The 70,128-nt window shown below is 48.5% G+C and overlaps 2 protein-coding genes across 3 annotated transcripts; both read left to right on the forward strand.

The window, feature by feature from the left end:
• The first annotated feature begins 4,464 nt into the window (after window positions 1–4,464).
• Window positions 4,465–15,027, forward strand: LOC104635185 (uncharacterized). The gene is made up of 6 exons (XM_010301907.2): window positions 4,465–4,580; window positions 5,432–5,710; window positions 7,539–7,784; window positions 11,184–11,321; window positions 11,939–12,055; window positions 13,165–15,027. Exons 1-6 carry the CDS (start codon window positions 4,520–4,522, stop codon window positions 13,323–13,325), a joined length of 1,002 nt encoding a protein of 333 aa, XP_010300209.2. The 5' UTR covers window positions 4,465–4,519; the 3' UTR covers window positions 13,326–15,027.
• A 19,681-nt stretch (window positions 15,028–34,708) lies between these two features.
• Window positions 34,709–47,953, forward strand: CD2 (CD2 molecule). Of its 2 annotated transcripts, XM_010313259.2 has the most exons (5): window positions 34,709–34,824; window positions 37,475–37,774; window positions 40,217–40,459; window positions 43,852–43,971; window positions 45,996–47,953. In XM_010313259.2, the coding sequence occupies exons 1-5, from the start codon at window positions 34,764–34,766 to the stop codon at window positions 46,202–46,204; spliced, it is 933 nt and encodes a 310-aa protein (XP_010311561.1). In that variant the 5' UTR covers window positions 34,709–34,763; the 3' UTR covers window positions 46,205–47,953. The 2 variants fall into 2 exon arrangements, with proteins under 2 accessions (XP_010311561.1, XP_075624996.1); XM_075768881.1 differs by lacking the exon at window positions 43,852–43,971.
• The last annotated feature ends 22,175 nt before the right edge of the window (window positions 47,954–70,128 follow it).

The following is a 70,128-nucleotide window of genomic DNA, read 5'->3' on the forward strand; positions in this document are numbered from 1 at the left end:
TGATGTCAGCATGTTTCTGCAATGTGCTTTTCATAATTTGTGGGTTACTTTAGGTGGCTCTGTCACAGACAGAGCATCTCCAGTTGAGACTCTGCCATCAGCTGTGTTTGGAGACAGGCAAATGACTGAGGTGAACTTCTAATCTGACTCAGAACAGTCTTTTTTTATGGTGTCTTTGTACTGGAAGCTGGAAAAACAGTGTGGCAATGTGTCTCCTTCACTCTTTTCCCCTCACAATGGCCTCTGGTTAAACCTCATGTCGTGCAGCTGGTTGGTGGCTGCAGCGTGCCACGCAGGGCTACGTGTTGTCTGAAGGGCAGAGGAGCAGCCCCGTGGAAGATGGATGGATTGAGCTGAAAGGAGGATCACCTGCAGGTTGTCTCTGAGGCGGAGATAGGAGGAATGAGAATGAAAGTCCAGTTTCCGTCTTTCCTCCTGATTTGCCTTACTCAGCATCCAGGTGACAGATGGTCAGGAGAAATTCCCTGGGTGCAACTTTCTGTGGAAACTGTGGCAAATGGGCGATTTCAGGAGTTGGGAAGAAAAGTCAGTGACCTGTGGCTGACCTGTCCTAATACTTGACACATGAGACCTCTCTGCTCTGGCCCCTGTGGTGGGCAAGAGCTTCTCATCTGTCAGACACGCTGGCAGACAAACGTGGTGCTCACCCCCTGAGGTGAGTGGCACGTGTGCTTAGGGTGCTGGTCAGCTTTGAGAACGGGCTGCCCTCAGTAAAATGATGTCTAACCAAAGCTGCAATACAGCCGCTTGGTTTCTCTGCCCCTCCAGGACCACATAAACCAGCTGCAGCTGGCTGGACGTGTGCAGATCAGGCTGAAGGGGTTTCTCTGGTGTGCTGGGTCCCAAGCAGCAGTGCTGCTGGGCTGCATTGCAAATGCGTGGAGTACGAGTGCCGCAGGGCAGCGTGTGGGATGAGGGCCAGTGGAGCAGGTCTCGTGCCGGGCATACGGTATTTGGCAAACCTGTGCTTTGGGGCTGCCTGGGAAATCCTGTGTACGTCCATGTTCCTGGTTGTCTGTAGCTGGGAGTCTGGGAGTGTGCAAGATGGAAATCTGACAGCTTTATGCAGGGCTGTGGAGTCCCTGATACAAGAGGGCCTTCATCTGTGACCACAGGTCCTGGTCACTCCTCTTGCTATGCCAGTACAGCCTATTTTGTCCAAAAGTCACTTGCTCTGAACATGATCTACAGGAGTACCCTGATTATGCACATCCAATTCCTAAATAAGTTGTAAAGTAGCTGTAATTTCATAACTTTGATGTTAGAGAAACAAAGTGCGTGACAGTCTCTTTATCACTATGTAAGCGTACACCTTTGTGTGTTTCAGAGTTCAAGCATAATTCTTTGGCTAGTTTCATTCAACAAAGAAAGAATTCATATTCTTATGCATATAAATCTTCATCAGTCTCTGAGGTCCTGTTGCCCGCACACAGAACACAGAACCATCTCTCAGGCTCGCCCCCCATTCCAGCCTTGTGGCTTCACAGTTAAACTCCCGTAAGTGCCACTCAAAGTGTGATTAAAAAAAATTCCTTATGCATGAATAGCTGTAGGTGTGGATTGTACAGGTAAGCAGACATGGCTGCAGGCCTCTCCCCCCCCTCCAGTGCTGCACGGTCCAGGCTGTACCTGCCCGGCAGCCTGTGCTGTAGCTGTGGCCGTGCTGCTCCACCGCAGCGGGACAGATGGACAGAAGAGCAGAACGCCTGCAGCCAGCAGCGTTTTCTGGCCCGGGGCTGGTGCAGGGGCCGGTGCGGGGACCGTCAGCAGCAGCAACGCAGAGCTGGCTCTCTGCATCGCTGGAGGCACAGGCTTATTTTCTGTTTCCACGCATTGAGTTCCTGGCATTTAGCTCTGCTGCCTCCTGTGTGAAGCTAGGTCTGTGTATTTCACAGTTAATGCTGATGTGCATTAACAACAGTAAAAATAGGTGCGCTGCTTACGCTTGCTAGCCTATTTAAAGGAAGATGTGTAGAGTTAGTATGTACAAATTTACTTCATAATACTTCACAGCTTATTTCCTGCTGTACTTACTAAATTAGGTTTTTCAATCTCCCATGCTCCATCAATGCCTCATGTCATGTAAGGGATGAATCTCCATTCTCCTTTCATGATGCTGTCAGTGGCCGAAAGGACAAAATGGCCCTGTGAGCTTGCAACTCACCAAGTATAGAAGATTTTAGTTCACCCTACAACTACAAGTTCTTGTCTTTTTTTTTGTCACTTGTGGTTTCTGTTAAGCCCCACAAGGTGTTTTTTTGTCTGCAATAATAACACAAAACTTTATGCGTCTTTATATAAAAGGGGGAAGTGACTTCTCTGGCTAGCCAAGGGTGTTGTGAGCATTCATTAGCCAATGTTAGAAATTAGTGTCTAATCTCATCTAAAAAATTTGTTATATATGAAATTTAAGAGGGTTGCTCCTAAGAAGACGCTGCTGGTTGATGACAATACAGGTTGCGCGTGTGCTGTCATCTTTATCCTGGCTGTGATTTCTTTTTTTTTTTTTTTTTTTAGCTAGTGAGGATGTGAGGGACAGAAGGAGCCTAATGGGACTTCATATACTGCGTGATGTATGGGGCACTTGCAGTCAGAAATATTGAACTCATAAATGTACTCATTTGCCCTGGAGTCACTGAGAGGGAGACTAAATACAGGACACCGCAATGTCACAGTCATGCAGAGTCACTTCTGTAACAACAGAGCTACAGTAGAAAGGCCGTATTTTTCTTTGATTTTACTGCAAATCTGTAAATGAGCTCTGTGAGGGTGCTGTCGTTGGCTGGAGGAGAAGGTGAACTTTTGCTGGACTTGGCTGTATGCCGACCCCTTTTGCATTTTGTTGTTCTTCTGAGATTCTGAACATTTCGGGGTGCTGTTTTGAAACAACCCTGCACATACTGTCTGTTCTGTCTCGCATCTCCACCGCAGCACTGCAACCCAAAGTTCTACCAGCTTGCCCTTCAAGCATGAAGGTGAAATGAAGTTGAGTGTGCGCATCCAAGGCAGATGGTTAGCCCCAGTCTTGCAGTGGTATTTGAGATTTTCTTCATGTCATTTCAGCAGCACAGAAGGAAATGAAAGTGTTTCTTACTGTAAATACTTTTCTCTCTCCCCCCTTCCTCTGCACTGCTGTGAGTGTCTGAAGACTCACTTCATTGCTTTTCTCAGAGAAGGCTATTTCTGTCACATCTGAGATCAGTTTAGGCCTGTCCTATGCACGTACGATAAAGACAGGATGGTGCTGCGATAGCCTTGAACAAACTTGTAAATTTTGGACACTGGGAGCAGGAGGTGAGGTGTAATTGTCATTGCTAAGAAGCCAGATGGGCCAAACTGTTGGCCAAAATGTGGTATTATCAAGCAGAGACAAATTGTTTGAAAAATAGTGCAGACCACACCACAAGGGGTTTAACCATTTCTCAGAAATGCTTGTAATTCCACTGTGTGGAGCTTCCTTAACAGACTGTGTCTATGTCTGTGTCCAGAGAAAGAACACGAAAGTAGATTTCCAGCCACATCCTGAACTGCTGTCACAGTTATTCTCCAGGACATCTGCTAAGTGCGTCTAAGAAAAATCTAGATGTTGGTTCTAATGCAATGGCAGTTTACTTCCTCCGGTGAGCAAGACGGTTTCTGCTGCATTGCTTGTGTAATCCACCTCAGCACTCAGTGCAAAACGCCAGTGTGCTTTAAGCCATCTCAACGAGTGTGAACAAAGTGTGTGGCCCTGTGTGGCCCTGTAGATAACTGGTTCACAGCGGTTCTTCAAGACTGACTTTTCAGTCTTGCCTCTGGGATCAGCACACCAAACAGAGCCAGGGCGGCTTTCGGGCTGCATTCAGTCCAGTTTTGCAATGCAACTTAACTTCCCGTAACCTTTGTTCTTTGCCTGGGGTGGCTGTGCGGAGCCCTTTCCCGTATGGCAGGTACCGTTCGGTCGCTAGAAGAGCCCAGCAAAGCGCAGGCTAGCAACAGAGCCTGTGCGAGCAGAGGGAGAGCCTTCTCCCGCCCCTTCTGCTGGTGAGACTCTCTGTGAGTGATCGTTGTTGGTATTTCAGAAAATCAGCTGGCTTGCATGCGCAGTGCTTTATCTGACTGGACTGATTTCTCTTCCCTACTTTGATAAACTGGAAAAGAATGAAAGAAATAGGTGTTTCACCTGTGCCCGGTCTCAGCATTAGCATCTTCCTAAATGGGGTGAGCTGACCAGGAGATATTTTTGTCTCCTCACCTCTCAGCCCTATTCTCACACTTGCAGCTAGCTCCAAGGTGCAGGACTTTGCAAAGCACATTGGCGACTCGTGTTGGTTCAGCCTGAGTTCAGTCACCCAAAACCTTGCAGGTCTATTTTGAAACATTATTCAAGCTATCCACTATGGAGTTTCTTTTCTTTTTTTTTCCACTCTTGCTTCTGACATCATTTCCTGAATGCTATATTCACTGAGCTCTGTAGCCAGATCGTCTTCTCAGCACATGATGCAAAGAGTTCTTTAAAATGGATTTCAGCTCTCCTTTTACTCTGCAGTGCTTGCTGGTGATAATAACTGTTACTCATGGTAAGTGGGATTTTTCTTTATGAAGTCGGCACAGATTTGCCTAGATGAGCAGACGCCTTAATTTTGCTCCAAGATCTTTTAAGGACTCTACCAGGTTTGGGGAGACATCAAATAGTGTAACTGCTAATGCATGAAAGGGGCAGTCAGACTAAAGTAAGACAGATTATTTTTTTAGTAAACGAATGATAACTAACAAGATAGCACTTTCTCTGTGTACTATGTTTCAAAAAGCATTTCAGTGGAGAACGTAAGGTCCTTGTATGTAGAACACTGGCTGGAGGGGCTGGAGAGCAATGGGGTCCTGCTCCTAGCGCTTGGTGTGACCTTGGGTTAGTCCTCGAGCTGCTGTCGCCTTGCCATTCACCCATCTCTGATTTGCGAACAGCAACTTAATAACGTGCATTAATGTGCAAGGATACTGTGAGACTTGTTCAAGTTAAAACTGCAACCTTGCTCTTCGGGTAAAAGTAGCTGTGCAAGCAGCAATTGTTTTTGCAATTGACATTGATGCCCTGAGGATCTTTCTTTGCACAGTCTCTCAGCTCTGAGGGGGGATGGTAGATGCTCATGTCAAATTTGGGGAGAGAAAAGACCAGCTGCTCAGCCTTTCATCGCCTTGTGTGCATGGTGTGTGCACCACTCCCCTGTTATCGGGGGGGGGGGGGAAAGTTGGCCTTTATAGAAGGCTTCCCACTCCTTTGATTTTCACTTACTGGTGACCCCAGCCTGTCACTAGGGTGGGTCTGTCCCTCTGATGTCTCACCTGGGCATTTGCCTTTCTGGGAGGCAGCCGAGGGGAGACGGATGGACACAGCAAGCTCACTGCCCACACTCTGTGCCTCTCCTTTCAGGCTCTGTCACCTGGACCAGTGTGCTCAGCGGCGGCTCAGCAGTCTTTTCTGTGGGAATTCAAAGTCTGCAGAACTTCTCCAGAATGAGCAAGAGGGACACAAAATGCCTCACAAATGTCTTAGATGATACTTTGTTTGCCAAGTGTGGCAATTCTGCTGCCAGATACCTGAACTTGCAGAATGGCTCCCTAGTACTGAGGAGTGTGGAGAAAGAGGACGCAGGAAATTACGAGTTTGTTTTTCACAACACCACCAGATTTTTTACGCTGGAAGTATTTGGTAAGTGGCCTTCTTAGCAACAAACAGCTTTTGAACTTGTGAGTCTGGCTGGAAGCAGGTGCCTTGAAATTCTTCCTAAGAGACTGCTTGAGCTTGCAGGAGCTATAGGTGCCTCTGGAACAGCTTTGTAAGCCTCCAGCACCTCAGGCAGCAGTAATGGAGAGTGTAAAGTAAGGGATGCTTTTTGCATCCGTGTTGTCAGTCTCTCCTGTCTGTTGAGCCTTCCTTGAAGCAGCCAGTCAGTTCAGCTACATGCTCTTCCGACGTAAGAGATAGCAGCATGAAGTGTTTGTGAAGTTGAGCGTACAGTATGTAGACATGTAGCTGAAGATTTCAGTCCATTTCCAGAGTCCTCGTCCTGATGGCTCTAATGAAAGCTCTCACTGACCGACAGCATTTTGCTGCTTGTGGACATGCTTCCTTAAGGGGTTAACCCTACCTGACTTGGCTCTGGAAACTGAACCGGACTCCTGTGCAGGTCTGGGTTGAGGTGTGCTGGTTTTTCCCCTGCTTTGTGCAGCCGAGGAAAGGTGCTAAAGGAATCTGGGTGTGACTTTCTGATTCTTAGCTGCCCATGGCAGCTTGGACATCAGCATCTTCTGGGTCTGTTCAGAGACCAGCGATAGGTACCTTACCGTGCCAGTCTCCCTGCTGTCCTCCCTGTGGCCTCAGAACTGCCTCTCTCCTTCGTGTGCCTGCTTATCCATCTGCGGGCTGCAAAGACAGAAATAAAGTCACTTTGGTACAGGATCCAGCTCGTTGCTTGGGTCAGTATGGAGAAGGCCCCAATATGAGTCTGCCCCCCTGCTGAATAGTGCTCCAGATAGCCGCCAACCATAGCTCTGGTCCTCCTCTCCACTGTTCGTTTTGCAGGGCTTTCACTTACACAAGCTTCTAAGAGAAATTGAAGCGTATGAAATTGTAATGAAAATGTCTAAGCAAACTGGTCTCTCAGTGAAGACAAATGAATCCATATGCCATTCAGGTGCAAACAGGCGGAACTGTTGCTGAGAGTAGGTCAAAGATGTGACTCCTTGGCATGAAGATCAGGGGCTTAGACTGGAAGTAGGAAAGGCTGCAGAAGTATCCTGGTTTTAATCTCCATTTCAGTGGATTTGCTTTGGGAACTTTTGTGTCCTTGTCATGCTCTGTTGCCACACGTAAGTTAGAGAAACAGTCTCACAGCAAAGATATTCCTGGAACAGAAGAGGATGTCGTAGTTGAAGAAAGTGATTTCTGAGCTTACCTACATGGATGTTTGCATAGATGTTCTCAGTGTGACTCTTACTGTCATAACACCATACCACTTCTCTGTCTAGTCTGTATTTGCAAAGTGGCAAATGTGAGAAATAGGTTGGCTCCTTGTAGTAGACTGAGAGAAATTCAGGAAAATGTAGTAAGATCCTCCTGGTCGAGGAGAGGACTGAACCTCCTCTGAAGCTATGGTTATCCACTGATTACAGAGGAAGCCTCTGGCCGGCAGATGCTTTGGGTGTTGCCATCATCCTCTCAGATCAAGGGCTTTTACTTTTTAGCTTTTTCAATTTCAATAAGGAAAAGAAGAGACGCCAGATTTTTGTAGCATCCTCAAAATAGGGACCAAGAGTTGCTAGCAGGATTGGGTGGGCACTGCTGAGCATTTCAGGGATGGGGGCAAGCACTGAAGAGTCTGGTTACTTACTTCTGTGCTCCCTGGCTACCAGTAAATGTGGTGTTAGTAAGACTCGCAGTAAAGGAAGCTCCTGTCCAGCTCATGGTCACTGCTGAGTCCACTTCTCATGTCTCTCTTTCCTCCCCGTTCCCATTGCCCCGTGCTGTGTGTGACCAGAGCTGGCCATTGGTATCCAGTGCTTCCCTAATGGGACCGGAGACTTGTCCTGCGATGTGACCAGCAATGAGAGCACCACGTTTCGGTGGCTGCTGAATGGCACCGAGCTGAGCACCTCTGAGAGTTGTATTAAGAACTGTGGGAAGATTCATCTAGACAAAACCGTGCCCGGGGAATTTGTATGTGAAGTTCAGCATGGGAACAGCATCGTCAGGTCCAGGCCGGTTGTGCTGGCTTGCAACTACGGTGAGTAGCGACGTCTCCAGAAAATCTCCTTTCTGGTCTCTTGCAGCAGCAAACTAAGGAGTTGTTGCTGTCTGCTTGATACCAAACTTTTCTGTCCTCTGGCAGCTGCCTTCCAGACTTAATACATCCTCCCTTTACAAAGTGTCCCCTTCACTTCTTTCTCCCTCCTGTGTCTCGGACTGACACAACCTACAACCACAGAAGGGTTGAAAGTTTGTTCACGAGGTTCTTTTACCCAACTCTGCAGCAAGGACGGATCTCTATATATCTGTTTTCCTGCTTCCCAGTGATGGAGACCTTGCACCCTCCAGTGCACTGATACTCTATGCTGGTTTAGAAACATGAGCTGCTTCCTACTCTGACATTGATCCGTTACCCAGACAGCCTTCCAGTTTCTGCAACATCCCTGTAAAAACACCTCTGGGACTTCAGCCTTGTTGCTGCTGGACTCAGCTGAGGTGTTTTGCCTTCCCTCTTTTCTCCTTATCTAAGCTAGCTGCACAAAGATTTATCAGTCTATACAAATGTTTGTCCATCAGCCCCACACCATCAGAGGTGTAAAGACACAGGTCATTTACTAACAAAAATGTAAGATTTTTTCCGTCCATGTCCCTGCTCAGATATGTAGTTCTGTGAGAAGGCTGTGACTTTATCCATTTGCAAGCTATTCATAAATGCCAAGTACTCAGCTTGAATGAGGCCATAGTTTAATGAGACAGAAAATCCAGATCCTAGAACTAATCCAAACTGCCAGAACCTCATGATGCTAAGCACTGGTCTGTGTTGTAAGCTCGCATTATAAAAAAAAAAAAAAAAAAAAAAAAAAAAATTAGATAACCTTGGGCATGATTTAACTTGCATCTCCAGTAGAGAAGGTTTTTCTCCTCTCTAGCAGTGAAGATGGTCATCAAAACTATGTCAGGGTGGCATAATTTAACCTTAAGGTTTTTTACTAACTTAGCTGTAATTAATTTAATCACCTTTGCTACTAGAAAAATTGTACTGTGCAATAGCACCTAGCATTTTAGAAATTAGGTCTGAGATGCTCCAGCTCTACAGCAGATATAGTGTATTTTCTTCTATGGTTGGCATACAGTTGCTGTGAAAACAAAATTACTGACATAAAGTCTGTATCGTGTGCTGGCATTCAACAGAGATGCCGTGGGCTGTTCATGCCTGATCGCGTTGGTGTCGCTGGCCAATCTGTACAAGTTGGGCATGTGTGATTGTGGAGCAGTCATCTTTTGTCCTGCTAAATTGGTCAAAGGCTGTTCAGCATAGTCAGACCCAAGTTAGCTGAGACACTGGGGAATGAGGATGCAAACAGCCATGAGCTGTTGAGTCAAGTCCTGCAATAAATCACGCGAGTGCTGACAGTTACCGTTGTTATTTCTGGGTGGGTTTATTCTGCCCAGTCCCTTGGGTGCGATATTGGTTCCCCATTTCCTCTTGAAAAGCCCACAGGGGAATTTAGTGATAGCTCTGTTGGGATGGACATGTGCATGAACACGTGTTTGGAACGGTCTGAAAGCAAGAAAGTAGCAGTGATTCTACCTTTTAGTCACCAAATGCAACCGCATTTATAAAAGTGAACTAAAGCAGTTCTGAATACTAGTAAAATGAATTGAAGAGAGAAATGAGTTCAATTAAATTAATTAAAGACTAATTCATTATGTTTGTGGGTTGTTATTTGCTTCACGCAAAGGACTGGATATAGTTTTTCCACTGTAGGCATAAGATCTATGTAAAAGCACTTATTTGGGCAATCTGTTGGCTGATGAAATTAATTTTGAATAATTGTTCATAATAAAACAATTTGGCAGAAATGCTGTAAATTTCCCAGGCACCAAAAGGCTCTGATCACGCAGGATCTAAAGCAGATGATTCAGAAAATAACAAGTCAACATACGTAAAAGGATTTCATTGATTCATTACTTGTTTATTACTGATTTTAACACAATATATTGTCTCAAAAAGACTTTTTAAAGAATGGCAAATTTTTAGGAAAAAATAGTCAGGAAAAAATATTTCCAACATATATTTATGCATTTGACAATATTCTCTAAGCTTTAATCAAAAAGGAAATAAAATTATTAGGGAAATTATTTCTAATCTGCTGAAAGTTCAATTTTGAATATAGATTTTTTTTTTAACTTGGTAACTGTTCCTAAAGAGACTGGAACAAGCACTGCAAAAATACTTTGAATACGTGTGATTTCACACGCAGGAGCACCTGTCTACAGGTGTTTTTACTGTTCTGGTGCGTATGTGGACTATGACAGCGTGCAGTATAGCCCGGAATGTTTGAAACACTTCCCAGCCTCTGGGGATATGCAGCAATTTGTGCATTTGGGGTCTTGAAAGCATGCTCCAAATGAGCCTGTTGGTTTCCCCAGTGCAGTGCTGTGCAGGCATGCACACAGAAGCAGCCAAATGATTCAAAAAGGGATGGCTTGGGTTTACCTAGGGAGTTTTAAGGAATTTGCATTATAGCAATAGTTGAGCTGTATGGCTTTTTTTCATGTTGGGAAGAAGAGTTTTCGTACTGACTGCCCCAGGTTGGAGCGAATTGTCTGTCTTAGTGGAGGAGCGAGTCTGGAGGGATCTCTCTTTCTGCAAGTCCGTGATGCCCTCTACCAGCTTCCCTGCTCAGCAGTAACGTACGCGCGAGCCTGACCCATCAAAGCAGCCCTGAGCAAGGGACTCTGAACTGGGTAACGATTACCACCAACGTGTGCGTGGCCTTCTGCCTAGCCATCTGTAGCTGTCGCCTCCTGCTAGGAGTTTCATGTGATCTCGGTTGGGAAGGGGAATAAAGACAAACCCTTCCCTGAGCAGCAGTGAAGCTGGTTTCCTGCAGCCCTGACCCCAGCGCTGGAGTCTGTGGTGCCCGAGCAAGTGCAGGCTCTGATCAGACTGGCTTTGAGGTTGGCGTAGTCATTACACGGCTGTCCTAAGTGTATTCTCTGGGGCCTAATACAAGCTCTAAGGGCAGACTCTGCAGCTTTTCTTTCAGTAGAGATCCTAGTTTAGGTCTCCCTCCTCAGCTGCCTGTTCTCATAAAACTTGTTGAAATGTAGTATCTTTCAAATCACCACATTCCCTGTTAAATTTGATTAAAACTTGTGAATTAACCCAGATGTACTGCAGAGTAGGCAGAAAAGAAAGCACACACAGCATAGTCACGCCAACCTCTTCTCTTAAAAAATTCCCTACCAGAATTAAATGAGGTGACATAAATTATGATGTGCCACAGTTCAGAATATCAGCTCCCCTGATTCAAACCAAACCAAAGCAATGATAATGCCCACATGCTCTAATCTGTCTGCAGGGTTTCTCCCGTTTGGAGAAAGAAGCTTTTCTGCCCTGGTAACTAACAGCACCCTGTCCTTCTTGCAGGAGACCTGCTGCAGTACCCGTGGTTCATTTACATCCTGGCAGGGTGCGCAGGGGGTGCGGTTATCCTGGTGGTGGTTGTGTCCTCGATCACATGTTGCTGCATGAAGAGGAAACACAATTTCATGCCAGTGCCTTCAGGTGAGTGGAGAATGGTGTCGCTTCCTGGGATAAGTCTCACAGAGGACTGTGTTTGTGCAGGCTGGGGTTGAAATAGCCTCAGCGTAGCTTGGCCTTGGCTTGGTGGTTGCTTGTCTTCCAGCCATCCATCCCCTGACCTGGTGGAACAGAAAGCTGCTTGCTCACAGACAAATGTTAAAACCAGCGGGGTCTTGAATTAAACCTTGCTTTTCTTTTTTTTTTTCACTTCATCCTTGCCACCATGTGCTCCTGGCCAGAAAGAAACACAGCAAAATGTTTTCTGTGTCCGAGAAAATTGAGCCTCATTCAAATCTGATCCAGAAAGGACCTGAAGGCTTCTGATGGCGGTGCTTTGTCAGCACCAGTCTCTGAATGCAATCTGCCCACGCCCAGTGAGGCCACCTCAAGCTGTGATCCTGCCAGCATGGCCAACCTGGTCTCTGACAGGTTGGAGTGTCCCTATGTACTCAGCATCTGTCTGCTCCGGGAATGGGGCCAGTGCCACATGAGGAGGGGACGCACACGTGTGTTGGTGGCCCAGCCTCGCAATGAATGTGCCGAGGCTTCTGGGATGTGGGGGATCTCTTTCTTTCAAGTCTCCGGTTTCGGTTTTACAGAGGAGAAGGATGACGGACTAACAATGTCCATGGTCTCCAGTGAAGATGTGAAGAGCCCCCCCAACGGAGACCACGTCGAGGCCCAAGCTGCCCAAATCGACTGCCCTCCAAAGCCTGGTGGGTCCAGTGACTTGTTTTGGGTCAGACAGATAGCCTGTTTAGGAGGGTAAAGGACAAAATGGATGTGTATGACTGATGGGGGAGGAGCAGACTGGGGAGAGGGGCCTGGGACTCGCTAGCACAGGGAAGGTGTTGCATCTTGTCCAGACGACAAGTTGCACCCGGTCATTTATCAGTACCTTACTCCTGCTCTGCTTCTGTGCACGAGTAGCTCTTGCCCTTACCCGGCTGTGAGAGGTAGCAGCAGACGTCTTGTAAGCATCCTGCAGAGGGTGCTGCCGGCAGACTGCAGACTGACTGTTCCAGTATCTCCTGTGCTAAAATGCACATTTCTCAAAAACTGCAACAAACTGCAACCCCCACAAACTTAGCGGTTTTCTTGCAATTTTATCACACCCCTTCCCCACCTTCCCTAGTAATGCACTGCCATCAGCTGAAGTAGGTCTAGCAGAGACATGAACTTGAGCAACTTGACATAGGTCATAGCCTGGTCTCAGCATTGCTGTCTCCACTTCTGGTGTCCTTCACTGTATCGTGCACAGCCTCTCAGCAGCTCAGCTATGCTTTATGTCTAACCTTGGGTGCTTCTTAGCCCTGCCTTCAAAATATTAAATGCTACTTGTGAACATAGTGCAAGAAAGAAAGAAAGAAAGAAAATGCTGTAAGTCATTCAGGTCATTGTTTAATATTAATACATTTAAAATGTAGAATCTTTTATTTTTTAATAACAATTTTTCCCATTGTCAGTTTGACTAACAAAGTATCCTCTATTTAAATTTTCTACAAATTAGTAAAAATCAGAGATGCCTGTGGAAAGTGTTTAGGTGAAAACATATTAAATGTGTGCTGTTAGCCAGCTTTAATTACTCAGATGTAACTGACGAGATTTGGCTTCAGAGAGCTTCAGCACCAAAATACCTTGCAGAGAAAGCCACCATGAACTGCTCAATAAATGAGTAGTTACAAAGAAAATTGAAATGTGGCTTGCAGACACATGGGGAGAAGGGACTGAGTGGGTTAGGCAGCATCAGGGACTGGGGGGAGGATTTCCATGGGGGGTGAGCATAGCACGGGCACTTACACGCCATTTCTCCCTTCTTTTCCAGATACCGCCTGTACTGGTCAAGGCATTGAGTCCCAGCCCCCTGTGGAAGAAAATTTACCAGTGGAAATAGGGGCTGAGGAAATGCCAGACCCAGAGGTCATAGTTGACGTGGAAAGCCAGGAAAATGCCTCGGACTGTTTCCCGGATCCAACTGATGACTGATCTGGCATGCTTGCTGTTCCACCCTGTCTTGAAGCCTATGACACCTGTCCTTTGCATCCCATAGTCACATTGTGTGTAAGAATTGGTCCGGAAAATTTTAGCAGGGAAAAAGTGAGGTGTCAGGCATGATAACCTCATTTAAAAAAAAAAAAAAAAAACAAAAAAAGAAAATATAACAAAAAGCACACGTGTGGCTTCAAGGCCACGCTGCTGTGGGCTGACAGGTTCACTAAGAAAGCTGGGCAGCTCTTTGATGCTTTGCCTGTTAACAGACCTGCATTTAACCTGTGGAGCCGTAGAGGACAGCCTGAAACGAGATGGGCAGGTCCTCCTGCTCCCTGCCCACCCCACCCCATGCCTTGCCTTCACCAGCCAGCAGTTCCCATGAGGGACAGGCATGACAGGTGGATTGAGGTAGCCTGCCAGTCCCAGACAGAAACAAGGAACTGCCAGAAATTTCCTGAGAAAGCCTCTTCTCAGGAGATTTCAAGGCATTTTAAACAGGCCCTGCAAAAAAGCTCGATGGAGGGTTCAGCTTGGTATCTGCTGTGCCGGGTGTTCCTCTGAATCGCTGCTCTGAGCTCCAGACCCTTTGTAATTTGGTGCTCACTGCTTGCTGCGAGGGGCCAAGAGCGGTGGGGGGGGGGCTGCTGCGTGCATACCCCGGGAGGTGACGCTGGCTTGCTCACCTTTTGATGCCCTGTAATGGCAGGGGGCTACCGGTTACCTTTCATCAGAATTTAGCTGCTCGGGTTGCCAGTGGGTTAAAATAGCTCTGTCACTAGCTTGCTTGCTTGCAGCAGAAGGGTGCCTGGGGCTTGGGCGTGTAATTTTGTCAGAAATGTTGATTATAATGCTGAGATTGTTCATCAGTGCAAGCATTAGTGCCTTTACTGTAACGGTTTAGCTACTGCAAGCTGATTAAGCTGGCCATCTGCCTGTGCATGTAGGCTTTTTCAGTGCTGTGTTATTTGCACAGACAGAAGCAATTTATAGAATCTCTTAGGTAAGTCTTGCTGCTCTGCACGTCCTGTCCTGCTCAGGGGAGGTTTGTGAGTGGAGTGGCTGGGGTAGACCTGCAGGGAAGAAGGACGAGGTGAGGAGCGGGCAAGGACTTGGTCCCAGGCAGCAGGTAGCTGAGTCCCTGGCAAAGCTGCTGGGGGCTGCAGGGCTGTCAGGCCACAGGGAATGCTGCAGGGTGCACTGCCAGAGCAAGGTGTATGTACTGTATAAGTGCATTTTGGTAGTTGGAGGTGAGGCGTGTTGGTGTTAAACTACTAGCCCAATAAGATAGAAAGGCATGGTAGAGTAAAAGCAGAGATGGTACAGATTGGGGCTGAAAGGGATAGGGAGGTGTGTATTGCATTCCTCTCTCTTCCCTTGTCATTCTGTCCCTGTTTTATATTGTGCTGTCATTGTGCCATGAATCCCTTGGAAACGGATTTACGGTATGCTTTGTAAATGCCACCCAACGAGGTCTGCAAGTACCCCAGCAAGATCAAAACCAAGCTGAATGCTTCTCTCCCAGGCGGGGGAGCTGGTGGGACGGCTGCATGCTCACCTGGAAGTCCTCTATGTCTGTGTACATGGCAAAGCTCTGCATCGGTGACACCCAGCCATAGGTTGTTCTTGTTGTTTCCTTGTCCTGTGACTCTGTTTAGAAGATTTTTGGATCTTGTGTGCTGTGTTGGTGGTGATTCAGCCTGTCTCTGCTTTTTAAGGCTGCTGTAGGAATCAGATTTTCCACGGTAAGAGGGAGATAATAATTCTTTTCGTCATGGTGCTGTGCTATCTCCTTTCAGTACAAACACTCCTCAGAGGCCGTGAGTTGAATGACAAAAATGGGATGCCGAGCACTTAGGATGGCAGCTGCCTGTAGGCAGCACAGCGGCAGTGACACTGGGTGGACAGGGGCCAGCATCGCCGAAATGGGGGGGATGTAGTCAGCTTTACTTCTCTTCTGCACTTTCTGGCAGGAGCAGGCAGGGGACAGTCGACTCCAGCACATGCTTAACCTTGAGGGCTGAGCAGTGCTCTGAGCTGCGCGGGACAAGATGCCAGCATTTCGGGTGCTGAGGGTGACAGAGCTGGGCCAGCCTTGTCCCCCTGGGCTGCGCCAGTGCCACCTCGCTGCTGTCAGCCCTGGGAGGGCTGGGGGTGCCCTGACAGCTGTTAGCACTGCTGCTGGTGTAGCCCCAGGCTGGGAAGGATTTTTCCCATTGAGATGGGAAACTGAGACTCGAGACATCTTTACGAGGCAGATAGGACACAGCTGGTTTTCTGCCCTTCCCCACTGAAGAAGGCAAAAGTTTGTGTTACTATGAGGTCAGAAGAGAAGTCATGCAGCCTGTGCTCTTCCTTTAACCGTATGTGTTCATGCCCAGCTATTGTTTGGGGTTTTTTGGTGTTTTGTTTTCATTTCCCTGTGATGATTTTATTCCTAATAAAAAAATCTGTTTTCTAACTTGTTTTGTAAATGTTTAAGTTCTGTTATTTAACAATTGTTGCTTTATGGTTTTCACTGAACATACAGGCAGGTTTTCAAATTTTCACCTGGCTAAATAAAGGAAAGGTGATAACAAGTTACTGCTGACTAGAGCTGGCTTGGGAACAGAGATCACAAGGGCATTTGTTTGTAAGTCACTCCAGGAGAGGCAGTAGGACAGTGGCCTATAACTAGTCCCCATCGGAGCATGTGTGCAAATGTGCCTGCACATCCGTGTGCACTGGCAGCTCACCAAACCTTGCTCTTGTGCCTTGCCCAAACTGCGAGGTGCAGGGAAGGGATGCATGGAGGTGGCCTTGCTTTATCAATCTCTATCCATCTGTAATTTTTTTGTGACACCTGAGCCACCTTAGCTGTGAGAGGATGTTTGATTGCATAGCATGTATGGGTATGGATGTACCTGGTGCTATCAGGAATTTGATCAGAAACGAGATCTCTGTGCTGTCTCTTCGAGGCTTCTGGTGGCCTTAGTGAGGCTGTGCCATGCCAGCCCTGCCCTCTCTGGGTTGCTGAGGGAGCCCTTGGCGCCAGGGTCCCTCTGGGTGCCTGGTGCTTTCCAGGGCAGGGGAGCTGCATGGAGAGCTGCCAGTCATGCCATCCTCTCGGGCCACTGGTCCTGGCTGGGGAAGGCAGGGTCCATCCCTCTGCTCATCGAGTGCTGGTGGGACAAGGGGAGCCCTGCTCTGTGGGAAATGCGGATGTTTTGGGATGGGGTTTCTTCCCAGCTGAGACAAACCACCAGTGGTTTATAGCACTGTACAGAATTTGTATCCATGTCAACGTTTCATAGTGGGAAGAGAAAAATCTCCCTCTGCTTGTGGCATATGCTAAGCAACAAATGTAATATGTATTCTTTTTGTCATGTAATTAATGCAGTTTATGAATGTAAAAGGAGAACAGAGAATGATCTTATTTGACTTAAGTTATAGGTGAAAGCAAAAGCAGAAAAGAAACGTATTGTATAGCAGCGAGCAGAGAAAGGGGAATGATCCTTTTAGATGTTTTTTAGCATTCAGGATGTACTCATCCCCACAAAATTCTCATGTCAATAAGGTTTCCCATCCCAGTAATGAAACAGTTTGTGCTCTGCCTTCCAACCTCCGCCTCAGGCTGCTGTGCCTGATGTCCCCGTGGCTGCGTGCGTAGCCCTTGGGGTCCTCTCGCGTAGCCCTTGGGGTCCTCTCTCGGAGCCCAGCACAGAGGCAGAGGCACCAGGGCAAGAGCCAGCAGTTTGTGAGGAGCTGGTGGACCAGCCCTCCCCACCACCATCAGCTCTACAGAAACAACAGAGTGGAAGCTGGTGAGTCTGGAGCAGATATGCAAAACTGATAACAGGCTGGTTTACAATAGCAAATGAAACATTTGTTGTAAATACTGAAGAGGCATGTGAGCAGTGGTTGTGTTAACTTCTGATGAAAATCTCGATGTAGTTGAAAAAAACCTCTAGATTTTAGGCACGTGCATACTATGTTTGTGTCACTTTTTATGAATTATTGCATTTCATTTCAAAATAAGAAAGCAAGAAGAATGCATGTGTAACTCTGCTGTAGGATATAGTGTCAGTGATAGATATCTTCAAAACCATTTCCTTAACCTTAGCAAACAAACTCTGGTGGTGCTTAAAATCCAGAAGCGTAGGTATTACTACCACCAGGCAGGGAGGAGTGAGATGCCCCGTGGACTCTTCCATAGGAAAACACACAGAACTGGTAACAGAGTGGTCAAGAAGAGCAGTATCATCTATTTCTGCCTGAGGTGGAAGCAGAATTTGGTGATGTGTCATCACAGAGGCTTGGATTAGCGTTTGGGTATTGCTTGTGCCTTCGGCCAGGCTGCTCGGTGCCTGGGTGCAATCAAACCCTGCTGGTACGAGGCCAGTGGTGGTGAAGTCCCTCCTGGGCATATGCAATGCTCCCCTCTTGTCCTCTGTTGTAAAGCAGGCTGGGAAACAACATCATCATGTGGTGGGGACCCTGTGACCTTTGACAACCAATGCATCCTGCATTGTTTTTTTCACAATGAGCGCTGCGTTTCCTTTGTGCAAGATTATGACTCATCACTCAGGCATGGGATGTGGCTGGAGACAGCAGGGGAGTCTTTACTGAGAGCCTAGAAGGCCCTTAGATGAAGCCCTTCTAAATATTTCTACTTTTCCAGCAAGCAAATGCTGGCAGGTGTTGTGTTAATTATATCAAGATTAATTTAACTTGGATATGATCAGTTAAGAAGAGATATCTCTGAGCTGTGCAGGACCACAGGGAAGTGCAGCATCTTTCTGGCTGGTCTCCCTCAAACACCACTTGCATGGCTCCAGGCTGGCTGATGGGCTGAAGTGGAGGTCTTGGCCAGGTCCAGGTCTGAGAGACTTCCTCCAACCCTCCTGATCACCAGCAAGCAATGTGGCTGAATCGCACCACTATCTACTATTTATAGGGGCTAAAGAAACTGTTCCCTGCCTGTACCAAAGCAGACTGCCTGGAGGGCAAAAGATGTTTAATGATGAGAGCAGGGAGGGGGCAGAGACACCCCCCTAAAGTGTTCAACTATGGCTAAACCCTGCAGGAGCTGGATAGCAATTACATTCAAGTAGCACGTGAAGAGCCCAGAGCAGTTCTGCTTATGCATGCTGACGTTTGCATCTTCATGGGGTTATTTCCCACCTCCTGATTTCAGTCCCAAACAGCTCCTCGGCCCTGGGGTTCTCCCCACCCTACCATCAACCATGAAGGCACGAGGGGCCTGACTTCATCAAATCATTCATTACACTTGCAAGTTTAGGTATCTCACTGTACCCCTCACCTCTCAACGCACCTATAGATGCATGCTGGGCAGCTTGATTCCAGCCCCAGGAGCTAACGTCGCCGTCTTCTTCCGTCTGCACCTGCCTTCAAGCTTTGCTCGGAGAAAGGGCTGTCCGCCAGCACTGCGCCTCCCCTTCGCTCGGGGAGCTGGGTTTGGACCTGCTGGGCTATGACCAGGGATGCCCAATATCCCAGCTGGAGCTGGCTGCGGATCTGCAGGCAGTGAGTGGAGTGATTCCTGGGTTTTCCCTTCGCGTGGTCCCTGGGGGCTGGAGGGATGGGTGTTGTGAGGATGGGGTGAGTCTCTGCCTCCTGGGAGATGGGAATACTTGGCCTATACCCACTTGGTTTACAGGCATTTTGGGGCAGGGGCTGGTCCTGGCGCACGGGGAGGCACCTGCAGCCTGCTCATCGTGCCATTGTGCCACACGCTAACGGGAAGGAAAGGTGCCCATCTGTAGAGGTAGCAAATACAGGTGGCTAATGTCAGCTTATTTTTAATTGATTCATTTTTCTGGTTAGCATATTCCATATCACGCTTAGCCAATACACATGATAAAATATTGGATGGGGCTGTAGTATAAAGTGTGTATTTTATAGTTATATAAATATAGTTTTATAATGGAAATGAGGAAAAAAGCAAAACTTGGAGCCTGAATTCTATGCAGAATTTTTAAAACTCGCCTAAACTTATGACGGCTACTGATAGTTTTAGTATTGTCTAACACTATAGAAACTAGATGTATTACAGACCAAGAATTACTTGGAGGCAATTTTCAGTGAATCCTTTGGAATTGCAAATGCAGTACATTAAAGAGAATTATTATGTGCTCCCGCATCATATGCAAATGGAGTAAAGAAATACAGTTTGTTGGTTATCCTCTTGCTAGCGTTGCTGTCTCAGGTTTGGTTTATACATGTTCCTCTTTGAGGGCAAAACAGATTTGCCCAAAACTAAGGAGTGAAGCAGTTTTAAAAGGCTTTTTTTATATACTAAAAATCACCTAATAAAATACTTTCAAACAAACAAAAAATGAAAGAGATGATGTGATGGTCTTTTTCTCTATGTGAAAAGAATTGCAAGAGTGACTTTGAATGCATGACTTGAAGCAAAGAGCATTAAGAGTTGTCCTGGTTCTGGCAAGGATAGAGTTAATTTCACAAGGAGCCAGGACAGGTGAGCCAAGCTGGCCGGGGGCTATTCCATACCATGTGACGTCATGCTCACCATAAAAGGGGGCTAGTCGGGCAGGGGCGGGTTTGGCGTGTCAGCGTGGCTCCGAGTGTCTGGTTGGTCAGTCGTTGGATTGGTAAATCATTCTCTGTTATCACCCATTGTGAATATCTGTTATCAACACTGTTGTTGATTGTTTCCCTCTCCCTTGCTGTCCCAGTAAACTGCCCTTATCCCAACCCTCAAGGCTTTGCCGTTGGTTTTCCGTTCTTGTCCCCATCCCGCCGGGGGAGGGGTGAGCAAGCGGCGCGTGGCACTTAGCTATCGGCTGGGGCTAAACCACGTCATGTTGCACTCCTGTGAAAGCTTTCCCATCACAGGGCAATAGGCCTCAGTGAAACAACAGGCAAACCTATAATTAGGGGATTTGGGACAGCGGGGATGGGATTCAGTGATGTGCGTGAATGGGTAAAAAGTCAATTGCCTGGCAGCCAGTCTCAATTCACCTGGAGCCCACGAGAGAAGCTGGGGCGGGTGGAGGCTTTTCCGAGGTGGCACACGAGTTGGAGCAAGAGGTACCTGCCGGGTGGGACAGCCTCTGCTGCTGGTGTCTCTGCCATCACAGGATGAGCCGTGGGAGGACCGAGAGAGGAGGAGGATGCAGAGAGCAGAGTGTCCGCTGCGGAGGATCCAAGAGGAAGAAAGGGCGCAGGCCTAATGACTGAGGGTACAGAAGTGGCAGTGGGTAACGGCAGTCATAGACGCTGTTTCTTCCCTCAAGCGGGTGGGGAGGCTGCAGGGGTCTCAAGCAAGATCTGTCCTCCATCGTCCTGCAAACTCTTTAGGCAGTGTAAAATGATGTCCTCCAGGAAGCAGTCGTCACTGCTGCTTCCTCCTCACACCTACTCTCCCTGACATTTGCCACGAATCATGTTCCCCAGACGGGCTAAACCACGTCAGTCCTTTTTGGCGCCCAACGTGGGGCTCGAGGGGTTGTGATAACGACAAGTCTGACCCAAGTGTGTTAAAACAAAGTTGTTATAAGCATTTATAATGTTATTGAAACAGTCACTGATCATAATGATGTTCTGTTTGGTTACATGGCTCTGGTTTGTAAACCCGTGTTTACTCTATGCAATCCCTGCGGTGCTGTTTATCACCTCTGGGAGAGGGGTTCGTGTTCTCATGTTGTTGTATTGTGTGATAATGACTTATGATAAGATATCATTGACAGTCATGGGTCTGAGCTGGTATGTGTATGTAGCATTTCGGTCAGGCCCGTACCTCGGTCAATATCTTTCAGAACTGATTAATAATTGGACCCAATCTATGGGGAAGATGGGGGGGAATACCTTCTCCCGCTCTTTCACCTCCTCTTTTCCCTTTTGGTTGGTTACAACAATTTTTGAGAATTTTGAATACCCTTGGAATGTTCATGCCAGTATATTCCTATTGCTAGGTCTCCTGAATGCTTTCCCACTCCTGTTCAGGGTTAGCAAAAATCTTTTCAAGAGTACCACCCAGGGATCTTCCCCAAGGCTGAATGGTCAGGGCTGGCATGGCATGTGGGAGAGTATGGGTGGGTATCTAGAGACCTTTTCACCCCCAATGGTTTGGAGCTTCACTCCTGAACAATTGCAAGACCCTGATAAAATGGTAGAATATTTGAAAGGAAAATGCTGTGGGGATTCTAAGGAGACACAACTTACTGCGCTGTGCTGGGCCCTGGCCACAATCTATCAAACACTGCTTGATAGTAGACAGCACCATCCAGAGAGAGAGAGCGGACCCACAGGCACTGCAGCTGCCCAGGCCCCTGCAACAGGCACTGCAGCTACCCAAACCCCCGCAACAGGCACTGTAGTCGAGCCAAAAGATCAACCCACACCAGTATCAGTCGCCCCTATACACAAAAAGAAATACACAAGGAAATCGGTTCGCTTAGTGAAAGATGATGATGAACCGGGGCCATCACGAGAACAAGAAGAAGAGCCAGAACCAGAAGTGATTACTCGATCCCTGTCCCTGAGTGAGCTGCGAGATATGCGGAAAGATTTCAGCCGCCTTCCAGGGGAGCATATTATTACCTGGCTGCTCCGCTGCTGGGATAACGGGGCCAGTAGCCTGGAACTGGAGGGCAGGGAGGCCAAGCAGCTAGGATCCTTGTCTAGGGAAGGGGGCATTGACAAAGCAATTGGGAAGAAGACACAGGCCCTTAGCCTCTGGAGGCGACTCCTGTCAAGTGTGAGGGAAAGGTATCCTTTCAGTGAAGATGTCATATGTCGGCCAGGCAAGTGGACCACTATGGAGAGAGGTATTCAATATCTGAGGGAATTAGCTGTGCGGGAGATGGTTTATTATGATCCGGACAATGCACAGTTGCCCACAGACCCCGATGAAGTCCAGTGTACCCGACCCATGTGGCAAAAATTTGTGCGAAGTGCACCATCATCGTACGCCAACTCACTGGCAGTAATTGACTGGAAGAGTGAAGAGGCACCCACGGTGGACGAAGTGGCTGGCCGACTCCGGCAGTATGAAGAGAGCCTTTCTTCCTCCCTAGTCTCAGCTGTGGAGAAACTGTCTGAGGATGTCCAGCAACTCAAAAAGGATATATCTTACTCCCCACCTGTACAGACCTGCATTTCAGCTGTTAGGAGTAAGCGTTTTTCTGCTCCAGAGAGGGGATATAGAGCATACACACCACGAGGTATCCTGTGGTTTTTCCTGCGTGACCACGGAGAAGACATGAGGAAATGGGATGGGAAGCCCACCTCAACCCTGCAGGCACGCGTACATGAGCTACAAGGCAAGACAGCTGTAAAAAGGGACTCTTCCAGAAAGAATGCTGCTCCAGTTTCCACCAGGCAGCCCCCCAGACCAAGTGAAAGGCCAGATCGCACTTCTGATCCTCTTGAAGGGACTTCTAAGTCCTTTTTGCAAGAGGTGAGTAGTGACTATGACGAGCAGGATTAGAGGGGCCCTGCCTCCAGCCAGGTGGAGGAAAGGGACAATAGGGTTTATTGGACTGTGTGGATCCGATGGCCTGGCACATCGAACCCACAAGAGTACAAGGCCCTAGTGGACATGGGTGCACAGTGTACCCTAATGCCATCAAACTATGAAGGGGTGGAACCAATATCTGTTTCTGGTGTGACAGGGGGATCCCAACAGTTGACTCTGTTGGAGGCCGAAGTAAGTCTAACGAACGGGGAATGAGTGGCAAAAGCACCCCATTGTGACTGGGCCGGAGGCTCCATGCATCCTGGGCATAGACTACCTCCGGAAAGGGTATTTCAAAGACCCAAAAGGTTACAGGTGGGCTTTTGGAATAGCTGCCTTAGAAGCGGAGGAAATTGAACCACTGTCTAGTTTGCCTGGTCTCTCGGAGGACCCTTCTGTTGTAGGGTTGCTGAAGGTTGAAGAGCAACAGGTGCCGATTGCTACTACAACTGTGCACCGGCGGCAATACCGCACCAACAGAGACTCCCTGGTTCCCATCCACAAGCTAATTCATCAACTGGAGGGTCAGGGAGTGATCAGCAGAACCCACTCACCCTTTAACAGTCCCATATGGCCAGTGCAGAAGTCCAATGGAGAGTGGAGGCTGACAGTAGACTATCGTGGCCTGAATGAAGTCACACCGCCGATGAGTGCTGCCGTGCCGGATATGCTGGAACTTCAACATGAACTGGAGTCAAAGGCAGCCAAATGGTATGCCACAATTGATATAGCTAATGCATTTTTCTCGATCCCTTTGGCAGCAGAGTGCAGGCCGCAGTTTGCCTTCACTTGGAGGGGCATCCAGTACACCTGGAATCGACTGCCCCAGGGGTGGAAACACAGCCCCACCATCTGCCATGGACTGATCCAGACTGCACTGGAAAAGGGTGAAGCCCCAGAGCACCTGCAATACGTTGATGACATCATTGTATGGGGCAACTCAGCAGAGGAAGTTTCTGAGAAAGGGAAGAAAATAATCCAAATCCTGCTGCAGGCTGGCTTTGCCATAAAACGAAGTAAGGTGAAGGGGCCTGCGCAGAAAATCCAATTTTTAGGAATAAGGTGGCATGATGGGCGGCGTCAAATCCCAATGGATATTATCAACAAAATAGCAGCCATGTCCCCACCAACCAACAAAAAGGAGACACAGGCCTTCTTAGGTGTTGTGGGTTTCTGGCGAATGCACATTCCGAATTACAGTTTGATAGTAAGCCCTCTCTACCATGTAACCCAGAAGAAGAATGATTTCAAATGGGGCCCTGAGCAACGACAAGCTTTCGAACAAATTAAACAAGAAATAGTTCATGCCGTAGCTCTTGGGCCAGTCCAGGCAGGACCAGATGTAAAAAATGTGCTGGACACCGCAGCCGGGGAGAATGGCCCTACCTGGAGTCTCTGGCAGAAAGCACCAGGGGAGACTTGAGGTCAACCCCTGGGGTTTTGGAGCCAGGGATATAGAGGATCCGAGGCCCGCTACGCTCCAACGGAAAAGGAGATATTGGCAGTCTACGAAGGGGTTCGAGCTGCTTCAGAGATGATTGGCACTGAAGCACAGCTCCTCTTGGCACCCCGACTCCCAGTGCTGGGTTGGATGTTCAAAGAGAGGGCTCCTTCTACACATCACGCAACCGATGCTACGTGGAGTAAGTGGGTTGCACTGATCACACAACGGGCTAGAATAGGAAGCCCCAATCGCCCAGGGATTCTGGAAGTGATCATAGACTGGCCAGAAGGGAAAGATTTCAGAATGTCGCCAGAGGAGGAGGTGACGCGTGCTGAAGAAGCCCCACCGTATAATAAACTAACAGAAGATGAGAAACCATATGCCCTCTTCACTGATGGGTCCTGTTGCATCGTGGGAAAGCATCGAAGGTGGAAGGCCGCTGTATGGAGTCCTACACGGCGAGTTGCAGAAGCTGCTGAAGGAGAAGGTGAATCGAGCCAGTTTGCAGAGGTGAAAGCCATCCAGCTGGCTTTAGATATTGCTGAAAGAGAAAAGTGGCCAACACTGTACCTCTACACTGACTCATGGATGGTGGCCAATGCCCTGTGGGGGTGGTTACAGCAGTGGAAGCAGAGCAACTGGCAACGCAGAGGCAAACCCATCTGGGCTGCCCCACTGTGGCAAGATATTGCTGCCTGGCTAGAGAAGCTGGTTGTAAAGGTACATCATGTAGATGCCCACGTACCCAAGAGTCGGGCCACTGAGGAACATCAGAACAACCAGCAGGTAGATCAGGCTGCCAAGATTGAAGTGGCTCAGGTGGATTTGGACTGGCAGCGTAAGGGTGAATTATTTCTAGTTCGGTGGGCCCATGACACCTCAGGTCATCAAGGAAGAGATGCGACATATAGATGGGCCCGTGATCGAGGGGTGGACTTGAGCATGGACGCCATCTCACAGGTCATCCATCAATGTGAAACATGCGCCGCAATCAAGCAAGCCAAGCGGGTAAAGCCTCTGTGGTATGGAGGCCGATGGTTGAAATATAAATATGGGGAAGCATGGCAAATCGACTACATCACGCTCCCACAAACCCGCCAAGGCAAGCGTTACGTTCTTACAATGGTGGAAGCAACCACTGGGTGGCTGGAAACATATCCTGTGCCCCATGCCACTGCCCGGAACACTATTCTGGGTCTTGAAAAGCAAGTCCTGTGGCAACATGACACCCCAGAGAGAATTGAGTCAGACAATGGGACTCATTTTCGGAACAACCTCATAGACACCTGGGCCAAAGAGCATGGTATTGAGTGGGTGTATCACATCCCCTACCTATCATGCACCAGCCTCTGGGAAAGTTGAAAGGTGCAATGGGCTGCTAAAAACTACCCTGAGGGCAATGGGTGGTGGGACCCTCAAACACTGGGACACACATTTAGCAAAGGCCACCTGGTTAGTTAACACTAGGGGATCTGCCAATCGAGCTGGCCCTGCCCAGTCAAAATTCCCATGCCCAGTAGAAGGGGATAAAGTTCCTGTAGTGCACATGAAAAATATGTTGGGTTAAACAGTTTGGGTTATCCCTGCTTCAGGCAAAGGCAAGCCCATCTGCAGGATTGCTTTTGCTCAGGGACCAGGGTGCACTTTGTGGGTGATGAGAAAAGATGGGGAAGTCCGGTGTGTACTCCAAGGGGATTTGATTTTGGGTGAAAATAGCCAATAATTTAAATTGCATGATATTAATAGCGATATACTGTATCAATGGTATGACCATAAGAATCACCCAAAACTAATGAAGGATGGACTTTGAAACTGAACAAAGTGCCACGATGATGGAACTAGAACTGACTTCAACTGGTGCCCAGAAACTTTATCGAAAAATCACATCTTTGGCATCCAGACTGTGAGCATGGACCATACCAGATACACCGGCTGTGAAGACTCCGGATGCAGCGTGCAACAATCCAGCAGCATGCACCATTGCTCCTGCTCTGAGAGACTGTAATGGCAGATGGAACCCAAAACCATGGACTAAATGAACTCGACAGACATTTTAGAGCGATAGCCCATAGAGTAAGGCAATGAGTTCTGTAAAATAATCTGGGCATGACGTAGATGGTATGGAATAAGGGGTGGATAATGTCCTGGTTCTGGCAAGGATAGAGTTAATTTCACAAGGAGCCAGGACAGGTGAGCCAAGCTGGCCGGGGGCTATTCCATACCATGTGATGTCATGCTCACCATAAAAGGGGGCCAGTAAGGGGCAGGGGCGGGTTTGGCGTGTCAGCGTGGCTCCGAGTGTCTGGTTGGTCAGTCGTTGGATTGGTAAATCATTCTCTGTTATCACCCATTGTGAATATCTGTTATCAACACTGTTGTTGATTGTTTCCCTCTCCCTTGCTGTCCCAGTAAACTGCCCTTATCCCAACCCTCAAGGCTTTGCCATTGTTTTTCCGTTCTTGTCCCCATCCCGCCGGGGGAGGGGTGAGCAAGCGGCGCGTGGCACTTAGCTATCGGCTGGGGCTAAACCACGTCATGTTGCACTCCTGTGAAAGCTTTCCCATCACAGGGCAATAGGCCTCAGTGAAACAACAGGCAAACCTATAATTAGGGGATTTGGGACAGCGGGGATGGGATTCAGTGATGTGCGTGAATGGGTAAAAAGTCAATTGCCTGGCAGCCAGTCTCAATTCACCTGGAGCCCACGAGAGAAGCTGGGGCGGGTGGAGGCTTTTCCGAGGTGGCACACGAGTTGGAGCAAGAGGTACCTGCCGGGTGGGACAGCCTCTGCTGCTGGTGTCTCTGCCATCACAGGATGAGCCGTGGGAGGACCGAGAGAGGAGGAGGATGCAGAGAGCAGAGTGTCCGCTGCGGAGGATCCAAGAGGAAGAAAGGGCGCAGGCCTAATGACTGAGGGTACAGAAGTGGCAGTGGGTAACGGCAGTCATAGACGCTGTTTCTTCCCTCAAGCGGGTGGGGAGGCTGCAGGGGTCTCAAGCAAGATCTGTCCTCCATCGTCCTGCAAACTCTTTAGGCAGTGTAAAATGATGTCCTCCAGGAAGCAGTAGTCACTGCTGCTTCCTCCTCACACCTACTCTCCTTGACATTTGCCACGAATCATGTTCCCCAGACGGACGCGCTCCTCTCCGGTGGTAGGTCTCACCTCCCCTGAGCCCCTCTGGCGATGCTCAGCCTGGGGCACCGGGAACTCCTCCTCCTCCTCTCTGTCTTTCTCATGAGCCACTTTCAGGGAACGTGCTGTGCTAGTTTTGATAAGCCCGAGAACAGGAGCAAACACAAATCTTCCCATAACAGCAAACAGGAAATACCTTTTCTTGTTTTTCCCTGTTTCCCCCCTCTCCCCCCGCCTTCCCCTCTAGTTCTGGCCAGCCCTTTCAGGATTTTTCTCCTGACCTCACTTTCTGGTGTGGGTTTTGCCAAGTGAGATGGGAAAAGGGTGGAGGGAAGGCAGGATCCCAGCCATTAAGCTGCTGTTTGTACATACTCCTGCCCAGCTGTTGAGGGTTTGGGGTTCTTTTTCTTTGGCTGATTTAGTTTCTGATAAGGAGTCTTGTTTCCTTACTTTTTGTTGAGAGTTTAAAGCTTTGTTATTTGGCAAATACAAATGCCTGTTTATAGCTTTCTCTGGAGAACCAGCTGTAGATGGAGACACTCTTCTTTGCTGGAGAGAAGATCAGTAGGAGTCAACACTGCCATGAATTTGATATCATCGCTCTTAAAAAAAACCCCAATGGTTAAACAGCCTCAGTGAGAGAGGAAAGTAGATGCCTGTGTTTATACTGAATTACTGATGCTGCAGAACTTAAAGGAACTTCCAAGGTAACACAAATAACCGCCGCAGCTGTAGTTCCAACCCAGCGCATCTTACATGTGTGGGCACAAGGCACGCACGGTAACTTTCATTGAGGCTACACTGTAAACTTGCAGCTCTGGAAAGTGGCGACTAAAGTTCAGCAAATTTTTACTGAGTTGCTGAAAGCAGTGTATGCAGGGGGCTTGAGAGAAATGTAGTCAACAAAAAACCTGCTCTTCCGTGATGGAAACAAAAAGAGGTGGCTGAAAGGAATCGTGATGCCATCCTGAACCTGACCACTGAGACCTTGCTTGCAGCAATAGATGCTCTGAATGGAAAGTGCTTTTAAATGGTGCTTTATAGATAGGTAGTTAGGAGCCAGGAGTTTGGGTCACAGGGGCATCGGGTTCCATTTGTTGTCCTTCTTTGGACTGTCTGGCTGACCTTAACAAGTCACTTCATCCTCCTCTGCCTCATTTCCCCATCTGTAATACTGGGGTGATCACATAGGCCTCCTCTGCAAAACAGGTTTAAGCCTTGCAGATACACCGCAGCACCTCACACCTGTGGTGTGGGGCAGCCCACAGCTGGGGTGCTGCTGCAGGGGTCTGAGTGGGCTGCTGCAAGCGCTCTGGTCTGGCTGCCACAGGTTGTCTGACTGCCCAGGGCGTGAGGAAGGAGATTTACCAAAACTCTTACGGTGCAAGGTGCCTCTCTCATTAACCTTGCTAACTTGTGAGATGCTGGTTTCCTTCTGACTCTCAGGAGTGCGACAGAGGGAGCTGGGCCTCTTGTATTGCCTTGGTAGAAATCCTGTGAAAAGCCACAGCTTGCCTCCAATCCCCTGGTGCTCAGATGCATTATGCAGAACATCATCATCCCCCATCCCCCCCCCCCCCCCCCCCCCGGCCTTATTGAGTTCTTAAACCCCAGAAATTCTCAGAAATGCAATGGCACAGCACCTTAGCCATTACCCTTCCTGGATGACAACAGGAGCCGTGGGCTGCAAACATTTAGAAAGACAGGCAGCTTTGTGCCTGTACTTTCCCCTGCTGTGGAAAAGGCCCACTCTTTGCTAAAGCTCACATAGCTCCCTGCTGCAGCTTCCCTGCGTTTCCTGTGCAAGCGTGGCGTGGTGGCAGCAGAGCTGAGAGCGTGGTCCGGACGGGGCTGAGCCCATCCTGCTGCTCTGTGACCCCCGCGCCCTGAGGACCTGCATGCCCTGGGTCTGCTGTTGCTTTTCAGTCCTGATGTGGGGCTGGGAGGGTGCTGCCTGGTCTGGCCAGAGCCGGGTCTGGTCGTGGTGTGCCACCTGTGCTTGCTCAGAGCTGCTGGGGAGAGCAGCGTGTCCTGCCACGCTGACCAGCCAAAATCTGCAACATGTTTTGCATGTTTAGTTGTGTCACTGAAATTACTAGAATAAGGCACTGAAAGTTAGATCCTAAATCTAGGATCATTATAGATGATGGCAATCAGTGTCAGACAAACAAGACTGAAATGCACCGTCTGCAAGAATAACTGGTGGGATGCTGACATCTGCTCTAGCCTCAGTCGTTGTCATGAACCACAGATTGTGAGACTGCTCTGTCTAAGGATGTTACAGTCCTTCAGACCAGACTTAAACAGGGCATCTTTTATGAGGTTTGGCTGTTGACAGTCTCACAAGTAGAAAAGAAGAAAACGAGTCTGAGCGAGAGAACACCTGGGGCTGATGATCTGGTATTACGGACATCACAAGGGAACTGTTTATCTTGAAATAATCAGCTAAGGACTATTCTGTATGAGTCATGGTTTGAAAGCTTCCATCTACCTCCATTTAGAAAAGGATGAAAAAGTTTCTGCAGACAGCCGTTTCAGTGCTGACAGGGTGTGTCACTATTTTTGGAATATTTCTACTGTGTACAGGCAAAGCAGTGCTCTCAGTTTGCACATAACAGGCCCCAAGCCGCTGAGTCAGCATCCCCGCCAAACTTTTGGCCGAAGTTCATGATCTTCATATTTGCACCGCTTCATTCAAGCTGGACTTCTTCCTTTCTTGGCTCCTGTGTAAGGCAGAGGTGAAAAGGAGGGGGATAGGTGGCCTTCATCAGCCAAATGGCTGCAACTGTATGTGGAAGCCAGCAGTTCCTTGGCATTTCACAGTGTAGGGGCAACTCCTCCTGCCAGGGCTGACTTCGCTTTTTCCCCACTCCAGCCACTGCCCACAATTCACCCTGTCCTGCAAAGTTATGCCAAAAAAGAAGGGAATGTGCCATCGTGAAACCCTCAGCTACCATCCAGGGCAACCCAGATGGACCCTAACTGTTAGTCTTGCAGCCTAGGGTGCAAACTCAGGATTGCTCCCAAAAATAATGTTAGACTTATCCAAAGTTTCTCCTCCATGTGATATTACCCATCTGGTGTTTCAATCAAGATCACGTTTGCTCTTCTCCTCACAAACTGTGCCTAACTGAAGGCCTGTCTTTGTGAGACATTTAGAGGTATGAACTTGCAATACTCTTGTCAACTTTCATGGTGAGGGTGTCAGGTGGTGGTGAGTGCAGGGTGTCTGACTGTACTTTCAGGGAAGAGTAGTGAGTCCCATGCAAATGCCATTTAATAAAATCTAAGCTTCATACCAGAGGAGATGGTGCAAATTATCAGATGGGCAACAAATCCACACTGGCTTATGGCATGCTGACTTTCCTGAGAAGAACAATCTAAGTGTATTTGTACTCTTGCTTTTCTACATCCAATAACATTCTCTTTTCTTATCAGCCTCAGGCATGAATGTTTATTGGATTGTCACTAGGTTGAAAACTTAGAGCTTGGAACAGCTACATATTGTCTCTTGAGATGCTGCTTTCAGATGTGTGGGAGTCAGTCACCTTTACATGGAAATGTAAGTAAGATACTTACATTCCCTGTGAGGAAACTGCTTAGTGCGTTACAAAGAACAGAACAGTAAAAGAGAGAGCAAGCACCAAAAGCAAATGTGTATGACTAGAACACTTTGTGGCTTTTGCAGTGGAAACAATACCGCAGAGATAACAGTGGCTGCAAAGAAACATCCCATTGTCACAGCTGCATTCGTTCCTCTGCTCCTTGTGCAGCAGAATATGGAGAAGTCTAGCAATGCAGTGGTCTAACCAGAGGCCAAGTGTCCTCAGCCGTGGGCTGACAGGCCTAACTGAAGACAGGTCCAGCACCACCATACTTTCCTGTCGGTGCCCTGGTTTTCTAGCTGGATTACGTTGAGCCCAGCAGCGTTACTTCCTGCGTAACGGGTAGGAGAGAGGGTGTCTGCAGCAAGCAGAAGAGCATGATGGTTATCTGCAGGCCTGGCAGATCTTGCCTCGTCCTGCCCAGCACAACTTGGGACAGTGTTTGGGCTGTGGCAGCACACGGCTGTAAGCAATAGTTCTCACCGTGCCTGTCCTGCTCCTTGGGGAGCATCGCCGCTTGGTGCGGGGGCTGCTCCACCAGTGCTCCCTGCTGTAGCTCTTTTCAGGACATGCATCCCACACCACATTGCTGAAGGTACATGCTGGTCTGCAGAGCTCCTCTGTGGCAGTAGCCCAAAGCTTCTGTGCTTTCCAGAGATACCCATTTGCCTTCAGACACCCTCTCCTTCATGCTTTCCCTTGGGGGGGGGAAACAGGGACATGAGCGCAGGGACTTCCAGTGCTTCACTCCCACTAACATCCAGAAAATCCTTTCCTTCTAAAATGGGGATTGAAGCTGTCCTGGTTCTGGCAAGGATAGAGTTAATTTCACAAGGAGCCAGGACAGGTGAGCCAAGCTGGCCAGGGGCTATTCCATACCATGTGATGTCATGCTCACCATAAAAGGGGGCCAGTAAGGGGCAGGGGAGGGGCAGCGCAGTTTCAGCGCGGTTCTGGGTCGGGCTGAGTGTCTGGTCAGTCGGTCGTTGGTTCGGTAAATTGTTCTCTTTTATCACCCATTGTGAATATCTGTTATCAGCACTGTTGTTGATTGTTTTTCCCTCTCCCTTGCTGTCCCAGTAAACTGCCCTTATCCCAACCCTCGAGGCTTTCGCAGTTGTTTTTTTTTCCGTTCTCCTCCCCGTCCCGCTGGGGAAGGGGTGAGTGAGCGGCCGCGTGGCGCTCAGCTGCTGGCTGGGCCTAAACCACGTCAGAAGCCCAGTGACGACTACAGCACGTTGTCTTGCTCCTAAGACAAGGAGGGTAAAGCCACAAGGATATTGCCATTTCCACACTTCTCATCTGGCAGGAAGGCTGAGGTTAAGAGACACGGGCTGCTTTCTCCTGGTCCTGCTGGGTCTGACGGTGCAGAAGGTTTCTGATGCTTGTTAGAAAAGGTGCTGCTCAGTGGGATGGACTTTGCACATGCCAGGATCTCATGGGCAAATCCATGCTGCAGGTAGGTGGTATGCCCCTTTGTTGGCTTGGCTGTACTTTTGTTTTACAAAATCTCTAAGCAAGTTGATTTTGTGCACATGAACCCAAGTTTTGAGAAATACCATGGCCTGGTGCTGCTTCTGTGACGCACAGCGAACAGGGGACGTCAGCTATTGAGCCCTCACCACCTCTCTTGAGTGCGTCTTCACTGCTCACAGCAAACTCATTTTTGAACAGACCTTTCATATCCTTTAGGGGTGGTTTCTTGGTCCTGTCTACCTGTTGCTCTAACAGGAAAAAGGATGCCATGTTTGATGTGCTCTAACTGGTCTGCTGGAACATAGGGGCTTCCAGTCTGAGTCATTTCAGCTGTGGTTTTACAAAAGCACAGGCATCTGGGAATGACAAACTTGATTATCTGGAAGTAGTGACCTTCATTATGAATACAGGACATCCTTTTAAGCCTTGTTCTGCTGCTGTGGAGCTTTACCTCTCTCCTCTCTCTCTCTCTCGCCTTCACACACACACACGCGCGTGTGCATCTTTCCATATGTATTTCATTTGTACCAATCCCAGTTTCTGCCTGCAGCTCTGCAATGGGCAGTACCCGGCGAGCAGGATGGCAGAGAGCTGGCTCTGTGTGCGCACAGAGCAGGACGGTCCCTGCCCCAGCATGTTTGCAATCTGAGCGTGCCGACCAACAGACAAAGCACAGGGGTATGCTGGAAGCAGGTGGTGGCTTTGAGGGATGTTGGCTTGAGGAAGAAGTGAGACAGGGTTGAGCAGTGTGGGCAGTGGTTTCAGTGTGCCCGGGAGCCTCCCTCCACTCTGCTTTATGGACCCCACCAAAAAAAAAAAAATCAAATCAAGAGAGATCAGAGTTACTGCTTTTGCCCAAAGCCCTGTAGGTGCTCGGGCTGGAAGCAGATGTGTCCAAGCGTGCAGACCTTGCATGTCCCTGCCAGTGTGGCTGGGGAAACAGATCCGGCCCAGTCTGCTTGGCTGGGGAGATGCTTGGGCATCCCCCACCCTTTGCTTGTTTTTCTCTGCAGAGAGTAGAGGTCAGGCACAGAAATGTCATCTTGCTGCTGTTGCTTCCTCTCTCCTTTTACATACGCATACTTTCTAAGGAAACAGTAAAAAAGAAGGAAGAAAAGCTAGATTTTCCTGCGAAGTGCAAAGACAGCAATACTGTGACCTTAGTGCATTTTACCTCAGGTAACTTTTTCTCCTTTTGTGTAAAAAAAGGTAGTTTTTACCAGCATTAGTACCAGTTAAAAGATGATGAAGCTGGAGAAGGGGAGATAAGATGTCTTACAAGGCCTTTCTATAACTTCAAGGAAGAAGAAGAACATGAATGAACAAGAAAGATTTATCTAATACTGTACATCTCCTGTGCCACAGCTTCTCTTCTGTCTTCCTTCTTGGTCTATATCTGTGATAAAAAGCTGGAAGATTGCAGTGGCCACTGTAGCAGAGGGACAGTGTTGGGGATCATATGGTTCAAAACCTCACCACCCCATCTGCTTCATATGGGAATCAGGAATAAAGATTTTATTAGCTTCTCACATGTTTTTGGACCTAACTCCCATGCCTCCTCCCAGCTTCTTTCCTCTCCTTCTTTCCCACACCAACCAGCTTCAGGGCTGGCTTCTGGTAAGACCCCAGGCAGTGTTTTCATCCCCTTCCACGCTCATCCCTCTTTCGCAGCTTGCTCAAACGGCCGGCCATGCCTGCAGGACACCTTCGCGTGGCGCTGGCCAACCCCTCGTAGCTCAGACGTTGACGCAAAAGCAGATCCTGACGGTGTCTGAGGGAAGCGTGTCTCCTTTCTACGCGTTGTCCAACAGCTGTCAGCTACCTGCTCCCTGCTGGGGGTCCTGGGCTTGTGTCCCATCGCTGCTGCTGAGGCTACGGGGGGAGCAGAAGGATTCCCGTCACCCCCCCCCCCCCAAATACCGCATCCGTCTCACTGGGATGGTGGCATGCGGGTGCTGGAGTTTAACTCTTTGGGTGAAGACTGAAGAGGACGAGGGCCCGCGCTGTCCCTCCAGCTGGGTAGACAGACCTTGGGGCATTTTAGTGTGCACTTCCCTTGTCACTGCATGTTGTCCCCATCCTGATAAAACACCCCCTCGAGAGGTATTTTCTGCCCATGGTTTTTGTGCCTGTGCTAGAAACGAGAAGTGCTAGGGTGAGAGCTGGGAGGAGGGGAGGAGGGCACGAGGGCTGTACCGAGACATCCCACAGCCGCTCGCTCACAGCAGAAAAATCCTTTCACCTGCCAGAAGCTATCATTAAACAAGGCGACACTGGATTTTTTTTGACCCTGAAAATGAACTTTAGGAGGACTTTCCTAGTCAAGTGCTTGCTGCTTTTATTTGCCAATGTAAAATGTGAGTTTTTCTTACTGGGTTTTTTTGTTGGGTTTTTTTTTTCTTTTTTGGGCTAGCATTGTTAAAATTGCATTTTAAACCATTTACAACTTGGTGGGATGTTACTGATAAGAAACTAGTTCTACTTTCCCAATGAGTGAAAACCTTTGGGTTATTGCTATTATTATTTGATTTAATTTTCAGCTGGGGGGAGGGCAGGGCCTTAGTTTCCTATTCCAGTTATAATAATCTGTAAACAGTTTTGGTTTTAAGTTAATGAGCCTTAATTTGACACATGTATAATGAGAAATGTCAGCATGCAGTTTTCTCTCTGCCCTCGAGGTAACTTGTACTGCATTAGAGATCCAGTTCATGGTGCATTATCACATGTAATTTCCTTTTCTTATCAAAAATGAGCAAATCTTTTGAAAGTGCAGATTATATTCTTCCATAAATATTAACAGGAAGAGTGATATATCTCAGTGTCTTCAGTAGAGGTGAAGAAGTCTAAGATGTGAAAACAGCAAGCAAATACATACATCTTTTATATTTTGCATATTAATGCTCTCAGTATTTTTTAAAATATTAATCTAAAAACTTAATGAAGGTGTTAACTCATAGATTAGAGAAGGTTATAAGAGATGGAGAAAATACAATCATGCATAGATATTTTTTTTCCTCTGTTCATTCCACTACAGATTGTATGTATGGCTGTTTAATGCTTTTCTTTTCCTCCAGAACAAAATTAATAGATAAATAAGGAACTATTTTTTTAATTACATGATGTATAAAACATCTTCCCCAGCAGAAATGAAGATTATTCCCTTGAATGGAAAACTTCTTTCAAAGACTTCCTTACTTCTCTAAAGTTCTATGGGAGCTTTTAGTTTTTACTCTTTCTTGCGAGTGCAAGTGAGCTCTATGCTGCCAGTTCGCATCTTCCTGCCCCTTAGAGCACATTTCAGTTGGCATTAGCAGAAATGTTGTTTCATTAGCTAAATAGATTTCTAGTATCATATGTTTGAGATACTCGGCTTTCCATTAGCAAGATTATGGAGATCAGATAAACATACAGAGATGTGTCTAGGTGGTCGGTCCGTAGAGATGCCATTGAATTATCCTTGAAAACTTACATTCTTTTTTTTCTTTACTTCCAGATAGAAAAAATAAATGATAGTATCTGTTATGGAAATAAATCCTATTACTAGCTCTAAATACTCATGCGTGACTGAGCAGAAACAAGTATCAGAATTCAAATATTTGAATATTTGGTATAATCTGTAATGTCACCTACAAAGAGGATAGCTGCTTCCAAGACTAATTGATAGCCTGATTTCAGAATATTTCATTAGATATGTCAAATATGTTGTAAGAAATGCAATAGTGAAATAACAGCCTCTCCTTAGACTAGGGGTGAATTGCCAGAAGCACTTCAGTATTCATTTTCTTGTTGTGTAGAACTATTTTAGTTCTTTGATTTTCTCTAATATTGTTAGTTTCATTAATTGGGAACTGGATTTCAGTTTCCCCTCTGTGATATAGTTTATCATTGTCCTAGATACCTGGAATGAAGGACTTTATTAAAAATATGCATAAACATAGTTTTTCTCTCTGTTGGGAGAAAGGCCTTAAAATATGTAAAATTAGAGCAGAATCTGCTCTATCTGGTGATGTGAAGAGAAGTCTCTTCCTGATGATTGGCTTTAATTGAAGAGGAATGAACGTAAGAAAACGACAAATGAAATAAGCCGTGGCTCTGAGCACACATTCGATTATCAGTGAGCTTATCCCACCTGACACTTGTGAGCACTTTTCTGCAAATTTTCCACCTGCCATGGAGATGAGGACAGTACTTCACTTGAAGTGACCTCCCAGCAAACTTTGGACTCCCAAGTCCCGGTTCACCAGAGATGGACCTTGCAAAGGCTGTGGAGCAGCCTGGAGGGGTGCGGGCAGGGCACCCAGGCGCAGCCTGGAGTACATCATCTCCACTGGTAGTAACGTGACTGATGGTTAGCAGCCCTGGCTTTCCTGAATATCCCCTTCAGCAGCCACACGCTAAGTGCTGCCCAGTCCTAGTAGTAACTTTGGGAAGCACTTGTTCTGGAGAGGGGACCTGTCATCAAAGGAGACCTGCAAAGAGAAAAGACTTTTTTGGCTTTTGCTTATCTCCTACTGTCTCCAGTGCCCGATCAGTTCGCAGGATGTTGTTAGCTGATTGTTTCTCCCCACCTTACTTGCCTCACTGTGATTCTGTGATACTAGTGATACTAGTTTGTGTTCTTGCTGTCCACAAGTGATGCTTGCAGGGATGGGTGCTGTGGGTAGCAGCCTGAGCCACGTGCAAAACACGCCAAAGTGACCTTATTTTCAGGAAGGGTTAAGTTCAGGGGGAGCCATGAATGTTGGCAACCAAAATCACTCCAAATAAGTCAGCCAGAGTATAAGCTGGCTTTTGAAAGCCGGGCTCTTAGCTTCCTCATCTCCCAGAATTAAACTAGGTGCTGACATTTATCTAATGAACAATCAAGGGGTGCTTTGCAGCAGGGGAAGAAAACAGCATCAGTAATGAAGAGAGGCAATTCAGAGGGGGTAGCAAGTGACAACCTTTTGGGTCACCACTGTGGCTACTGGCAGCACACTGACGGGCTGGCTATGCTTCCCTTTACAGACTCCGTCACCAGCGAGATTTACATGGCCGTGAATGAGTCAGCTTTTCTCAGCATTGCTGCTGCTGCTGGGAAGGTGTATGATGCAACATGGTTGAAAGACAAAAAAAAGATGCTTCAGTTAAAAAATAACAGTGTTAAGTACTATGTGAACAAGGAACAGTGCAGGTGTAAGATACTCCCAAACGGGACTCTGCAAATAGATCAGGTGGTGAAAGAGGACAGTGGAAACTACATGGTGACGGTTTATCAGGAGGATGGAAAATTAAAGGCAGAAGAAGCTATAATGTTCATCGTTCAGGGTGAGTTTTTGCTCTTACCATACCATTTCCAGCATAACCCTTGGTATTCCTGCGCTCTCCTACAACCTACTCATTGCCCCCCTTTCTGTTTTTGGGGGGACTTTTCTTCCTGCCACAGACAGCAGTCTGCCACTCTTCTCCCTTCTCTTGCTCCTACTGATGCCCTCTGGTCCCCTGCTTCTTTCTGGCTCCCCTCTTTGTCAGCCACCAGGTTTCTACGTGTGCCCATGCAAGCAGCCGTGACCACCGTACGTGTTGGCAGCGGGGTGAGCGCGGACGGCCCGTATGCTGCAGCAGGGCAGGCGGTGCCGGGACCCCTCGGGCCCTGAGCCGGGGCAGCACCGCGTGAGCGGGGCTGTGCTCCCAGCAGCACCCTGCTTCCAAAAACCTCTTGTGGGAGTGCAGCAACCTATGTGAGGTACGCCTGCGGCTGTGGCACTATGCGTTTCTGGCACTTCTGGTGCTATTTATAGGCAGTGAGTTATGACTTCTGGTCCCTAGCTGCTGCTGCAGCAAGGTGAGCACCTTGTGTCGCATCTGCCAGCCTCCTGAGGAGAGGCCAGGTGGCATTAAATTCCTGTATTTAGGCAATGCTATCCCATTCCATTTTTGCTCTAATGAAAAAAAGCCAACAGTCATCTCCCTGGAGATACGCCACAATAGGAGTTGAATTTGCAGGGGGAGAGGACTCCTGCACCCTATCCTTGCATAATGTAACACAACAAATATGAAGATTGTGCTGTTCAAAGCACACTTAAGCACATGCCTGGGGATTTCAGCTGCACGGGTTCAAAGCATGAGGGCAGCCTCCATTCCTGTGCTGTGTCTTCTCCTGAGACATCAGAGCAGTAGCAGTCCAAAGCTTTTGGGGTGAGTAGGGAAGAAGGGGGTGGCTCTTCTGCTCCTTTATGGATGCTGCCACCTCTCCAGACCACTAAGCTGTCAGGCAGTGTGGGTTTTTTCCTGACAAGAAAATGATTTTGCTGTGTCCTTCTTCAGCCAGTACCACACACCTCTGCTGGCCTCCTGCGTTTGTGGGCACCAGCTGGCACTACAGAAATGATGCTTTGATAAGGCAGCAGCAGCAAAGACAGCTGAAATATAGTTTCTGCACAGTGAGAGGCCCCATGGCTAATAGACTGCTGAGAAGCAAGAGTGTCCCACTACTCTGGGAATTATTATTGCAAACTGTCTACAGATTCAGTAAGTCATCACGGCCTGATGCTACTTACTTAGGCTTTAAGGCCCCGAGATGTCACTGGGGTGTCCTGGGTTCAATTTCAGGTTAAGGTTGCAACCTAGCTATGTGCTGCATCATTTCATCTCCTGTGCAGCAGAGAGGTTGCCTTACCTCTGATAGCGGAAGTAAAGTCTTTTAGTAACTGTCGGGTGCTAGAGTCATTCGTCAGACGGATTATACTTTGTTACTAGGGTTGGACAAACAGGTGTTTAAAAAAAAAAAAAGTTTAGATTATATTATCACACAACTCTATTACCAGGACCTGGACTTTGGTGTTTCACATTGAGGCGTTCCCCTGAATTACAGGTTATAGCTTGCAGAAGGGGAGCGGGCTTAACGAGGAAAGGGTGGCTGCGGATGTCACAGCGTGAACCTAGACTGCATTTGCTTATTGGCTTTAAAATTTATGTTCTCTATAACTTACACTGCTTCTAACTAGAGGTGGCTCCGGTATGTTTTTGTTAAAAATCATGGTTAAAAAGGTAGAAATTAATTTTTTTTTTCCATCTGATGTCCCTGCCAGTTGTCCCTAGTTTAGGAAAGCCCTGCAGGCTTTTCTGGCTTTTTCAGTGCCACCAATGATAGAGAATCTGGAACAGAAAGGTGGATAGCTGTTTGCAGGACATAAAAAGAGACAGAAATCATTTCTTTCTGTCACAACCTCATTGAGAGCTTAGAGGTGTCTGGTTTGTGTTTTCTGTTCTGTTTTTATGGGTTTTCATGCTGTGGCTGTCATGCTGGCTGAGTGCCTTTGGTAGTACATAAAGCATCGTAAGGAGCTGTTTGCCCTGTCTTAGAGGAAATCTCTCCTGATGGCCACAGGCAGATCAGACCCAACTTCATCTGCACCAAAACACTGGGGCCAGAGTTGGAGGGGGCTGTGGCTCCAAGTCCCTCCCATCCGCTGCCTACCCCAAAAAAACAACTTCCTCCCCTTGCCTGGCTGGCTGGCTGTGAGCTGTGGTGATGCAGCTCTGCTTTGCTAGGCCAAATATGTAGGCTAATATACTGCATTTTCTTTATTATGGCCATGCTACTTCTGTAGTAAAGTTCTAATTTGGTCTTCATTATTCTCTGGTCTCATTAGCTGGTGTTACTCCCTTACTGCTTATTGGGGGCTAATTTTCTGTTCTGCTTAATAATGGAGGTTTTCAAAAGGAGAAACCATTTCAGATGTGCCTGTCCCTTCTCTTCTTTTTCAGACCCTGTCCCTCAGCCAGTCCTCAGTGCTCAATGTGTTAATAAAACTGCATCTGTCATGTGTGAAGTGAAGCAGAAGACTAAAGATGAAACATTTTTAATGGAACTGACTCGAGATAAAAGCAAAAGCTTGCAAAAGAATGTAACGAAGTTGGAATTGCACAAACAGCCTTCTGGGACATTCAGATGTGTTGTTAAGAATAAAGTCAGCAAAAAAACAGCTGAAAAACTAATTAAGTGCTCAGGTAAAAAAAATCTATTTTTGCTAGAATCCTCTTGGGCAGACACACAAAGCCTGACACAGTTGCACGTATCTGTGGGACTGGTCCAGGTGCCAGGAGCATCGATGGTTCCCGGTACCCATCACTGCGAGTCTAACGTCGCTGCAGCTACTGGGAGCTGATGCTGCTGTGGGAGCTGGGATGTGCGTTGTGCTTTCTGCTTGGCATTCCCCAGCCTTCTCACGTCTCCACCCTCCCCATCCCACTGCTTCCCTTATGGCATCCCTGTTCTAACAGCAGCAGGATGTGAGGTGGGCCATGCTCCTCCTGTTCTCCTGCGGCTGGTGGTGTTTTCCCCTATGCTCAGCAGGGGTTGCTGGAAGATGAGGAGAGGTTTTTCTGGAGTCAAGAGCCTTGTGGGGGCAGAGAGGCCTGTGGGGCGCACTGCAATGCTGCTTCCACCTGGGCGAAGTCTCCTGGGGGAAACTGCAGGCTGCCAGTGAGATCAGGCTGGTTGAGGGGTGAATGAAAGACAGAGAGACTCCTTCTCATCCTGTCATTTTCTCCTCCCCCTCTTCCCCCCCATCACTGCTGATTCGTCTCCCAAAAGTTGCCAAGGTATCTTAACAGACTCAAGTGGTGTCAACCATCACTGTGGTAGACCAGTGAAGTAAAGGAGAAAGCGGGGAGGCAGGCCTCAAAGTGTTTTAATTGCACACAGCAGTCTGCAAAAGGCAGAAAGGACTTCCTCCCTCATTTTTATCCTCCTTTATTCCTTCAAAACTAATGGTACTTCCCAAAGACTGACTTCAATCAACCAGTCCAAAGCCAAAGAGTTGATTTCAGTAAGATAGTATAAAACTACCCAAGCTACCACAACATAAATTAGCAGCTTATTTTTGGAAAATATAGCTTGGGATCGTCTCCTAAGTATATGAAGCCATGGCACTGATTTCAGGGGATTTGCTCTTGATTTACATCCTCATGGCGGGGAAATCAGTTGCACATTATTTTTTCTCCTCTCCATGACCATACCTATGAAGGTGGTGGTTGCTCGCTACAAGTGGATGTGGATGGGTGCTCTCACAAGGGGAAAAATAAGCTGCTTGGACTCTCCAGCTTGGCCTAGAAATCAGGAGGGAAGTTATGGAGAATTTAGCCGAGCTTTGGGGCTGCATGGCTCCAATGTACCATGGATTTTCTTACTCATTTGAACCATCATCTTTCCAAACGACAAATGCGGCAAAAAAAGTGAAGGAATTGCATTTTATATGGGCAGAGTCATGCTGAAAATGATCAGATAGGCAAAAGAAGTCATCACTCTACCCCATAAAAGTTTTGAAAGTTAAGGTAAAAACAATGTGGTGTAGTGTTCAGTTGAAACGTAATATTTCCAGTGTAGTACTTGGGAAAAGTCTTTGAATTTGCTGGGCTTGGGTTTATCCCACCTAACTGTGAGCACTTAAAGCACTTGCCTGGTCTAGATTCCCGCTAGAGCTAGTGGAGAGTGGGGGGCGGCCATGAGACTTGGGTCAGTATTTTCAATTTCCAGCTATTTCTGCCATAGCAAATTTAAGGAAAAGTCCAAGTCCCAAGGCCAGCCCACAGTGTGAGAAGGGAGGGAGCAAGCCTGAAGGTATAGAGGCCTTACTGAAGCAATCCAAGTTTTGCTGTGGCTGACTGAAGGGCAAAGAGCCAAAGGATGGGGTGGTCCCTGCTCTCCTCTGCGGACCTGGCCTCCTGAAGGATCCCACTGATGCCTAAAAATAGCAAAAAAAGGGTTGTTTTCTGCTGCATGAGTGCCTGTCCTGATGACCAATGCTCAGCCTCGTTGGTGTTGGGAAGGGGCTGAGGCACAGGATGTAGCATGGACTTTGGAGCCAGGCGTGAAAACATGCTGATGGATTAGCTCTATTTAAGGCTGGGCAAACTAGCCCAAAGACGTTGTCTTAATAAGGAAATGCGGGCTGGAGCTGGCCATCCCAGGGCAAGCATGGGCCTGCCTGCATTGCTGATGTAGGCAGGCATTAGCCATCAGCCAAATAGTTTGTTTTCACTTCTCACCCTTCAGAAGTGCTCTTATTTCACAGGGTGAGTTGGGTGGGAGAGTTTGGTTTTTCTCAAATTATTAACAGAGAAAGAAAATGTTTGCCACACTGGTCTTTCAGGTACAAATATAGCATTTCTCAGGCACCAAAAAAAACCCACTAAAACCATGCAGCACTACCCTTCATACTCAAACTGAAAACCCCTCAGACCTTTCTGTGTGGCGGCAAGACTCTACCAGCTCCATAGTAGATAAAAAATCCCTCAGCTTCCAGTCAAACGTCCTTCCAACCCTGCTGCCCTCCATGAACATCTGGTCTTGCATTTGAGGCCTATCACCTTGAATTTTGACCTTTAGCAGGCAAGGCATGCTTCAAGCGGGCTTCAGCTCAGCTAACATCATATAAACGTAACTATATGTGAATCTACCTGGGCTCAACTTGCAGCTGGGAGAAACAGGCATGGAAAGTGCAAAATACACCTCAGTGTAACATTGGCAGCTAAAACAGTTGAGAAGAACCACATCATTGAGGGTACTCGTCTTTTTTTCCACTGGGACAGCCCAGGCTGATGGTGGCATTTATACTGTAGATATTTTAGCTTTGGTGTCATCACTCTTTGCCCTCCATGTGCATGCCCAGTGAATTTTAAGGATAGTACCAGTGGTGTCATCCCCTTTGGAGCTTTGTTCCCCAAGAAGCCAAGGAAAGTGCACTTCTGATGGGTTCAGCTCCACAGCGCCAGTGCTCCAGCGTGAGTACTGAATGCCAGGAGGACAGCCCAAGCAGGAGGTGGCAAAGGAAGGCCAGCATCCAGCAAACCTTATCGGGCAAAAATAAGGAACACTCATATAAATTTTTGTTTGCCAAGAAAACTCTTGTTCTGAAACTGTGGGATGTTTTGTTATGTTCTTTTCCTTTTTGCCATTTTTTTAATTTGCGTACAGCCAAAAATTGAAGAGGAAGTACCAAAATACTATGAAGCAAGCTAGTCTCAGTGTTTTCAGCTCAGTAAGAAGTACTTAAAAAGTTTATTTTTGTTAGATGCTGAGCACTGTCTGGATGCTCATTGTCCTTAAAAGGGTCTATTGCTAGCAGGAACAGGGCATTTGTGGTAATTTAAATAAGATGAACTGGCACACATGAATGCTCTGGTTTCAATTTTCTGCAGAACTTGAATCCATTAGGGAGCAATCAAAATTCTCCATAATGAGGACCTGCAACTTTCTGCTGTGTACAGAGAAAAGGCAAAGGGTGGGCTCTCTCACTGAGACTGCCTTTACAGTCAATGCAGGAAAATACAGAATTCTAGGTAGATGTTGTGCAAGTTATTTCTTTCTCTCTAACATCCTTTTTCATTCCCTTAACTAGAGCTGCTGGAGCTTTATCTCATCTTAAGCATAGCAGGAGGTGCAATCTTCTTTGTCATCTTCGTGATTTTGCTTATTTACTGTATCAGGAAGAGGAAAGCAGAAAGGCTTGAAGGTGATGGTAAGTGTTTAAGAGGCTTTATGAGGCTATCCAGCCACCTAAAATCTTTGAGCTTCCTGCTGAGAGCACCCCTGTGGGCAGGAGCATGCTCTCTGACTTGGCATGAGCAAGAACCTGTTTTTGGCATATGGTGAGTCTCAGCAGATTGGCTGGTGTTGCTAGTCTTGGTTTCTGATATATGCTTTGAACAAAAGAATTCTTGTTCTTAAGCCATTTTGTTTATTCATGGGGGAAGAATTGCTCCTCAAAAGCTCAGCCAAGGCCACCAGTCATGAGCATCTGTGGGGCTAAAACATACCATTAGATATCCCGTCAGCAGATTTTTTTTTTCATTGAATTTATATGGTGAAAAATTAAGATCCTTGAAATTATTAGTCACATTTGGAAACATTATAGATAGTGAGAAGGAGCAAGGGCTCAGCTTTTCTGTGAGTTTCCTCAGGTATCTCACAGAACTTGTCCCCTCTACAAAACAATGTCCTTGGAGGCCTGTCAACACTGGGCATCCAACTTGGGGCACTTTAAAGAGTTAAAGTTTTCAGAGGTGGGAGAGATTTCATCTGTTGTCCAAATTCATGCCTCTAAGACCATAGGAAATACTCTGCCAGAGTCTTCTCTCAGAGTGGGCTCTCAGTCTCGATGGAGAGGTTGCCTTGAATTACAACCTGGGCATCGCTGCTAGTTTGGGTGGACAGAAGATACTGAGCTGCCACTCAGGAGGAGTTGTCTGGCCCACCTGGAAGGGGAGTCTAAAGCAGGAGGGAGGTCGACCTGCAGCCAGGGGAGCACCTCGGGCGGGCGTTAAAGGCTTGTTTCTGAGTCCTGACCCCACACACTGTGTCAGGCTTCCTGTGTGATCTCAAGTAACAGCTAGTCACTGTGTGAGTCAGTTCTCGAGTTACAAAATGGGACTAAAAGCTCCTTTGTACACCACAACAGTCTTTGTCAAGACAAAGAGGACAGTGCTTGAAGGAACCTCAGCTGATACCTCAAAGGTGCCAGTGGTCAGGCTGAGAAGAAGGGTGAGCATGACCAGTCCCATGGCCGAGGGCAGCGCAACCTCACTGCACCTTAGCATGGGCAACTTACCATGGCCCTCCTGCTACCCCCGAAATTAGGAACATGAAGAACAGGCAAGTGCTTTTCCCGTTTTCTGGGAGAGCTCGCCAGAGTGCAACCACAGGATGTCATCTCAGAAGGTTTGCCATAGCTTGTGAGCACAATGCCGGTGTGAGCATAGCCATCTGAGTGTTATTTTACATTATGGCTGTTCTTGTTTGAGTGGGATACATTACTCCCTCAATTGTGCAGTGCTAGCATATTCTCACTTCTTGGGTCTGGATTCAGCAAGAATGAAGAAAAAGTCTGGGAAAATGCAAATTAATATAAGAGGGTGAATAGCCTCTTTGAAACAGTTTGGTATGTGCTTAAGGCCATTTCAGTGTCCCAAGAGGTAAATCCCTCAATCTCTAAGTTAAGCTGATTGACATTTCGGAAATGATGAGTCAGTGATCAAAAGTCAACTGGCACAGATTTACTTCTACATGTGGGGAAATTAATGCTGGCAAAATGGACCTCTGCTTCCAGCTGCCTGGAAATCCCAGCACGGATAGCGGCAGAGTGCTTTGATGTTGCTTCCTGGGGTTACATCTCACTTTCCCTGTAGTGGCCCGTTTCCAAAAGAGGACAGAGCAGCTCGGGCTGGGGGTGTCCATCGGTGACCACTGGGGCTGGTTCCCCCAACACAGAGAGGGCAGAGCTGCCCCAAACGCCCCCCCCCCCCCCAGGTACCTTGACCTCAGCCAGGCAGCCAAAAGGCTTTCAGGTTTGCCCAGGGTGCACAGGGAGAGGTGATTTTGGTTGCTCCACTGGACTAGCAGGAACACCTGTGAGTGACAGTGGCCTTCCAGGTAAAACCAATATTTGACTTTTTCTTGTTTGGGCCAAGCACTTTTCCCTGGCTGTTCGACTTCTGCTTAGATTTGGAGTATGTGCCTGATTTCTGGCTCCTTCTCTTGTTGCAGAGGAGGATCGAAAGATGCATGCTTGCCAGACGGACAGTGAAATGGTGGTGCGGGAGCTCCCTCAGCCGCAGTGCAACCCTACCCCGAAGCAGCTGCGTGTGCAGCAACGGCCACTGCCGCAGCCCCACGTGCTGCAGCAAGCACAGCCCCCACGGCCCAGACCCCGCACTCAGCAGCGGACACCACACCATTCAAGAGAAAGACCTTGAACCTGGGAGGAATGGTGGTCTCTCTGCTGCACCATTCACCGGGAAAAGAAAGTTTCCAATAGTCAAGAACCCCTCCTGCCCAGCCTTGTGTAATGCTCAGCTATGAAATGGCAGCTTTCGTTGCAGAAAATTAGAGCATCAAATGGAGATGAAGAGACGCAGTGGAGGAGATTCAAGGTGATGGGCATTCAACCCTGTGGCCATTTTTCTTCAAGTGTCTCTGTGTTAGGATATGGAGCGTTCAGCCTTGAAACCTGTGTCTTTCTGTGGTTCACTTGTTTTTACCGCACCTTTTTGTCTTTGTGCTTTTTGGATGGATTATGTCAAGAAGAAGCTAAACCTCTAGTGAGAAAACATGGCCCTAAGGATCTTACAGGGTTTTGCGATGTATCTTTCCTTTCTTCTGCCACACGTCAGGGCAGCCCTCTGCTTCAGCATCAAATGCATGACCTCCTGGATCAAAAAAATAGTTGTATGTAATTAAATGCTTATCTGAAGTTGAAAGAATTGATGTCATCTAATGCAGAGAAGAAAATACTGAAAGGAGATGTGAGAGTCTTGAAGCATGCATGTGGGAAAAACGCAAGTGGGAAAGGAGTAAACTTCTCACTATCTCTACTGTGTTTAGAACAAGAAACCATGGGCTTAAATTGCAGGAATGCAGATTTAGGTCAGGATATTTTTTTAATTTTTTTTTTTTTTTGCAAAAGTACTGAAATAGATTTCTGGGAGAGGATCTCCATCACTGGGAGTTTCAAAGGGTGGATGAGGCAACCATCTGAGAGGCATCTTCATCCTGCAAGGGCCAGGGGAACGTGCTACATGGCCTTTCCAAGGACTGTTTCAGCTCAGTTTTCTGTGACTCCTTGCTGGCAAATAAAATGGAACTTTATTCTCAGCATAGGTCTGTTTGACTATTTAGACAATTTTTTTTTTGTCATGGAAGAGATCTGGTATCCATTGGCTCATGAAACAAGTGTTACGAACTGCCAAGCAGTCTGATTACTTGTGGTATTGTCTGAATTGTCATGGTTTTTCATCGTAGGGCCATCTTGTGTCCCTTGATTCTGCTGGTAAGCACGTCATGTATAACCAGGTGATGATAGAGAACTACTGAGAGATCTCCCTCCCAAAGGGAGAGGCTGGACTGCAATAACTGCGCATGCATCACCCTCCATGTGCTGGAAAAACACTGCTCACTCCTCTGGTCCTTGGAGATGTTCATAAGTGCCTCTATGGGACAGCTGAGGAGCTGAGAGAGGACAGACCTTCTCAGAGTGATGTCTGAATGGGTACACTGGCCCATCTGGTGTAAGAGGCAGTGCAGGTGGAGGAGGAGAACTGCAAGAGCCACAGAGCACGAGACATCCAGCTAGCATGTTGTTGTGTTAGGCAGAAGAATGTGTAGTACCTCTTTCAGGCTTGTCTATCCTACGTATGCCAGGGGAGTTAAAATGACCATCCTTTGTTTCTGCTCAGAAATGTGACTATTTTTATCTTAAGGTACAAGGGTAGGGAGGTAACTTGTCAGGGAGAAGGAGGTCTCTGCCTCCTCCAGAGCTCAGTCACTTTGCTTGAACTCCGACAGTGGGCACAGCCCTGGGAGTGTCACTTGCTCTCGCCTTAGCTTTCTGCAGCTTGTTTTAGGGCTTTCACTATTTAAAGTTGCATTTGGTAAACATTTCATGGTTAATTTTGTAACATATGCTATTATCCCTGTAGTGAATGAATAAAGATGAGAGTGGGTGCAGAGAATCTTAGTTCACACCTGTGCTGGTACTTCAGTATCTGGATCTCGCCTTGGTACAAAGGAGAGAAGAAAAACATTTTGGTACCTGAGCCACGGAAACACGGATTCAGGAGGTGTCACCCCGATCCCCGGGAGGTACTGGCTGCCACCTGAGTGCTTGGGTCGGTGTGGGTGAGCACAGCCACCGTGCCTGCCTGTCCCACGTGGCTGGAGCTTTGTCGGTGCCCTCTCCAGAGCAAGCAGCTGAGCTGGGACTCCTCTGTGGTTACGGGAGCACTGGTCCTTCCTGGGAGAGAGGGAGAGTTGCTGGGACCTGAGGAGGAGGGTGGGATTCTCCTGGGAACCCCTGCCACTGAATAGTGCTCTCTGTGCCCCGAGATTAACAGAGCTGCAGGAATGCTTTGGAGATGCTCCTTCCCCACCGCAGAGGCTTGGTGAGCTCCTGTCATACCTCTGAGAGACCCTTCTGGACTTCTCACCAGCTGCTGCCCCGGGCCCTCCTTTGCCTGGGGTTGGTGCTGGTGCTGGTGCGGCAACACCCACCACAGGACCTTGAAGGGGGCACCGGTGCATGAGGTGGTGCCGTGGTGACTCCGGCCCAGCACAGAGGTGTGCTTGCTCTTCTGGCAAGGAACTGCAGCTAAGTCATGCCCAGGGTAGGAACGGGAGGGAAGAAGCTTTTCTACTGTTGATCACAAACTGAGTTCAAGCCCGCCCTCAAGACTGGACTTGACACCACCCTGTGAACTGTGGAAACCTCTGTTGTCTCAAGCTTAAGGCGTGTGAGGGCTGAGCACACCCCAAAGCTGCCCTTAGATCTCCTTCCTGGGGAATGGGGCTGCCAGCGGGCACCCCGAGTACAGGGCAGGACAGAGGCCACAACAGTGGGCATGAGTGAAGTGCAGCGGTGCGTGCTTTAATACTGCTGTAACCACGGGCTGAGAGAAGCACTCTCAGCCTCTGTGCAACTCACCAAGGTCTTCTCTGGGTTAATAGACCCTTTTCAGCTAAATGTTTCTCTCTTATGTGCTAAGAAGCTCAAAGCTGAATAAAAAGAGTTGAATTTAGCCCTGCTGGGTGGATTCACACCAAAACACAGTCCTCTGTCAGGCAGACAAGAAAATACTATGAGCACAGAGTACCCTTGCGCAATAGGAGTCTCATCAGGGCAATGCTTATTTTTGATTGACACTTATTTTTTTGATAGTCACCATTGGTTTTGCGATGTCTCATGTTTGTTCCTCATGCACTGCAATGGATGATACCTGTGCAGTCCCGAGTTCTACCTGGTGCCTACTTGAAAAGTTAGCAATTTTTCTGCATGTGTGTACTGGAGCATTCAAATCTCGGGTTTTTATGCTGTAGAGGATGTTTCAGTTCTGGAAAATGAACTGACAGTGAGACCTAAGAAATAACAGGAAGTGCTCAGCTCTGGTGATACTTGCTGCAATCTTTCTTGGTTCTTTTTTCGTAGACAATGTCATGTACCAGTGAGTAACACAAGTTGAAGTGGTTTTCCCCGTTCTACTTAAGGGGTTTGAGATGAGAGGGCTGACATGCTGAGCCGTGCTCTGTAAGGATGTTGGCTTGTCCTCCCAGATCGGAGAGATGCAGTTTTTGCTGCCTGGGTGTTAGCAGGGATCAGTTTTGCTTGGCAATGATGTGCTGCGGAGCCAGCGCTGAAGGAATGGGAGGAAAGTGCAGACCCGTGATCCAAGCAGGTCTGTAGTTGTGCTGTGGTCCTGCAGCGCTCGCTGGTTGTGCAGTCTGAGTAGGTACCCAAAAAAGCAATGGTTGGTTGTAGAGAAGATACAAATCTTCTATCCCAGTCTTAATCCGCTTGACATCAGCAGCCCTTGGTGGCCAAACTTGGCCTTTCTAGTAAAGTAGACGAGACCTGCTTGTGTCTCAGTCAGGCATTAGCCAGTCCAGAGGGAGGGTCTCTTGCTTCTGGCACAGGCAGTGCTGGAGTCAGTTAGATAATTTCATTTCCAAAATAAAATTTGACTCGTTCAAATGTCTTTCTTGGAATGTTTGCCAAAATGATGCTATGGGGAAAGGGCATGGATTTCATCCTTATTCTGCAACAAATCTTCAAGCTGTGATGCAGACATAAGCCCCAGCTGGGACTAAGTTGCCCATCAGCTCCATTCTCCATTCTGACAGACAGGGCATCACCTCCTCAGCCACGCCAAAACCTTGCAAAAAGCTTAAGAAGTGCTGGGTTTGTCTTTCAAATTGTAGTCGTCTGTGGGGTGTGCTATGGATGATAGGCAGGAGCAGAGCTCAGCTGGGTGGATGAGGTGCTCCACCAATGCTCCTTGCAGGTGCCAGCTGTGCAGTGAGCAGGCTGGCATGGCTGTCACCTTCTGATCCCCAACTGGTCGATGGTCACCGTGGGCCCCGAGGGACTGAGGGGCTTGTTCATGTGCTGTGAGTGATAATGTAAGAGATCTGGCCTCAGAATTTTTGGATAAGATTGGTTTCTAGGAGCTATCAAGCTTGTGAAATAAGCCTATCTCATGCTGTGGGAAAAAAGATAAGAGTTAATTGAAGGAGAGCACAGCAAGCGGCCCTATGATGGTGAAGCGGTCTCCTGGCCTCCTCTCTCACCCTCATCTCGGAGGAGGGATGCCACATCCAGCCCTCTCCCCCTACAAAGTGCTCCTTCCCTCCCTGCAGGTGGGAGTTTACAAAAGCGCCTTTTCCCATCCTTGCAGCCTGGCTGCTGCCTTGAGCCACGGATCAGCAGAGGCCATGGGAGCGCTTCCCTCCCTCAGGAGTGCAGCTTTAGCCTTTACGCTTGCAGGGGGTTGAGGATGAGCTGAGCTCACCCAAGGAATAAGCCAGGCTCTGTGTGTGTAGCACACTGGACAACAGGGCAGGTGGAGAGGGATGGGCAAGCACAGAAATGGTTGCTTGAGAAAATGAACTGTATGACCAGGAAGCAGGATTTGAGTCACATAACTTTATCATGCTTGCAGTCCTGGGATGGGGCTTCTCTTTCTGTGAAGAGCTCTCATCTTTGGGCAGGGGAAAAGCATTGCATGCCTTGCTGGGCCTCCTGCTTCTCCCTCCTTTCTTAATCCCAGGACCAGCTGCCTTGTGCTCACCTCCGGCAACACTTCCCCACGCAGCACTACTGCAGCATTACTTTCTATTCTAGCTTTCCTTTCATACAAAACATCCGCTCTGGGCGGTTTATTTTTCCTCTTTGAATGATACCTCAGCAATCCACCTATGCACACATCAGTCTAAGAACACTATGCGTGCCAAGAGCGAGGAAAGGGGACCTCCAAGGTACTCTTGTGGCTTCAGAGCACGGTTCCTCTTCATCATGCTTGCTCCAGGAAGCCCCGCTCCAGGTCACTTTGCTGTTGTCAGCCGTTGCTGTCAGGAATGATCCCTGGCTCCAAAAGGATTGAAGAAGGGTATGTGTCTTTGCAGAGGAGGCAGGTATTGCTGCTGCCTGCCATGTGAGGTGCACAGCTGACGCTGATGCTGACTCTCCCTTTCCCGAGTCTTGCTGGGCACACGGTGAGCCCTGTCTCCCAAGACCCCCTGGTGCTGGCAGGTCCTGCTCTCCCTCCTCCAGCATCACTGGAGTAAGCTGGGAATTTGATCGAAGCACATGCAGAGGGAAAGAGAGGGCAAAAGCTAGGGCAGACAAATGACTGAGGCGACATTTGATTCTACCCACCTGGCTGTCAGCTGCACCGACCACCAGTGCCTCGTGTGCCTTTGTTTTGGGTGATATTGTTAGACAGTTTCTGTCTCCAGTGCCTCTGAAATGTAGTTTTTGAGATAACAGGAAGAGATAACTCCACAGCAGAGACGCTATCCGCATTGTAGTGCTCATTGGTTGCATTTCCCACACGCTTTCTCTGCCTACATAACAGCAGGCAAGCATTTCAGGTTGCTGCCTGCCCTCCCACACAAATACCTGCTTTCATTTCCAGCCCTTCTGGGTGGCATGGGGCAGGCGAGCGAGCGCAGTGCAAAGGCAGGGGGGTGAGAATAGAGATGTGCATGGCACGGGCACTGCTGACAACTGGAGGGGAAAAGCTCTGAAACAAAACCATCAGCAGGCACCCCAAAACTGCATTTCTATGCTTACTGCTTCCTGGCTGAACACCAGTGAAATGGGGACAGGCGGTGAGGCCGGTGTATTAGGACAACTGGCCCTTGAAGAGCCTCACACTGAAATGTAATGCTTGCTGGGACAGTCTGGGACTGCTGCTGTTAGCAGCTGGAGTCAGAAAAAACCGTCTTCCTCTGTTAAAGGCAAGCTGAGCTTTCCTATGAAGAATGGGAATTAAATAAAGGGATGCTTGTATGCCAACAAGTTCCTATGTAAGGGTGCCCTGGTCTCCAGCTTCTCTTCCACAAAACATGCGTGCACCTCGCTTGCTTCCATGATGGGCTCTTCCCAAAACCTGCTTCAGTCCCTTCCCCACTTGACTGGGTGCCCCAGAGCCCCCTGTGTTTGCTGCCAGGGTCACCAGAGGGTCCTGCTGGGCAGAAGCTCACTAAGCTCCCTGCCCTGGAAAGGAGCTCTGTGCCAGAGGCTGGGGGGTTGTCCTGTGCTGCTCCTACTCCTGACCTCTCATCTCACTCTGACGGTGTGTCCTGTCGCTCGGTGGCTCTCCCTGCCCTGAGCTCCAGGCAGATGGCAAGCCTGGGAGAGCAAGGGTGGTCTGTAGGCTTGGGATGCTACTGTGGTGTTCCTGTTCATATTCCTGCTGCAGATGGGGTCCTGATTTCTCCTCTTGTCTGAGAAAGGAGTACTTGTAGGTATCGTTTTATGCTTTTCCATTTCTCTTTCCCGAAGGTTTTACAGCTGTTAAATGCACCACCTGAGGGAGCCGTGTCTCCAAGAATGGCTGTACAATGTGGGCTGTATGAACGACTGTACAGCCAACAGGCTGTACATCCTTGCAAGGATGACTGCAAGACCCACCTGCTGCAGGCACACCAGTCACTGTAGCAGCCAAAACTGGCTTCAGCGTGATTTCAGTAGCCAGGGCCACTGCGAGTGAATAGCAGAATGAGGATGTGGTTCCTATTGCAGGGGAAGTGCCTGTATCTCAAACCCAAACTCAACCAGCAAAACCTCCAACACCCTTTTGCTGGATCTTACAATTTCTATAGACTCTCTTTTTCTTTTAGCCATTTAAAAAAAGACAAGCTTAGCCAAAAGCCAAAAGCTAGCCACTGCAAAAGAGGAAATGAGTAACATAACATTTTTTTAAAGCACTAACAGGAAGGAACTTGTGTCTGCACAGCAAGTAACTTGTAGGAACCTTTAGGGCCTGTAGTGGAAATTAAATACCAAGTGTTGGTGGACTCACTGGGTATCCAAGGTCTTCTGAAGGAAAGTCTGTTTAATAAGGAAAAAGGGGTGGAAATAAATGGTGTCCCCATCCTTTTTCTTTATCAGACATCTCACCTCACCTAGAAATTCAGGCAGCCCATGTCCAGCCTAGTCTCATGCTGCTGAGAACAGCAAGTATGTCCCTGGCTATGGCTGCCGAAGTACACTTTCTTACCAGGCTCATTCTTGTCCATCCCACCCCTCTTCCTTGGCATCCCTGTACCTCAGGGACAGCTTGCCTGGGGTATGTTCTAGGGAAAAGAGGTTGGATATGTACATCTCTGAATATCAAATGTTACCTGCAGCAGACCTTTCTGTTGATGTTGGGAACATCACATCAGGAAAATTGGGTCAACTTTAGGAAAACCACCAAATTGCAGCTCTGAAGAGCCACAGGTGGTGCCAGGGTTAGAGGGGATGTAGACAAGTGAGGAGAGGATTTCAGGATGGGAACTTTAGAAGAAGTAGCTGTGAATCTGCTTTCTTTCAAAGCATCTGTGCTAGAGAAGAACATCTGTGACAGAGCACCAGAGGCAAATGCAGGCATGATGTCTTATCTAGAGATTAAAAACTGCACCACTACCGGTGGGCACCAAAGCAGCTGTCTCAACTGACTCAACATATGTACACGTTAAGCAGCGAGAAACTGTTGGTCCTCTTCCTGTCCTGAAGTTTTGAAGGACACATGCTTCTGAAGCCCTAATAAGAAATAGTACAGAAGAATAGTTTACAGGCCTTGATTGATCAGAAGGAAAGCAAAAGTTCTGCTTCTCCAAGGTATTAAAAGAAGATGCTTCATCCTTTTGAAAAAAACCTGCTGTAGGAAGGCGAGATGAGAAATTATACAGACGATACTTCTCTGTGGGACAGGTGAGGCTTAGCCCAGCACTGCAGACTGCACTGCAGGCACTGACCCTCTGCAGTCATCTCTCATGTGGAACCTGGCTGCTCTGCACCTTCTCCCAGCTCAAAGTGTCACACAGGTGTGTGAAGAGCAAGTAGATGGTCTCACAGGGCGGTCGCACCTTGGAAGCAGAAGCTTGTCTGCAAACGGTGTGGCTCTCAGCCAGGAACCCAGTGCATGGATCTCTGCCATGGGTCTCTTGGCAGCTTTGGCAAGCTGGACACCTAGCTACTGCCACTTCAGGGTCAGCCTTTAGTCAGGTACAACCCAGAGTGGGCCAGGAAGGATGCCCTACCTAAAACATGCCACTGAAGACATCCTCTGGGGGGGACTTGTGTGCATGAAAGATGGGAATTTTGTGCTATGCCTGTTTTACACTCAGAGCTGGCCCCTTCCAGTGGTCCTGGGGTAGCGTCTTTACTTTGGGTGGTGAACAGCATGGCTCGAGGAGGGGAAACAAAGCTGGACCCATGCTTAAGGGGCAGCTAGCCCATTGCAGCTCAGGGAACTGATGGCTGCTTGGTCTTACAGGAGGAGAAGGGGAATTTGTGGACTGGCCATGCAATGATGACAACAGTCTAGCGTTGCTTTATTTAGGCGCAGCACCTGCTAGCCAGCTTCTGGCTCATACCTCTAGGCAGGGAAGGCAGTTTACAGCACGGATCTACCTAGCAGCTCCTGTAAGAAGCCTTGCCCTGCAGGATTTGGCCCAAGTGCTTGGTTTAGCTGTTCTATCAGCTGTCCCCAGGGGCAAGAAGTGGAGGCAGCAGGTGCCCTGCCTGCAGCAGCCTGCCTGGTGCTGGTGTGAGCACGGGGTGCACAAGAACAGGTTGGTGCTGTCATCTAGTGGGACAACACGAGCACAGCCGGGCCATGGCTCTCTGCCCTTCCTCCCGTGCCTTTTACTCCTCCCTTGTGCTGATTTACATCCCGACTAATAGGCCTGGGAGTATTTTGGGGCTGTAAGGTTTTTCCCTAGAATAGGCAGTGGAAAAGCTGTTACTGTAACAGGCTTCATACACAGTTTTTAATCATCAGGCTTGTGTATCACAGGCTAGGCTTAAAGCGAGCTCATCCAGACTTGTGAACTCAACTGGCCCCCATGTACCTTCCCCTAGTAAAGTGTATTTTCTGCCTGCAAAAGAGATCAGCCCAATGCACAAATAGAATAATGGTTAATTCCCCATCTAATTTAGATCTTGTTTTGCACCCAAGGAGATCTGAATGGACATGGCTAGAGACTTCTCTTAAACACCTGATTTCTGTTATTTGTGTTCAAAACACAACATCAGTCACTGCTTTCTGTTTGTGATCTCCACTACAATCAGGTTCAAGTTTTGGTTCCTCTTGCAGCAGCTCAGACATGTTCCGTCACTTACACAACACGTGGCAAGCTTCCCTGTCGGGCTGCCCTGAATTTCGCCAGAGGGTACATTGCGACGTCTCACCTTCTGGAAGACAAAAAACAATGTCAGATACTCAGCATTTGGGATGTGTTCAAGGCTGAGAGGCAACGGAAGGGCAGAGGTGGGAGTAGGGCCTTGCAGCTCATCTGTCTTTCCTGGCCTCTAATGGCTTTGTCCCGTAAATGCCTCCTCGTTCCTCTCACCGCAGAGGGAGTGCTGGAAAATCTGATGCTGCTAATTCTGGTGGAGGAACTGGAATGCAAACCACAGTCCAGGCAGGGGGAAACAGGGAACCGAAAGCAGTCTCCCATATAAGAAGCATTGGCGTGCTTTTGTTTTTAAAGATGCAGGGATTTCTTAACCATATTTTAAATAGAACTGTAGAACAGCCAAGGTTGGCAGGGACCTCAGAGATCATCTGGTCCAACCTTTTGTGGGAAAGGGAACCTAGATGAGATTATCTGGCACCCTGTCCAGTTGCGTCTTGAAAACCCCCAGTGATGAGGACTCCATCAATTCCCTGGGGATAGTGTGCTGGTGACTGTTCTCACTGTAAAAAATTTATTTCTTATATCAAGATGAAACCTCTCCCAGTGCAATTTGTACCCATTGCCCCTTGTCCTCTTCATGTGGCTCCTTGGGATTTAGGTTGAAATCCTTCATCTTTCTATCTCTCAAACACTTCTGTTCATGCATGATGGAGGGTGATCTCGGCAGGTGTCCCAAAGGAAATACAGTTATGAAGGTATGTGTCTCTGTTGGTCCCCATTCATGCTGTCCTTCTCTATCCTTCCTTCCTACCCTTCTCCTTGTCTTTTTCAGGAGGCACATAAACCTACAGGTTACATCTGCTTAAGTACAGTAAGTGTTTGGTTTCTAAAGGACTCCTAGTTTAATTTCTCTTATTCTCTTCTGCTGTGAAAAGCACCCCTTGCTCCTAGTTAACTATTCCAGTTCACAGTGCCAGCCACAGTGGCTACAGCAGCTCAGCAGTGCAAGGCTGATGGTGAGTAGAGGAAGGTCCTAGTGGATTTCCCTTTCCACACATAGGGATGATATAGGGGAGGAAAAAAAAAAAGAAGAAAAAAAAAAAAAAAAGAAAAAAAAGAAGCCCCAAACACATTTGCTCATAGAAGTGTGGTTTTGGCAAAAGCTGCAGAACGTGACTGTGCCAAAGAGAGCAGCCGGACCGAGCCAGAAAAATCATGACTGGGCCCTGAGGGCACCACCAGCCCTTCCTGCCCCTGCCCAGCCCGCGGCCCAGGACCCCATTTCGGCCGCCCCGCCCCCAGGAGATGCCCGACGTCCGGGGCTGCCCCGGTGCCCCCGGCCGTGCCGCCTCCCTGCCCGGCCGGCTCCGGGCGCGGCGGGCGCGGCTCAGGTCTGGTCCGAGGAGAAATCCCAGCAACGCCAGAAGAGGGCATCTGAAAACAACTGTTTTGTGCGGGGCTGTGCCTGCTGTTGGGCTTTTCCGTCTCCTTTTTTTTGTCCCCCGCCCCCCCCGCCTTTCCTTTGCACAAACCCTGAGAGCCGTTTTCATCTTCCTGGGAATTTGCTGCTTTGTGGCATGAAAGGAGAGCACAAAGCCCCGTTCGATGTGCGAGCAGCAGCGAGCTGCGCCTCTCCACCTGTATCCAGTCACCAATCCCCTCCCCTGTTGCCCCAAATTCTCTCCCCCTCTCTGCACACATGCCCATGCCCGCACCCAGCAACATGGTCATCTACAAAACCCACCGGCACATGCAAGCATATCGTAACCACATAGCAATTCTGGAATTTAAACCAGATCTGTTTGGTGTTTTGTTTTGGTTGTGGTTTTTTTTACTTGAAAAGCTCCCTGAAACATGCAGATTTCAGTAAAACAGCACCTGTGTTCAAACCACAGTGGGGCTTGGAGGAAGGGAAAAAACCACCCCGCCTCAGCAAGCAAGAATGTCAAGCTGAAAGCTGTGCCGGACGTGGCTGTCTTTTTGAGATGCCACTACATGCTGGCCCTCTTTGTGCTAATACTGGTTGAATATTGCTCCTTGAAAAGCCTAGTTTTCCAAAGGCTGAAAACATTGAGCCAGAGATCTTGCACATCAGACTTCAAATCAAAGGTGCCAGGCCTGAGAAATGTACAGAGCTCAGCTGTGCTGAGGGGTGGCCGAGTGCAACACCAGTATCAGCGATTATAAAGCTCCTGGGGTTTGTTCAGAGTGAATTTTTGACGCATCCAGTCACAGCACAGCACCCCTGCCGTGCTTCCCTTCTGGGAGCGTGAGCATCCCACGGTCTTTCCCTGTCTCACGTGTGCAGATATGCACTCTTTTCACCTCTGGCCCCCAAACATGCGCTGTTTCCTCCTCGCTGCTCATGGGTGCTTGCAGATTCAAGCATGAAATCTCTACCAACAAATGCTTTTTACACGCTCTGCTGTGTGGCTTTGCTGTATACACTTATGCCCTAATTGCATCACTTCCCTCCAACTCTCTCAGGTGAGAGCCTTGCTCTCTTAGTCAATGCATGTACACAATAAACATTTCATGCTCTATAGCTGGGCCCAGATAACCCACATATAACTCACACTTACGTGTACATCTCCACTTTTTAACCACAGAGACATTGACAGCTCTGTAATAAATTCATACTACAGACTGTGTATATACAGGGACCTTTTCCACATAGTCCATACAACTTCGAGTATAAATATACTTGGGTTTTTTTGCACAGACAAACATGCACACACTTTCCTTTCTCTGGAACAGACAAGCCTTTTTTGTTAGGCTGCCTCTGCTCCTCTGGTCTTTCTTTCCTCCCTAGTTTCTGACTCTGTTTTCCCTGATGCTTGTCTCTCCTGCTTGTTCAGGCTGTCAACTAAGCTGCAAGGTGCTGCAGATGAGCTGCTTGAAATCATGTTTGTCCAAGGCCTTTTCATGGGGCGATGCGTGGCTTGTTAAAATAGGCTCCATGTGTGCTCTCTCAGTGAATCCCCCCTTACTGTTGTACATTTAAGGGTACAAATTGCAGCATTTTGATGAAACTTTTTCCCCCAGTGGGTTGCTCTGTGCTGCAAGGGCGAGGGACTGGGCTGCTCCTTGGGGAGGTGCAGTATCTCTTCCATCGCTGTTGCAATAGCAAAAACCCTGACAACCACTCTGGCAAACACTCTGCTCCTGCCAGGACAGACCGGGAGGCCACATCCAGCATGCCTCGGCTCGTCTGCGCACCTTGGCCCTGGGCGATGCGCTGCTGCCCCACTCGTTTGACAGGGGGTTGCTCATATGCTGAGAGCTGAGGGAGCAGCGGAAGCCGAGGTGCAACAAGTGCGGGGGGTGAGTGATGTGGGCGCTTGGGCGGCCAGGAGGCGTTTCGCGGTGGCTTGCTGTCATCAGCAAAGGCTCACAGCTTTCAGGAGGGCACAGCTTGTGGTAAGGGGTCCCTGGTGCTGGAGTGGGGGCAGGCGGCCAGGCTGTGCTGTGCTGCAGCGTCAGGGAAGGGGAGGTGGTGAGGGTCTCCCCTCACCCCCATGCTGAGGGCTCAGCACTGCTCTCCGGCTGTTCCTGGGGAGGTTCCTGGCACCTCACTGCTGCCTGGTTTGCCCAGGGATCTCAAGGACCAGCCTTGCAGGGGCTTTTGCAAATGGCAGGCTGCCCCTGCCGCTGCCCCTGCCACGGCCCCTGCTGTGGGCTGCCGGCCTCTGCAGTGAGGCAGGACCCGTGCCCTAGAGAAAGGGCTTCAGCTCCAGCCAGGTTTTAGGTGCTTTCCTAGCTCTGTTCTGCATTTAAATAACAGCTTCCTGCTGCTCAGAGTGAGTCACCTCAGGCTGACAGACTGGGGCTGTAAGGAGGCGCAGGGGTGATGCTGGGAGGTAAGTGTTGGCTCTGCTGGATTTGCCCAGTGCAAAAACAGCTTCTGGATTTGTGCACCTGAACACTAGCAGTGTCCTGTCCCACAGCAAAAGGAGCTGTGCCAAGTGTCTGTCCCTCTTCTCTGTCTATATTGACCCCAAATGCATCCATGTTTTGTGGGAGGCTCTGCCGAAGCAGGATGAACGGATGCCAATCCAGCTGAAAAGGATGTGGTGTGGTGCAACGCGGTGTGGGAGGGAGCCCCACTTTTGAGGATGCCTCTTGGTCTCCACTGGGAAAGGCACGGCCAGGCTCTGTAGTGCCCCTGCGGGCAGTAGCACCTTGCCCTAAACAGCCTTGAAACACTGGTGGCAGACCCTTGGATGAAATACATTCAAAGACATCTCACTGAGAAGCTGGCCTCCAATGGCTTGTCCCAGCAGTGCTGTGCCAGCAGCCCCCTTGATGCTGAACCCATTTTCCTCCCCTATTCGTCTCAGTCTCCTGGGTCTCTCACTGGGGTTAGAGTCCTGAAGTGGTCATGTGCTCTTCACTTTTTTGCCCTTTCTTATTTATTCTTTTCTGTTCAGAATAGACATGAGGCAGGAACTAATGTCCAGCAGATGTACTGCCTGTCCTGCATGGTCTTCTCAGGACAGCCTACTTCCTCAGAGCAGTGACACTGGTGCTACTTCCACTTGCTTTCCTCTTTTCATCCCTTCATTGCAACCTTGTGGTGAGTCACAACAGTTATATTTATGTCTAACAGACCCAGATTTTGTGTAAGTTGTTTTATTTTTCAGCGAGGTCTCTCATCTGCTCAGTTCAGGGGATGGCAGCTGGTACTGCCATGGTGGGGAGCATCTCATGCTCGTTTTGCTCCGCTGCTCCGTTTGCCTCTTGCATAGGGTTCCCAGCCAAGCCAAAGATATGAGCCAAATGTATCTTGTGTAGAGCAATGGCTCCGGCTTCCCATCCCCAGTGGCTCACTGACCTGGAGACCTCTGGGCATAAACAAAGCGCAATATTAGTGGAAAATTGGTACAGCCCCCAGAAGACCCTTAGGAAACATGTGAGCCCAGATGGAGCCAGCTGTTCTGCGTGGGAAGGTGAGAGGTTAGCCCAGATGATGCTGAGGAGAAAGATGAGCCAGAGATGGAGCACATTATTTGTCTTGTGGCTGAGAAGATGAGTGGCTTGGGCTGGATGTGGGCGAATGGCACTTGGCCACGTTTTGAGGAGTGACCTCCAAAGCAAGCTGAGCGAGCTGTACATGTCAGCTCTTGTGAAAAGAACGTTGGAAACCCCACAGCCCTGAGAGGCCAATAGTGCAATGTATTTCTATTCGTAACCATTAGCTGCATCTTTGCACAAGCTTACTGTCGCCTGCAGTCTTATCTTCACAGTGAAAAGCCCAATCCCAGTAAGCGGGCAGTCACACGTGCTGTCTGATGCACGGCTCCTCCCTTTGCTTCCGGACTGACTTTGTGTGATAAATAAGCATCCAGGCCACCAAAGGAAACAAAATCTCTTCTGTACAACTCCTTGCATCCTGAAGAGGTGATTCAGGTCAAAAAGATTGTTTCAAACATAATCTGTGTTCTGGGGTCTGGGCTGGATGTGGCTACGGATACTGTGAAACGCATGTGTTAAGCAGGGTGATTTGTTGGTGCTAATGGGGAGGCCACAGCTTTATAGCCTCCTTATGAAATCCAGCTGGGCTCTGCGTGTGTGTTGGGGGTAATCTGGACTCACACACTGAGAGCCCTCCCTCATACCACTACCATGGTTTCAAGACTCAAAGCAGAGGGTGAGGCTGCATCCTCTTTGTGAAGTGAGTTGAAATGGTCCAATTTTCCCTCAGAAGTTTCTGGGTGACCAGCCGTGTTAGTGCAGCTGGAGCTGTGTCTCCACAGGGATGTTGTTTTTTCAAGCTGAAACTGAGAACAATTTCCTCAAAGATGCACTGAGGATAAAAGTGATTATGCTGGAAGGAGAAGTGTTGTCGCTTGAGTGGTACTTTGGCTCAGACCTCTTCCCTCAAAATTGGAGAACTGTAGGATCAAAGCTTAATTTAGGCCGGAAGGGACTCCACTGGAGGCCATCTAGTCCAAGACCTAATGAACCCCCAAATGAGGCAGGTAGACTGAGGCATCATTGTGTTGCTGAGCAGAGAAACCTTGGAAATAAATCTTGGCTTATTGGGATTCAGAGGGACTTTTGTGGTAATATAAGAGGGGTCAGAGGTTTGGCCTAGCTGTGGATCACATCCAGACTCTTGTGTGCCCATGTCACTCTCCAGAAGGGGGGTGGTGCTGGTCCAAGCACGATCCCTCACCATCACGGTAACGCTGCTGCCTTCACCATTCCCTGCTGGGACAGCATGCTCTGTGCCCGTCATCGTGGCTGTGCTCTCCTTGCTTCATCTGGGTAAATAATTACCTCTTTACTCCTCTGCAGTGGCTATACATCAGTGCACTGACGGAAGCACAAGGGCTGCATGACACCGTGTGTCCACTCCCCTGATGAAAGGATGGTAGGAATGTGATGTGCGGGACAGGCACATGCTGACCCAGAAGCAGGGCAGCTGGGAGAAGGCCACCTTTGATATTCTGCAGCTTCATGAGGGTGCTGGTTTTGCCTTGCTGATGCCCCCTGCTCCTGATGGCGTTCTACCTACCTCTCCTCCCACCCTTTTGCAGCCAGGGGAAGAAAGGAAGGTGCTTAGAAACGTGCCTCTTTCAAAAGCAAATGTTCCTGCTAGCTAGAAGCAGTCATGCCCTGTTGTACCCTTGGTAGGCGGTGTATCTCCTTGCACAGAAGGTTCATGCGTCTGGTGTTTCTGCTCTCTGCATGTGCTCTCAGGGGCCCGAACCCTTCCACAGACCTCCCAGATTTGCATGAGTTTGCAACTGTGCTTCCTGCTACTGGTTGGTCTGGACATACAAAGAGAACAAATGTTGGATGTTATTTAGCAATTCAGTCAGGTCGTGCTGCAGCCAGGAAGCACGATGGTTCGTAATGGAGAACATATGGGATCTCATGCAAACACCCTCACTCACTCCGTCTCGTTTCCCTGCCTGTATGATGGAAATAATAGTTCAGTACCTCAAAGAAGAGTTGTGGGGCTTGCTTAACAAATTAAGATTTGCAAACTGCTCACAGACCTTCATCCAGAAGGGGTGACAGGAGGGCGTTGTGTTTTTAATTGCAGGAGCATTGGTGGTCTGTCTCCTTCCCTTGCACCTGATGGAAAGGAGAAGCCGGGTGGCCTGTCTGAGGGGCAGGCTGTGGTGCCTGGGGCACTCAGCGTGCTCAGCGACCGCTGACTGCACGGGGACCTCTGAGGGTCCCACTGCCAGGGACGTAGCAGCGGCGTGACCCTCCTGTGTCCGTCTGCACGATGGATACCCTGCAGCCCTTGTGGTGACGGTACCTGAGGTCAGATCAGTCCCACTCAGGGGTGTCGGACAGGTTTCCTGGCCCTGTCACCCCATAGCCATCTGGGTCTGTTTCTCACTGCTGGCCTGGAAAACCAGTACCCTCCTATGCAGTCGTCCTTGCACACATGTGCTCTACATCAAATGCTGACTCCAAGAGCAGTAGCATTGAAAAAAGTCCCCTCAGATAAGAATATTTTCCCAGATAGTAACATAAAGTAAAAGTCAAGGGACTATTTATTTATTTTTGCCTCCTCCACCTTTTTTTTTTCTTTTTAAAGCGAGGCTTTTTTATTTTGCCTTCAATGAAAGCAGTACTTATCTTTATCTCAGAGCTGGCTTAAAAAAAATTTTTCCTTTTCCATATTGACCTTTCTGAGGCAGATGAAAGGAACAGCCTTTAGAGAAGAGAGCTGGGTAAGGCAGAAACTCCTCCTCTTCCTCCTCACCCAGTGCACCATGTCCTTGCTCCCTTCATCCCTTCGCTCTTGGCGTTGGTTTCTGGAGGAGGAGGAGGAGATTGGCTCCGTTCTGTTTCCTGACTGACAGTGTCTGATACCCCCCCTTCCCCAGGTTGGTTGATATTTTCTTGGTCTATTTTCGTCCTACTGAGCCCAACAAACTGATGTGACGAACTTGAGGCTCAAGATCTTTCAAGAGTGAAAGTGTGGGCTCCTGTAACATGGGAGGTCCTCTCCAGTCTTCTGTGGGGGGGGCTATATGGGGGGGTCCTCCTGGTGCCCAAAGCCACCTGAGAAGCAGGGTGGCTGAGCTCCGCTGTGACCAGTGGTGTTTGCCTTTGGTCAGGGTGACACTGTATCTCCCAACAGTGCAGTATGGCCTGAAAACATGGAAGTGTGAGCATGCAGCACGAAGAAATTGTCCTCACGACCCCAGCTGCTGCTACCTGGCCAGGGAAACCAAACAGCTGGGAGAGCTCCTGGGGCCAACAGTGCCAAAGAGGGTCCCTGGCAGCTCCCCCCAAGACAGGGACAGGGCTGGCACCACTGCTGGGTCAGGGATTCATCTGGCAATCCTGTGCAGTAGCTGGTGAAAATCTGTCAAAGTTGAGATGCACTGCGCAAACCAACTCGCCAGTAAATGAAGTGGCATTTTTCCAGAGAAATTTTTCGCTCAGCAGAAACTGTGCGGCTGCATCTGATATGGACTCTGTAAATGGCCATTAGCCTGTTGCGGATGAGAGCAATATAATTGAATTTAAGGAAAAGGTTTAGGAGGGAAAGAACTTTTTCTTTTACGTAGTTTCCCAGAAACTCTTTTTTTTTTTTTTTTTCCCCTCCAGTTGATAACTGAAAATGCCAATAGGTTGCAGTTAATACATTGAGACAAAAATAAGAACCAAGGGAGGGCAAATGAGAAGGAAAACTAGGGATGTCCATCTTCACTAGAGCTGGGCGTATGTAGCAATAAACGGTCACAAATGTGCTTGTGAATAAAACATGCAGACTGTCTTCCTTAGCGATTGTGACCCATTTTATTCTTAAACACTCTGTTGAAAAAAAGATGTTCATGAAACATACCCACAAAGATGTTCGTGAAAGCAAGCTATCTTTTAAAGTAATGTGAATAAATATAATTGAATGCTCAGGCTGGCGTTATTCTCAAAGCCATTTTGAAGAGCCCTATCAGTTGTATAATAGGCTCGTGGAACAATTCGGCATGATTGCAAATAGCTCGCGACGAGGAAAGGATGTTTCTCCTGCCTATGAAGCACGGCACCTTGCTAGAAGTGATACAGGATGACTTACATGACCAATGGCATAATGTAAACGGTGAGTGAGGAGTAGGATATTTTCAGCAGAAGGGTCCCAACCAAGCCATATGTTAAAATGCCTTCATGCAAACCTCTCGTCACAGCCATCCGAGAAGCAATCCCATCTGTAAATAGACAGGCTGCTGGCTGATAATTCGGGTACGGATAACGGGGCTGCGTTTGTCGGAGGATTTATCTGCGGTGAGCAATTTGATCAGCTTTAATCATATGTGACAGCAATGTGAAGTGTAAATTTGTGGTCAATCAGTTTGAATTAATCCCTCCATCAATGTCACTGAACTGAAGATCAGGGCAAGTTGGTGTTATTTTCTCGCTTAGCCCATCACCAAGAGGAATGTCTCTCCCTGCCCGCAGGTATCCCCACCTTTCCTGCGCTGGCTCCGGCTCCCGCTTTCCTCTTTGTGAGCCTTCCCTGCCCGTGGTATCAAAGGTGGAGATTGAAACGAGCTATCAGTTCACACAGAGTCCATTCACCTCTGGCTGTTGCAAAGTCCTCTCCAGTGGGTTTTTCATTTTTTTCCGTGTGTAGCAGCAATTTTCAATTCGTATGCCCAAAACGCCTGGGCTTTCCCGGCGTCTCCCGGATAGCTATTACACATTAAACTATAATTGCACCGTCAGGGAGTTTTCCTTTCTGATGGTCTGCCAACATGTTCCCTTTAAAAAAAATTATATCTATCGAGGTTAGCAGCTTGGGCAGGAAATAATCCAGACAAATGCAGGCTGTCCCATCTTCAGGCCAATTAATCTGAAACAGATATCCAATGAGAGGGTGATAGGGGAAATGCTGAATGAGATCTGTGGGGAGCGGACGGCAATTTAGCCAGGCTGTAAACTTGCAATTCAGATGCTGGCAGCAGAAGCGCTCGGTGATTATGGGCTACAGAGAGGGCAGAGGAGGACTCCTCCGCAGTGGGTGAGGGATGATGCATCTGCGGGCAGCACCTACAACGCTGTGCACTTTGGGCATCCTGGGGCCAGGTCCCTATTGACAAACTGCTAGTCATTTCTAGAGGAACAGGCCAGCAAAGCTGCTAAGCTAGAATAGCATTCTGGTGGAAATAACCTGTTGGTAAGGCGCAGGAGACAAGTCTGCCTTGCTCGGAGCCCTGCCCAGGAAACAGTTTTCCATGCAGCGCGGTACAGGCTAAAGGGCTTCCCCACGCAGAGGACGGGTCTCGGTAATGCAGAAAGCATCCATAGAAAATTGAGAACGGCACTTTTTGGGCAGAAGCACTTGTAGAAAGCTGGGCAGTTGCCTGGATGGGGCAGTGTGGACTGCAGCAGAGCCCGGGGAGGGGAAGTTGTGAGCACCTCGTTCCTCCGCTCTGAAAACTCAGCAGGGTCTGCTGCAACTGGCAATTCCCGGCAACCCCCTGGCAGGACAATAAATTAAGAAAACATGAACTAAGTCAAAACATGGCAAAGCGAAGAGGAAAAGCCATGTATTTCACTTTATTCCATCTATGAGGACTTTTTGGCTTAGAAAGGAATGAAAAATTGTTTCAAATGCTTCATTTTGACAATACTGAAATGAAACCTTTTGGCTGCCTGAAGAGTTGGGTGGTCACTCTTTTTTTGTTTTTTTATATGGAACAGCTATGCAGGCTGTAATGAGCCCATGAAGATTTTGGTGCCATCAGATCTGAATCTATGTTGGAAAAAGCATTACCAGTTGTATTCAGGCGCAGCATCAGCCCATCACCAGTAGAAAGCGGAGGGCCATGGGGTGGGGGCATGACTTTCTCCAAGGAGTGCCGTGAAGTCTGTGATAAGATTAGTAGTAATCTGATGAATATTAACCAATGGGAGAGGAATGTGTCTAGGAAAAGTTTGATAGTGAGGTCTAATAGTAAGAAGGAGATTACCCTGTAATAATGAATGCCTTTGCACTACAAATTGATTTGGAAAAAAAAAGGAGTTTTCGTTCACTCTCTCTCTCTCCCCCCCCTGCTTGATTTGTAGCTATAATGTAAATAACACAATATCTATAAGCCCGGTCTCAGAAGCTTTTCTTCCATTCCTGACCCTACCTTAGAAAAAACCTCAAACAGAAAACCTTAGAAAAAAAAGTTCAGGAATGGGTAGTATGCAATATTTTTACATAAATTTTAGTCCTGCTAGTTGTGCTATTTAAGAATGAATTGGATGCAGCAGGGAAGTCAGCAAGAGCTGTTGTTAATAGCCGCTGTCTTTCAAAATACATATAAGAAACCCCAAACACATTCCCTTTATGAAATATATAGCTGAAGTGATAGGAGCTGCTATCCAAATTGCAAGCGGTACAAAAGGTGGGTTAGATATTTGAGCTATGGGAGGAGAGGTGTGACCAGAGAAAAGAGTAACGGAGCATAAGCATAGGAGGCCAGTGCGGAGCGAGGGAGGGAGCTGTATCATTTTGTGCAGAAAAGCCACAAAAATATCACAGAAGCAGATAAAGGAGGATGTAAGCAAACATCAAAGAAAGGCTTGCAGCATCACTTTAGAGGGTTTTCGGGGAAATGAGCCTGAAACAGTGAATGGGAAGTCTCTCCTTTGTTTCCCTTCTGTGTTTAGGAAAACAGGCTTTACCGTTGCTTGCATCCTCAGTCCTTCTTCCAAGGAGAGAGATGTCCCCTGCACGTGGCTCGCTGTGTGCCCTGCTGCAGGGCAGGCAGGCTGCCAGGGCACGGCAGCGGGGCATGCTGAGGGGCAGCCGGGGCTCTCGTTTTCTCTCTAACACTCTTCTCCCCAGTTGCTCAAAATGTTTGTCTTTCAAGCAATCAATGGTCACTATTCCAGCCTGGGTCTGTGCAGAAAGGTTGTGTTCTCTGGAAAATGTGACGATATGTGGTTTGACTGATTATTAGGAAGAAAGTAGGGGTATCCTTAGCAGCCTTTTGGCCAAAACCCGGGAGAATGGAAGGCCGAAATTAGGCAGGAAAGTAACCTCGGCTATGAAGAGCTCTCTCAGCTTACGCCTGCAAAGTTGGCTTTCTTTTGAGCACATTTTGATTGTTTTAAAGTCATGTACTGTGCGTGCATGGTACTTTTTTGTGTGACTAAGCTCTCAAAGTGAACAGTTGAACAAGGCTTTGCAGTCTGTATGAGTGGCTGATTTCCCTGCACAGTGACAAGTCTGGTTAAATCTATCATAGGCTGTGCAAAATGCACGCAGAGCCCCAGTCTGACCTCCTGCAAAGCTTGGAGAGGAACAGAAGACCCTGTACCGCAGCTCCTCGGTGCTTGTTAGAGGCAAAGAGCGTGTTGCTGAAATGGCTGGCAGGGCAACCGGGGAAGGATGCCCTTCCCTAGGACTTTAGGAACCCTGCAGCTGCTAGTGGTCCTGGAGGATGACTTCTAGACCTGTCAGGGAAAATGAAGTGGACAAGAGATATAAAAGCCAAAGCACTGGGAGATGGTAAAGCATGTGGGATATTCTGCTCTTTGGGCAAGCAGACATGATGTCCACAGGTACTTCTGGTAGGCAGCAGTGCTTCAGAGGTGTGCAGAACGAAACACCTATTTTCCTTCTGTTTTTCTTTAAAGACAAAAATAAAACAGGCCTTCCTTTCCTCACAAACTAAGAAAAACTGTAGAAATGGACACCGAGGGGAATGGCTGCCTTCTCCGGGATAGGAAGCAGGATTTCTAGCCAGGGTGGGTGGGGATGCACCCGTAGGGTACAAGCGACTTGCTGGAGCCGCGGCGTGCTGCTGGGCTGAGGCTGCACCCAAGCGCCTTGCTCCGACGCTGCCCATCTCCCCCACGCTGCCTCCTCTCACCCCGCAGCGGCGCAGCACCTGAGCCACCCCGTCTCTCTCCGTGCAAGCGCTGTGCATCGGCATCTGCCATCATAGGCATTAAATCCATTAGCTCCCAGGTGCCCTGCGGGCTGCCGGCCCCCCACAGACAGCAGCTTTGTGCACGTGGCCATTGCCCACCCCCCAGGCAAGGGGGTAAAGGGGCTCAAGCCCAACATGGGAGTCTCTGCGTGCAGCAAGGGGAGGACAAGCAGAAATGGGAGTGAGGTCGGAGGGGAGCAGCAAGAAACAAACCCATTCTACTCTTGGGCTGTACGTGGAGATGTGCCAGTGTGTGGAATGGAGGTGGGTGCCCGTCTGTGTCCCCCAAGAGCCTGGATTGGCTGCTTCACCACTGTGGACCGCTTGACCGCTGTTTCCCTCCATAGCCCACTGCTTCCTCCCCCATGGGAAGGGGAGCAGCATCCTCAGAGGGCTGGGTAGCACCTCGAGACCTTCGGGAGTTCAGTTTGGAGGCCCCTGTCGTGCGCTGCAGTCCTGGTCTGGCTGGAGGACAAGACTGGTAACGGGAGCTGGCGGTGCCATGTCTGGCATCCTGTGGGATGGGAAGCTTGGTCTGAACCAAAGGGGCCATTTAGCGTTGTGAATTATTGAGTGCTTTGCAACACGGAGGAGGAGCCGAGTGAGCCAGCTGAGGTCGGGCAACCTGCACTCCACTTTTAGAAACGCTGGATGACCAGGGGGCCAAAACACCCCTCCAGCCCAGCAAAGCCACCGTGCGCAGGCTGGACCCCCCCCTCAGCGAGGTGGGGATGTGGATGCCGATGGGAGGCAATGCCGGGGGTCTTGCTGGCAGCGGGACCAGGTGGTGGGAGCACGGGAGGTGGGGATGCACTCTCCCTCTGGGGCTGGGGAGAGCAGGCTGGGCAGTGAGCTGTGAGCCCGCTGCTGGTGCTTAATATTTATTAATGACTTGGAAAAGCGGGAGAAGCAGTGAAGCAGCAAGTTTTGCAGATGGCATGAAATTATTCAGGTTAGAGAAAACTGTGCAGGCACCCAGTGGGACTTACCCAAGGCGAAGGGGCAGGCAATCCTCGCTGTTGACAAACACGTTGGAGAAGGCTGCCTCCGTGCCGCTGCTGCTGCCTCGCTGGGCTCTCAATCGACCGCAGCCGCCTGGGTGATGGCAGGGGGAGGATGGGTGTCACCACACACAGTTCAGTGGGAACATCTGCTCAGTCTGCAGCAGCCGTCTCAAAAGAGAAGAAAATGGCTGGCTATATAAAGAACAGGATTAAAAAAAGCTATGCTGAAAATACCACCTTTCTGCTGTCTAAGCAGAGCAGGTGAATTATGCACTGGAGTCATCCTCTTGTTGCATGAGTAATGTAGATGAAGAACAGGAGCAAAAATGGGCAAAGAAAATGATGGATGCAGAGAAACTGAAAATAGTGACCGTCTTGTTCCCACTTTTGTGAGGAGGATTGTGGCGAGGTGTTTGAAAAATAAAGACAGATCAGTTTATCCTCCTAAATAAGCCGCAATCAAAGAGACATTAATTGACACTGATGGACAAAATGGCTAATGTGGCAAAGGGATGGACACTTCTAAGCAGTGCATCATCAGCCCGGGGGATGAGATGGCACAGGATGCATCATGCATGCCAAGCGTCCAGCATGATT

Source organism: Balearica regulorum, chromosome 1, assembly GCF_011004875.1.
Source record: "Balearica regulorum gibbericeps isolate bBalReg1 chromosome 1, bBalReg1.pri, whole genome shotgun sequence".
Classification (NCBI taxonomy): domain Eukaryota; kingdom Metazoa; phylum Chordata; class Aves; order Gruiformes; family Gruidae; genus Balearica; species Balearica regulorum.

Coding starts and splice junctions, on each gene's coding strand:
- CD2 (XM_010313259.2), top strand. CDS start 34,764: ATGAACTTTAGGAGGACTTTCCTAGTCAAGTGCTTGCTGCTTTTATTT. Junction 40,460..43,851: donor AAAACTAATTAAGTGCTCAG/GTAAAAAAAATC, acceptor TCCCTTAACTAG/AGCTGCTGGAGCTTTATCTC. Junction 43,972..45,995: donor AGAAAGGCTTGAAGGTGATG/GTAAGTGTTTAA, acceptor CTCTTGTTGCAG/AGGAGGATCGAAAGATGCAT.
- LOC104635185 (XM_010301907.2), top strand. CDS start 4,520: ATGGATTTCAGCTCTCCTTTTACTCTGCAGTGCTTGCTGGTGATAATA. Junction 4,581..5,431: donor GATAATAACTGTTACTCATG/GTAAGTGGGATT, acceptor CTCTCCTTTCAG/GCTCTGTCACCTGGACCAGT. Junction 7,785..11,183: donor TGTGCTGGCTTGCAACTACG/GTGAGTAGCGAC, acceptor TCCTTCTTGCAG/GAGACCTGCTGCAGTACCCG.